This window comes from Mytilus edulis, chromosome 11 (genome assembly GCF_963676685.1).
Source record: "Mytilus edulis chromosome 11, xbMytEdul2.2, whole genome shotgun sequence".
Classification (NCBI taxonomy): Eukaryota; Metazoa; Mollusca; class Bivalvia; order Mytilida; family Mytilidae; genus Mytilus; species Mytilus edulis.
This window is the reverse complement of record NC_092354.1, coordinates 62,591,084-62,663,172: the sequence shown is the minus strand read 5'-3', so window position 1 is coordinate 62,663,172 and position 72,089 is coordinate 62,591,084. Positions and strand designations below refer to the sequence as shown.

Sequence of the window (72,089 nt, the reverse complement as noted above, 5' to 3'; positions counted from 1 at the left end):
GAATTTTAATGGAGATTAAGACAAAACTAATATATACGTCAAGCAAAACGCTATGGTAAATATATAAAATGGTAATTTTGGAACCCTTGATAAGTCAAGATTTATTTTCAACTTGAATCGATGGTATAGGAGAAAGCAAAGATTGCTAACAGTTAACCTGCTGACTTGCTATTGCAGTGTGACTTCTAACTTGTACAAACCGGACGGTTGTGAAATCAGAAAAAATAACGCATTTTCAGTTTTGGTTTTCGCATGAATTATCAATCAATACTCGTGGTTCAATGATTATTTAAGGTAAGATGATCGCAATAAGCTTTTTTTCTAATAAAAAATGTTTCCATAAGTGAATAATAAACTGAGCAAAATCACCCAAAAGTTTGTTTGTACGTACATTTGTAAGTACTGATACACCATAAGCTTCACTTACACAATACATGGTTTTGTCTTTGTTTCCTCGTTATGTATGAGGGTGGATAGACCTTTATCGGGACTCCATCATCGGTTGTTTTTAAGGTCCGGATTTGTATTGTATGTAATATGCAGTTACCATGTTTAATATTTCAACAACACTACTATTCATTATTTAAACAATTAGTTCAGATTTGAACACCGCTTTCTCCACTAAAGATTTATCAACAGCGTCATTCTATGTGACAAAACTAAAGTATATTTATTTCTTATCCGAATAATTTCAGAGAGTTTGAAAAAAGTATTTAAAACAACATTTGTCTTCTATAAGTCTCCATGAAATTTCTCGTGCTAGTTTGATTGACAACATAAGTGAATACTCATTTTCAGAAATTTAAAATATTTGCGGACAATCTGTTTTAAGTTATAACGAACATTAACTTTTTATCAACAAGAAATAAGAAACTGTACATAATCACTGGCAATGATACAATTTAGATACAATCCCGGTCACCCTTGGCAATTATCTGTTAAGCATCAAATCACTGATTTGCTTGTCTTTATCGATCTGTTTAAATCCTGATGACAGTTAACCTAATATACCAAAGAAAATATCATAAAACTACAAAGACATTTTAAGTTAATGAAATATATACATATAACATATGTTCACATTTTTTCCCCTTTTCGTGTTTCCGTTAGGGTTATTGCGTCTTCCCTGTTAATAAAATTCCCTTTCCGCGATTTTGATATCTATAACATTAACGGGAAGCCTAATATAAAAATTTAAGATAAAAGAGATGATTTTTCATTTTCTATCGTTAATTATTTATTTTTAGATGGTAACGTTCCCTTGTCACCATCTTAAGGCGTTTATATATTTCCACTTGTACGATTCGCTCGTGTATATAACAGCGTATTAGATTTTAACGAGAGAAATTTATGTATTACTGAAAATCATTACACCAGGGTTTTCGATATCATAAACTAGTCAAAACAATAACTTAATTGTATCATCAATATAAGGAAATCATTCGTAAATATAACTCCACATGCAGACATCTTATACGTTCAGGTATTTCACATGCAATATGTTATGGTAATATTCGGTATAAATCACAAAGATATAAACATTCACATCAAAAGCTAACAAAACCTTTAAACAGACTTATTGAGAATGGATATAGTTACGATACTGTTGTCAGGTAATAAAAAAAAAGATTGCATATTTTGGCTTTAATATATATATATTGATTCACTTATAGGGTCTTTGCATCGGAATTAAAAACATTTTTTTTTAAACCAGTTGTTGGCATGACACGGGTTATGTTCTTCTCATATTCGTCATGATGGTATAATACTAAACCCCTAACTGGAGGGACCGTGCCTGATATTCATATGATGAAGACATAATCTTTCAATCAGTTTAATTGAGGTCTTGAGCTGGCATGGAAGTAACTGCTAGTAGTATGTTGTTAATTATGTATTATTGACATTTTGTTTATTTTCTTTTGTTTCATATTCTGACATCGGACTCGGACTTCTCTTAAACTGTGTTTTACTGTGCGTATTGTTGTACGTTTTTTTCTACATTGGCTACAGGTATAGGGAAGGGTTGAGATCACAAAAAAACATGTTTAATCCTAACGCAATTTTTCGTCTGTTCCAAGTCAGGAGCCTCTGGTCTTTCGTGTCTTTGTTAGTCTTTTATGATTTATAATTTGAGTTTCTTGTGTATAATTCGGAGTTTAGTATGACGTCCATTATCACTGAACTAGTATACATATATGTTTAGGGGCCGTTGCATTTAAGACTCATTGATGGCCTCCGGATGTTGTCTGCTCTATGGTCGGGCAGTTGTCTCTTTGCCACATTCCCAATTGCCATTCTCTATTCTATCATTCATCGCCTAGTGTGATCACACAGGGTAAAACACATTAAAACCCTTGTAAAACAATATGAAACATTATTTGATAATGCATTCGCTATAATAAACTCGCTAATAAATTGATTGTGTAACTGCGCATCTGGTGCCGAAATCATACGGTTAATGTTAATACTACCACTATGTCGATACCTATGCTGGTTGACTGATAGTATCACCATCCCAGTAGGCTGTATTGATGATCTGGCATAACAATACTGTGTTTGTATAAATAATTTTTGTAATCATTTGATATTTAGGAATGTATCTCTCCCTCATGTTGAGCTCTGATTCCTTGCCCGGGTTTGGCTATACTTGTTTGTCTTGTTTGATCTATAGCTGATCATCCTTTTAATAAGCTTTGGATTTTCAAATATTTTGTCCTCAAGCATCACTGAATAGGCCATGAATGTCGAAATTCGCATCTGGTGCTGAACAATTATTACCGTTTATGTTAAAACAATAATCGAGCGTTTTATACACTGCGCAAAGATAATAAAAGATATCTTTATTACTAATACTAGTACTTCTACAGCAAAGAATTTTTTTTCAAAATACTAGTCGTCGAGTCTAGCGTACTGATAGCTTTTTTTAAATTCTATACGCCGTATTTGCATTTTTTTTTTATCCAATACCCGTTTTTTCGTACAAATGAATGTCTACTTTAGCATGTCAGGTTGTGCCTTTATGTCTATATAAATGTACTATAAAAGTACTGAAATAAATATTTTTCATTGAAAAAACAACTCAAAAAAACAAACGGGAAAAACCTTAATATCTTTAAAAATTTTGAAGATTTTGAAAATAGAGTGCCATAGTTTATCATAACAATAATTTGTATACGACAACACACATTTTGCGTTCTTATATTGGTATCACGTCGTCGTCGTAAGCGTCATGCTGAGACACTTAGTTTCCGGACAATAACTTAAGTTTAAGGGAATGGGACTCTATGAATTTTAAACAAAAACGTTTGAAACCACAAAAGGAAGGTTGGGATTGATGTTGGGGGTTATGGTTCTAACAGTTTAGGAACAAGGGGCGCAATAGAGGCCAAATACAATACTTTTCTAGTACTTTGTATAAATTGCTTATTTCTTGTCCATTCTGAATTGGATTTTATTCTTGAATTCTTGGGGTTCTTAAATATACCGTGTATTAAGTTTTTGGAATTCGGTTGCAGTTTTTAAATTGGTCCCCATGACGTTCAAAGAGTCCAAAATTAAACTTTGTTTGATTTCATCAAAAATTGAATTACTGAGGTTCTTTGATATGCGGAATCTAACCGTGTATTTAGATTTTTAATGTTGGGTCCCGTTTTCAAATTGGTCTACATTAACATGATTAAGGTCAAAAGGGTCAAAAATATAACTTAGTTTGATTTTGACAAAAAATGAATTCTTGGGGTTCTTTGATATGCTGAATCTATACTTAGATTTTTAATTATGCGCCCAGTTTTGATGTTGGTCCAAATTGGGGTCCAAAATTTAATTTTGTTTGATTTCAACAAAAACTGAATGTTTGTGGTTCTTTGATATGCTAAATATAACCATGTATTTAATTTTTTGATTGTTGGGCCGTGTTATCAAATTTCTCCACATTGAGGTCATAAGTTGTTTGCTTTTATCCAATATTAAATTCTTGGGATTTTTTGATATGTTGAATCAATCAATGGCCCTGTATTTAGAGTTTGGATATTGGACCATGATAGGTAAATTTAATTTTGTTTTAGTTCATTAGACCACATTTATTATTTTTCCGAAACTTATACCAATTTTATTTCACAGTTAAATATGTTATGAAAATTTGATAATATGTTTTTTTCTGTTTTTTTTTACAGAGGAGTTTCATTTTGCTACTGGTGAGTCTGATTGTTTAAACGGCCCGTATGCATTAAATCCCTCAAATTAAGAAATCCATTCGAAGTAGTTATTTATCGTTTTACATTTAGAGATATCCGTCCGTTCGGAACAAATCTTAATTAAGTAGCTTTATGCACACGGGCCCAGATTCATATTTTGCCATTCCATATTGTACATGAAACTGTCAAGTGGTAAATTTGTGTAAATGTCAACAAAATCATGAAACTTATTGTAAACATATGATGTCCTTATATTATGCATAATCATCAAACAAAACACTATGGTATAAATAAACGGTAACTCTTTTAACCCTTGATTAATCAAGATTTGTTTATTTTAAAAATGTTTACAGAGGTGAAGGTTAAATGCACCTATTCACAATTTTAAAGATTGGTTCGAAGTTTAAAATATATATCGTGGAACAGTATCTTGATCGAAGTTGTTTTAATGAAATATCAAACAATCAAAAGGCAAATTGAAGAATGTTTTAGACATTTCTAACCTGCAAGACTCTAATATGTTGGTATGTGAACATTCAGGATTAATGCTGCACAGTATGTCTATTTTTTTGACGCAAGTTTAAACAATCCTACTTGGTAATATGTGTCTCTTTTATGTTATGCAATGTTTATGGTTTCTTACATTTTGTACCAATTTTATTTCACAGTTAAAGGGGCACTAGCTATTAAATTCATGTTCACCGATTTTTATCAAAGTTCATATTATATTTATAACGATGTATAAGATTTATCCAAACTATTAAAAGTCTGAAATAAAGAATAAACAGGGCACGGACATGAAAATACGTAGCTTCGTTTCGTGTGTATTTTAGTATAGACGCCATCTAATTAACTATAGAGGTGACCTCTAAAGTCATCAGATGACCATAAAAGCGATGTAAACATACATCATGTACATATAGATTTAAATAGAATAAGCAAACTCGTGCTGTTGGATTTTTCTAGGTCTATTCAATTTCATTTTATAGATGAAAAATAATGTTTTTACCTGTATAAGAACATTTATTTAGATCGAATCAGTCAATCCAATTATTTACTTTTGTTTCACTTTCAATGGTGACATTCTTTTCCTTTAAAACATTTACACATACAATTCACGTGTTATCCATCTGAAGCTAAGGGGTTAAATTGAAGTTCACATGAAGTTCACAAATCATAATCAATGCTTTTTAGCTTATTTTGACAAGATAAATAAATACTGGCTGTTTAAAGCGAATTATTATTTCATTATTTGCATTTCATTAATGATTGAGCAAAACAAATCATATCTTTGATTTTTTATATATCTCGTAGCTAGTGCCCCTATAAGATATGTTATGAAAATATGATGATATGTTTTTTGTTGTTTTTTGTTGTTGTTCAGAGCAGGTTCCTTTTGATACTGGCCATAGTGAGTGTGATTATTAACAGATTTATATCTTGCTCTTCAATAAATTACTTGAAACTGTCAAATGGTACATTAGATGATTAGTGTAAATGTCAACAAAATCTTGCAATTTAGTTTAAACATATCCCGCCTTTAGAGATGAACTTTAATGGAGATTAATACAAAACTAATAAATACGTCTAACAAAACGCTATGGTAAATATAAAGGGTAATTTTGGAACCATTGATAAGTCAAGATTTATTTTCAACTTAAATTGATGGTAGTGGATAAAGCAAAGAACGCTAATAGTTAACCTGCTGACTTGCTATTGCAGTTTGACTTCTACCTTGTACAAACAGGACGGTTGTGAAATCAGAAAAACAACGCAATTGCAGTTTTGTGGTTTTCGCATACATTATAATTAAATACTCGTGTTTCAATGATTGTTAAAGGTAAGATGATCGCAATAAGCTTTTTTTTTCTAAAAAAAAAATGGTTCCATAAGTAAATGATAAGCTGAGCTTAAGATCGGGATTTGTATTGTATGTTATATGCCCTTACCATGTTTGATATTTAAACAATAGTAAGAGTTTTCCACCACTATTCATTATTTAAACAAAAAGTTAAGATTTGAACACTGCTTTCTCCAATAAAAATTTATCAACAGCGTCATTCTAGATGACAAAACTAAAGTATGTTTATTTCTTATCCGAATAATTTCAGAGAGTTTGAAAAAAGTATTTAAACAAATATTTGCCATCTATAAGTCTCCATGACATTTCCCGTGCTAGTTTGGTTGACAACATAGTAAGTGAGTACTCATTTTCAGAAATTTAAAACATTTGTGGACAATCTGTTCTAAGTTACTAGAATCATGAACAGTTTTCGACGAGAAATCAGAAATTGTGCATTATCACTGGCAATGATATACTTTAGACACAATCCCGTCTACCCTTGGCCACTATCGGTTATGCATTAGGTCACTGATTTGCTTGTCTTTATCGAGCTGTTTAAATCCTGATGACAGTTAACCTAATATACCAAAGAAAATATCATAAAACTACAAAGACATTTTAAGTAAATGAAATATATACATATAACATATGTTCACACTTTCTTTCCTTTTCGTGTTTCCGTAAGGTTAATTTTGTCTTCCCTGTTATTCTAATTCCCTTTCCGCGATTTTGATATCTAAATCATTAACGGGAAACTTAATATAAAAATGTATGATAAAAGAGATGATCTTTATATTAAGTATCGTTAATAATCCATTTTTAGATTGTAAAATTCCCTTGTCACCATCTTAAGGCGTTTAAATATTTCCACTTGTACGATTCGCTCGTGTATATAACAGCGTATTAGATTTTAACGAGAGAAATTTATGTTTTACTGAAAGATCATTACACCAGGGTTTTCGGTATCATAAACTAGTCAAAACAATTACTAAATTGTATCATCAATAAAAGGAAATCATTCGTAAATGAAACTCCACATGCAAATATCTTATACGTTCAGGTATTTCACATCCAATATTTTATGGTAATATTCGGTACAAATCACAAAAATATCAACATTAACCTCAAAAGATAACAAAACTTTTAAACAGACTTATTAAGAAGGGATATAGTTACGATACTGTCAGGTCATAAAAAAGATTGCATATTTTTGCTTTAATATTGATTTACTTATAGGGTCTTTGCATCGGAGTTAAAAACATTTATTTTAAAACCAGTTGTTGGCATGACACTGGTTATGTTTTTCTCATATTCGTCATGATGGTATGATACTCAACCCCTAACAGGAGGGATTGTGCCTGATATTCATATGATGAGGACATAATATTTCCATCAGTTTAAAATTATGTCTTGAGCTGGCATGTCAGTAACTTGTTAATTATGTATTATTGTCATTTTGTTTATTTTCTTTTGTTTCATATGATGCCATCAGACTCGGACTTCTCTTAAACTGAGTTTTACCGTATGTATTGTTGTGCGTTTTTTTCTACATTGGCTAGAGCTAATGGGGAGGTTTGAGATCTCAAAAACATATTTAATCCTGACGCAATTTTGCGTCAGTTCCAAGTCTGGTCTTTGTTAGTCTTGTATGTTTGTTAATTTTAGTTTCTTGTGTATAATTCGGAGTTAATTATGACGTCCATTATCACTGAACTAGTATACATATTTGTTAAGGGGCCAGCTGAAGGACGACTCCGGGAGTTTCCCGTTAAATTGGTGGCCTGCGGCTGTTGTCTGCTCTATTTTCGGGTAGTTTTCTCTTTGCCACATTCCTCATTTCCGTTCTCTATTCTATCATTCATCACCTAGAGTGATCACACAGGGTAATACACATCAAAACCCTTGTAAAACAATATGAAGCATATTTAATGATTCATTCGCTATAATAAACACGCTAACAAATTGATTGTCTAACTGCGCATCTGGTGCCGAAAATAATAACGTTGATGTTGATACTACCACTGTGTCGATACCTATGCTGGTTGACTGATAGTATCACCACCCCAATAGCCAGTATTTATGATCTGGCATAACAGTACTGTGTTTGTATTAATTATTGTGCTGTTATACAATTTTTAAAATCATTTGATATTATGGAATGTATCTCTCCCTCATGTTGAGCTCTGATTATTTTTTGCTATACTTGTTTGTCCTGTTTGATCTATAGCTCATTATCCTTTTAATAAGCTTCGGATTTTCAAATATTTTGGCCTCAAGCATCACTGAAAAGGCCATGAATGTCGAAATTAGCATCTGCTGCTAAACAATTATTTCCGTTTATGTTAAAACAACAATCGAGCGTTTTATACATTGCGCAAAGATAATAAAACATATCTTTATTACTAATGCTAGTACTTCTACAGCACTGGAAGCTTTTTCAAAATACTAGTCGTTGAGTCTAGCGTACTGATATATTTTAAAAATTTTATACGCCGTATTTGCATTTTATCTATCCAATACCTACTTTTGTCGTACAAATGAAATTGTTTAAATTAGTAGTCCGCCTAAGAATCATGCAGATACCAAATATTTTCGAAACGTGAATTTTGTTAATCACTACTTTCAACTGACATAATTAAAAAGATGTATAATAGTGGGAGATATTATGGACATACTTGTGCAAATCGTGATACAAGCATGATACGGTTACCTATAGTTGTTCATGTCTGTGTCATTTTGGTCTTTTGACGGCAGTTGTCTCATTTTCATGCCACATCTTCCTTTTATATTTGTTAAGTTTTAATGCTTAGTTTTGTTAGAAAGACAGGTTGGTTATCTTATAATTATCTGACAGTAGCCAATACAAAAACCCGTACCTGCAAAAACAGAACGGTAGCATTTATAGTTGTCAACACAGCTGGATTTTTTGTCTTCGCATTTCATTAGTTCCTGACAGGAGGTTGCAACGGAAGCCGAAGAAGTTCTTTTTGGTTTCCAACTGTCATCGTTCCTTTTCTTTCATCCTACTCCAGTGTTCATGACTAGGTACATGTACCTGTCGAATACATAAATCAGACTGAGCCCAAACTTGTCCTCCTTGATATGCTTCTCTTTGAATGTGTTCCGAGAAAAAACTCTTGTAGGCAGAACTGCATCACAATGCCGCTGCTTCCTGGGTAACAATTTACATCGCCCCTCGTTAACAGCAAATGTTGATGTTGTTGTGTAATACATTATGCAAACAAATGCTTATATGATGTCCATGTATGTGTCTTTATACTTCAGCGAAGACAAAAAACGGCCCTTACATCTTGAAATACTTCCCATGTGATCCAAACTGACCTATTCCCTTTCCCACGAAAATCCGGCAAAGAATCACATCCACTGAATGCCTGAATGAAAGGAAGAGTAGCTACACGAGGACCAAACGCATTTGATATATCACGAACAGGAAGCATTCAAAAGTCTTTTTTCCTGCCAAAACCTATCCACAGTTTGTTCCACAATATTTTAGGAGTGCTGCAATTCTTAATACTATAACATCTGTGTCAGTGCTACCTAAAATTACCGTTTTACAACAATTTTCATAATCATGCCGAACATGGACAAACATTCGTATATCTGCTTCTCCATTATTACAAGGGGGTAGCTGGAAAGTATCCTTATTAGTCTCTTAAAAAGCAATTCTGTCGGCAAGAAACTTGAAAAATTTCGTTTCGTTGTCATCTATAAAGGCAATAGTAGTATACCGCTGTTCAAACTCATAAATCTATGGACAAAAAACAAAATCAGGGTAACAAACTAAAACTGAGGGAAACGCATAAATATAAGAGGAGAACAACGACACAACACTACAATGTAACTAACACACACAGAAACGGACCAAGCATCAGACACAATCCCACGAGAATAACAAATATAACATCAAAACCAAATACATGAATTTGGGATAGACAAGTACCGTGACACGTCTTATCGCAATGTCAATTTACACAGAGAAAACTACTCTAGTCCCCTGGTGTTCTACCAGCACCAACACCTTTCCGTCTAGCACAAGAACCTTACTTTAGTCTTGTCACATCTAGCCTTAAAATTGTTCATTTCGTAAACATCAAATACAATGTCTACTTTTGAATGCTTATCGATGCAAGATTTTATGTAAGTCAGTATCACATCATTTGCATAATTATCAAATATTGTTGCCCAACAAGGTGGCCTGGAATAAATCACTGCTGCCCCAACCAACGATAAATGCGTCAGAATTTGGATAAACAAATTGCAAAATGTTTCAAGTATACCTATTTGCATCGATTTTAAACCACTGTTTTAAGTGACATCCTGAGACAAAAACGGAGGACCAGTTTGTTTTTTTATGGATAAAGAAATATTCCAAGTCAATGTGTCTACTGTGACAAGAAATAAAAGTCTAGAAAAGATATCGCAATCACTTAAGGTTCTCTAGCTTTGTTTTGGACAAAGACTATCAGTTTTATTTTACGGACATAATAGGAAGTTGTTCTTTTTATTCTGGTTATAAGAAACAGGTTCTCCTTCGTTTTGCATTTGCTTCAAACGATCTTCGTATTGTTTGCCTTTGATATTTTTAAACAAATTCTTTTGTGTTTTTGTAGAGTGTAGATCTTTCAAATTCGACTGATAGTCTACTGACTTATGGTCCAGCTACCATCCATATGTCTAAAAAGGATCTTCAGTTAAACCTATGACAACAATATCGCCCGTCACAATTGCATTATTCTGTTGTTTTGCCTGATCAGTTGTGCTATAAGAAAAATATTTGCTAGTCTTACGTACAGTGAAATTATCATTTTCAAAATCAATTGCCACCTGTGGTGATGTTAGAGAAGGGAAGCCATATCTCGGAGTAGATCGAGAATAATTTACACGATCAAGACCTAGATAAATACGGTATCATGCTTTATATGGACTGTTCATACAAAATCTGACTCATGAAATGAGCATACTACCAAATTTACAAGAAGTTCGTATTTATAATTGAACGCCAGGAATTAAACTGTAGTCAAGACGACTATATTTCCTTACGCTAGTCAAATCATTGAACGTCACAGAGTCATGACATGATTATAGTTTCTGTGTTTAGATTTCTTAAGCCGATATATACAATTCAAGCAAAACATATACAGTTATCTGATGCGCGTGTCTAGTCCTAGGTACATTTGAACATACATACAAAGAATCTGCCGTTCTAGGTGTTGCAATATTGGTTTTAGTGAGGACACATGTCCATCCACTATCACGTTATATATCAATCAGAATTATATAACAAGTCATGTCAATGTGCAATCCACCTCACATGACGATAAACTTATCTTCTCCGTACAAATAAGCCATTCCCACTAAATAGCCATAACCAAAAGTGGCTGATCTGCCGTTACTATTGATGTTTCTCCCGTATTAACCACATTTTTCGCCTTATCAATCGAATACCTGATCATTGTAACTGAATGGGCTTGTTTTTAAACAGTGGCATCATAGATGTATAAAATTATAATCCTGGTACTTTTGATAACTATTTACACTCACTTGATTGAACAGCTCTACAAGAGCCTCGATTTTGAGAGTAATGAGATGAACTACGATTTATACCAGTGTGACCTGGTAGTGCATACAAATCGCTCTTTATGTCTATAAATAGTTTGCGCATGCGTAAAATTCTTAAATCATGTGAATCATAACCTTGAAAAATGTTATCAAGCTAAATCATAATATCATTGAAAATCCCAAAGCACTAAATTTATAGTAAATAGTTCAAATGTCTTTTAATGAATTTTGTTACATTTTCATGCATGCGCAAACCCTGGATATGTCAAATATTCATTTCTAGTTAATTCTTCAAATGTAAGGAATGTAGCTACCAAACTTGATAGCTGTTTTTCACTTAAAGAAGGTAAAAGAAAGGTTTTCCAGAAAAAATCAGTATTTTCAAACTGTAAAAAAAGGCCGTGGCCATCTTGAAAAAGTGATTTTTTTTAATGGCCAGCAGTTGTTTCTTAAAAAGTATATAATAATGATGCTTTGTGGTAATTTTCATGCTTGCATCATCATTTGCACAATCCCTCGATTTTACCTGCTAATATCTCCCACTATAATTTGACTACTTTAGCATGTCAGATTGATCCTTACAGGCTTTATGCCTTTAAAAATGTATTATAAAAGTACTGAAATAAATATTTTTCATTGAAAATATACTTGTAAAAACAAAAATGAAACCCTAATATCTTTAAAAATTTAGAAAATTTAGTGTCATATTTTATTGTAACAATAATTTTTGTACGACAGCAAACACATTTTACGTTCGTATATTGGTATCACGTCGTCGTCGTTAGCGTCTTGCTTAGACACTTAGATTCCGGACAATAACTATAGTTTAAGGGAATGGATGTCTATGAATTTTAAACAAAAAAGTTTGAAACCACAAAAGGAAGGTTGGGATTGATGTTGGGGGTTATGGTTCCAACAGATTAGGAACAAGGGAACCAAAAGGGGTCAAAATATGTTTTCTAGTTTGCAGACAATATCTTGTTTGTGAGTGTATTTATTTTCTGAAATTGTACCACAAGGTTCCATTCCAAACATGGAAGGTTGGGATTGATTTTGGGGGTATGGCCCAAAATGTTCCGGAATTAGGGGTCAAAAAGAGGCAAAAAACAATACTTTTCTAATACTTTGTATAAATTGCTTATTTCTTGACCAATATAAAAGGGGTTTTATTCTTGAATTCTAGGGGTTCTTAAATATACCGTGTGTTAAGTTTGTGGAATTCGGTAGCAGTTTTTAAATTGGTCCACATGACATCCGAATGGTCCAAAATAAAACTTTGTTTGATTTCATCAATAATTGAATTACTGAGGTTCTTTCATATGCAGAATCTAATCGTGTATTTAGATTTTTAATTTTGGGTCCCGTTTTCAAATTGGTCTACATTAAGTTCCAAAGGGTAAAAAATATAACTCAGTTTGATTTAAAAAAAAATGAATTCTTGGGGTGCTTTGATATGCTGAATCTATATATACTTACATTATCTTAACAGTTTTCAAGTTGATCCAAATTGGGGTCCAAAATTTAACTTTGTTTGATTTCAACAAAAACTGAATGTTTGGGGTTCTTTGATATGCTAAATCTAACCATGTATTTAATTTTTTGATTTTTGGGCCCTGTTATCAAATTTGTCCACATTGAGGTCCAAAGGGACCAAAATTAAAATCTGTTTGATTTCGTCCAATATTGAAATCTTTTTGATATGTTGAATCAATCCATGGCCATGTATTTAAAATTTGCATATTGGACCATGATAGGTAAATTCAATTTTGTTTTAGTTCATGAGGCCACATTCATTCTGTGTCAGAAACCTATGCTGTGTAAACTATTTAATCACAATCCAAATTCAGAGCTGTATCAAGCTTGAATTTTGTGTCCATACTTGCCGCAACAGTTCAGGGTTCGACTTCTGCTGTCGTATAAAGCTACGCAATATGGAGCATCTACTTTAATTTATTTTTGTTTTATAAGTTCACATCATGAACATTACAAAAAGCTTAGCATTGCTTTTCAATAAATGTAAGAGTAGTCTCCCATTAACCACAATGCAAAAGATTTCAATAATGTTCAATTATATCTTTTTCCTCAACAAAGTGATGAATATTATCACTGCGCCCTTCACATACAATCTTGACTGCCAGAGGAATATCCAAGCTCTTTTAATTAAAGTTGGATTTAATACATGTGTAAAACGAGATGCAGACATCACATAAGAGGAGGAATTTATTTTAAAATGTTTTGGTTTTATCACTGTTGAGAGTGACTTCAGTGTTTGTCCATATCATAGACATTTTCTTAGAATAAACTCGCGACAAAAGGTCTCATGCCAATATCCAATCTTTACGACATTTGTAACCTACAAGATTCTTATATTTTGGAATGTTAACATTCAGTATTAATGTTGAACAGTATGTTTATTATTTTGACGCAAGTTTAAATATTCATACTTGGTAATGTGTGTCTTTCATATGTTATGCAATGTCAATGGTTTACTTACATTTTGTACCAATTTTATTTCACAGTTAAATATGTTATTAAAATATGTTGATATGTTTGGGTTTTTTTCAGGGCTGTTTCCGTTTCCTGGTGGTGAGTTTGATTGTTAACACGGCCCGTATACATAAAACCCCTTAAGTTAAGAAATCCATTCGTAGTACATATTATTTATCGTTTAGAAAAATCTGTCCGTTCGGAACAAATCTTAATTTAGGTAGCTTTATGCATACAGGACCAGAATTATATTTTGCCAATCCATTAATTGCATGAAACTGTCAGGTGGTAAATTTGTGTAAATGTCAACAATATCATGCAATTTAGTTTTAACATATGACGCCCTTATATTATGCATATTCATCAAACAAAACGCTATGGTAAATATAAAAGGTAGCTCATTTAACCTTTGATTAATCAAGATTTATTTACTTTTAAAAATGTTTTCAGAGGGGAAGGTTAAATGCACTTATTCACATATTTTAAAGATTTGTTCGAAGTTTAAAATATATATCGTGGAACAGTATCTTGATCGTAGTTGTTTTAATGAAAGATCAAACAACCACAAGGCAAATTGAAGAATATGTCAATGCTCTTCAACATCGTACTATATTTGGCCTTTTAAACATTTTGTGATTCGAGCATCACTGATGAGTCTTTAGTTGACGAAACGCGCGTCTGGCGTAAATTCTAAATTTTAATCCTGGTATCTATGATGAGTTTATTTGTATAGACATTTCTAACCTGCAAGACTCTAATATGTTGGTATGTGAACATTCAGGATTAATTTTGCACAGTATGTTTATTTTTTTGACGCAAGTTTAAACAACCCTACTTGGTAATGTGTGTCTGTTTTATGTTATGCAATGTGTATGGCTTACTTACATTTTGTACCAATTTTTATTTCACAGTTAAAGGGGCACTAGCTGTTAAATTCACATTTACAGATTTTAATCAAATTCACATATTTCATAATGGCGGTAGACACTCATAAAGCTCAAATCAAACGACACTTATCTATTCACTTCGGTATTAGTTTCACCAAGGGTATTACACATACTGATGTATTAAATGAACTAAAAACTCTGGTAGACCAAAACGAAATACAAACCATACAAATTACGGCGAAAGAATGTATAGTTACAGTACACGACCAGAACACAAAACATACAGTACTCACTCGAGGGATAAACTTGAAAAACCGTTACATCAGAATGGTAGACGTAGAACAGCAAGTTACTAATGTGACTATAAAAGATGCCCCGTGTGAAATGAGTGACGTAACAATATGTGGCCATCTTTCAAAATTTGATGATGTTGTGCAGGGGTCCCTCCGCAGAGGTCTAATTAAAGATACAAATATCGAGACCGGCACACGCTATGTGCAATTAACAAACTGTATCCAAATTATTCCAATCGCACCCAAATTCGGGAGATTTAGTGTCAGGATGTTCGCAGACAATAACATGATAGAGTGTCCGTACTGTACGAGAACATATCATCCTTCTGATCGATGTACAAATAAACCCTCCCGTCAAAATCAAGCGGCACGCAAATGCTATAGATGTAATAGTACCACACACACAATAAAAGATTGTCCCCACTCCGAAAAACTATGTTATCGGTGCGGGAAAGATGGTCATATACAAAGGGATTGTCAGACTGATGACTAAGAAATGTATGGCGACTATGTACATGACATTCAGGAATGCAGAGACGCCAATAAAAACGACTCTTTTACCGAGGATAACAACTCAGAAGAATTAATTGTTGAATCAAACAAAACAACTGAAACTGTGTTTGAACAAAAAAACGCTACCCTCCCAACCTCTCAAACAGTAATATTTGGTGCATCAAATTGCAGTCGCATTAGAATTGAGGACCCAAGTATTAATAATATAGCGGTATCAGGCACCACCCTTGATCAAATTGATAAACTTGTTTGTCAATCTGACAATATAGTAAATTCTGACTATGTTACTTATGTGATTTTATCATTAGGGACAAATGACATCAGTAAGCACAGAAGTTACACCGAGCAAATAACAGCAAACCTTACGACATGCATAGATACACTAAAAACCAAATACCCAAATGCACGCATTGGTATCTGTAGCATTCTACCCAGAAGAGGTACGGGCAGCTCTACACAAGCATTAAATACAGCAGCGAGGTCTGTCAAAAGCTTTACACAAAAACTCTGTGTAAAAAGTCAAATGCTAAAATATATTGATCTATGGGACGAATTTGCTCCAAACAAAACACCGTTCCGTGCACTGTTTGACTTGAATGACCCAAGTGGGGTACATATCAGCAAATCCGGTATAGAATTGATGGAAAATATTTTTGAGGACTTTATAAATTCAGAGTGTGAAGGTGAATATGAAACCCCGAGTAAAAAACGTAATCGAAATTCAAGTTCCACTCCAGGCTCAAGCGAGAAGCAAGTTACCAAGATGCCCAAATCATATTAGCTAACTATTCACAATATATATAGTACATGATTTTTTTCATTGTAGCCAAAATCTAAATTGCTATAATGCATCTGTTTATTTCAAGTTTGTCAACAATCTTCAAATCAATGCTATTTTTAAACAGTTTGTAAAATTCCTATGTTTATCTTTATTTACATGGACACACGTGGGTTATGTCATGAACTACGACCCTTAAATGTAAAATTGATTAATATTTCAATGAATTGTTGTAACTTGTGTATGTACACTAACGTTAACTACACGATGAAACTGCGAATGTGTTGTCAAAAACATGAAAAAGTAAAGTATACAATATGTTTATTTTCCGTTTTGATCCAAGAAAAAAAAAAATTCCATGATTATTTTTAGTAACCCATGTGGGTTTCGGCCTAGTTCACAAGTTGGAAAAATGAATAATAAAGTGGTTTACTTAATTATAGTTGAAAATAACGGTTACGGGTGTATGCTCTCCCCAGTCAACTGTGACGGTGTCATGTGTAAGAAAAGAATATTACGATTGTAAATTTGTTGAGACTTTCTATTCATATATTTGTGTATAAATATTTTTTTTATATATATATATTATATAGCACGTAGAATGAATGAACAAAAGAAAGCATTATTTCACTATATAACTTTGTATTATGTCGATATCTATTGTTAGTTTAAATGTCAATGGTATGGTGGACAATAAAAAACGAAATGCCGTTTTTTATTGGTGAATAAAAAACGAAATGCCGTTTTTTATTGGTGTAAAAAGAAAAACATTGATGTAATATGCTTATAAGAAACACATAGCTCTAGCGATGTCGAAACGAAATGGGAAAATAAACGGAAGGGGGAGAGTTTTTGGAATCATGGATCAAGTAATTCAAAAGGGGTAGCTATTCTTTTTTCTGAAAAATTTAAATTTGAAATTACTGAAACCGGACGGGATAGTATTGGTATAACAATATCTGTGCATGTTAAAACCCCAGGTAATAACGGGATTTTTATTTACAATATTTATGCTCCTAATCTGGCGGGTGACAGACTCGGATTTCTCTTTAACTGAATTTTAATGTGCGTATTGTTATGCGTTTACTTTACTACATTGGTTAGAGGTATAGGGGGAGGGTTGAGATCTCACAAACATGTTTAACCCCGCCGCATTTTTGCGCCTGTCCCAAGTCAGGAGCCTCTGGCCTTTGTTAGTCTTGTATTATTTTAATTTTAGTTTCTTGTGTACAATTTGGAAATTAGTATGGCGTTCATTATCACTGGACTAGTATATATTTGTTTAGGGGCCAGCTGAAGGACGCCTCCGGGTGTGGGAATTTCTCGCTACATTGAAGACCTGTTGGTGACCCTCTGCTGTTGTTTTTTATTTGGTCGGGTTGTTGTCTCTTTGACACATTCCCCATTTCCATTCTCAATTTTATACTTATTGATAACTATAATAGAAATATCGTTCTTGGAGATCTTAATTGTGCTCTTATTAAAAATTTAGATCGAAAACCAGTGCCTTTACGAGACGACATAGGATCACATGAATTAAAAACTTTTGTTGAACATAATGAGTTAATAGACGTGTGGAGAAAGCGATATCCTAAAGAAAAGCAATATACTTTTTGCCGGGGTAACTCAAGGTCACGAATTGATTATATATTTATCAGTAGTGAGCTTCAATATAAATCACAACAGGTAAAACTTGTTTATTTTCCGTTCAGTGACCATGACGGTGTGTTCATGAAATTAAAAACAAATGAACCAGAACGCGGTCCCAGAACGTGGAAAATGAACTCATCAGTTATTTAATCGGATCTATTTAGAAATACTTTCGAAAGCTTTTGGGGGAACTGGAAATTAAAAAAAAATCATTTCGAAAATAATCTAGAATGGTGGGAGGGAACTAAGATAAAGATACAAAGTATAACTATAGAAGTTGCAAAGCAACTAAACATAACAGAAAAACAAATAAGGGAGTGCGAAAAAAGGTTAGATAATATTACAGGAACCCATCCTATCAATAATGAAAACGAATTTAATAATTTGAAAGTAAAAATTAAAGATTATTATACTTCTTTAAACTCGAAAAAAAAGAGGGGTGCTGAAAAATTATGGACTAGAATAAAAAGTTCAAACGGAAGGTATAAGGATGATATAGAATCTATTTTAGAAGAACAAGTGTCTTTTTACAAACAATTATTTACATCCGAGGGTTGGGATAGGGATGCTGCAGAAAGTCTATTACAAAATATAGATCATAAACTAAGTGAGGAAAATAAAAAAATGTGTGAAATGGAAATATATTTAGATGAAATAAGTAAGGCCGTTAAATTTTTGAAACTTGATAAATCTCCTGGGGAAGATGGAATTGTGAATGAATTTTACAAAACGTATTGGTATTTGATAAGTGACGATTTTGGGGCTTTTATTAAGTAAATTTTTGACAACAATTTGCTCTGTGAATCTCAATACAGAGGTATGATAACGCTTATGTTTAAGTCTGGGGAGAGAGAAGACATAAAAAATTGGCGTCCTATAACGCTTTTGGACACGGACTATAAAATTATTTCCAAAGTACTCGCGGAAAAGTTAAAAAATGTATTACCGCAAATATTTGATTTCGATAAAAAAGGGTTTGTCAAAGGGCGCAACATTTTTCAAGGCAATAGATTATTAAAAGATGTTATAGATTTTTGTGAATTAGAAGATGAGGAGGGTGCGATATTATTTTTAGATCAACAAAAAGTATTTGATAGGGCGGAATGGGAATGGATCGAGTTTTGCTTATGAAAATTTGGGTTTGGGGAAGAATTCAGGAGTTGGGTAAAAATGCTTTTCATTAACGCTAAGACGTGCATTCATACGAATGGGTTATCTTCTAGATTTGTAGGCATAACCCGTTCAATTCGTCAAGGATGCCCAATAGCCCGATGTTATATATCCTGAAAACAGAACCACTTGCAGCATCAATTAGAAACAATCCTAAAATAAAAGGAATAAAACTTCCTACTAGAACTGGGGACTTTATTGAAACAAAGCTTAATATGTTTTCTGACGATACTCAACTCTTTAATAAAAGCGAGGAGTCTATTGAAGAAACATTTAAAACTTTAAAACTGTACGAAAATGCTTCGAGGGCTAAAATGTTGAGCATGTATTTAGGCAAGTGGCGAAATAAAAAACCAAAATTTCAAAAAATTATATGGTGTAAGCGTCCTGTAAAAGCATTAGGGGTACTACATGGATACGGGGTGGACTTAGATCAAATTTGGTTAGAAAAAATAAATAAAATAAAAAGCTGTATGGAAGTTTGGAAATCAAGAGATCTCACATTTACGGGAAAAGTTTTAATTATTAAATCATTTGTACTGTCCGTCATTGGACACAAAATTGAAATAAGAGGTATCCCGGATATATACGAAAAACAAATAAATAATATTATATGGTCCTTTATTTGGGATAGGAAATCAAACCAAATGAAAAAAGAACAGTGTGCTGTTTACCGAAAGAAAAAGGGGGGATAGAAATGATAAACTTAAGGGACTTTATTAAATCAAAACAAGTGAAAAGTATGTACAGTATTGTCAACTCAAAAACACAAAAATGGAATGCAATAGGAAAATACTGGTTAACGTCACTAGACGAAAAATTTGATACAGACTTTTTTATATGTTCTTGTTCGGACACTACATGTTTTAGGCAAAAACAAATGTCCAAATATTATAAAGAACTTTTAATGTCCTGGACTGACTTACAGAAAATCCAAAAATCGGTCACGAAAGAGGACCATTCTGATGGACCTATAAAAATAATAAATTCTTGTCAATTTATAATATAATTTATACTGAAGAAAAGTTACAAAAAATGAATCGCTCAAACGGAAGTGTGACTTTTGCAATGAAAAAGAATCAATATTTCATCTTTTTATTTATTGTAAACTGGTGGAAGACGTTTGGCGGGAAATTTTTGAGAAAATAAGGGAATTTTGTTCAAAATTAAATATCCAAAAATTACAAAAATCGGAAACAAGTATAATTTTTGGGGTCATTAATGCAGATGCATCTTATACCCAAATTTTAGAAACGGTGCTTTTAATCACGAAATGGGTTATCTGGAAAACTAGAAATATCGCAAAATAGCAAAAGAAAGGGATAAGTAAATCGGTGATTTTAAATATGATAAAACATGAAATACAATTTTTGCTCAAATATCTTAAACCGAATACGAAAATCGAAGCCTTTCTACTATGTGTGACATTTTTTGTATATAAATATATATTTTGCGTGGTCAGGTCAGTGCAATGACCTCTTTGATACTGATTGAATACTAATATGTACACTGCTTTCAACTCCCTACATGTAATTTCTGTTGTGTATGTATTCAGGTATATCAACTTATTGTAACAAGACACCATATCTTTGAAATTAATCCTTATTGGGAATCAAAATCATTAATCCCTTTTTTTTATGAACGAACTACACATCCCTTTAACAAATCGCACGTGGTAAATGATCACTCGACCAGAAATTTAATGTAATTGAAATTAACATAACAAAAGACCTAATGTACGATAAAATTAAAACTGCTTAATAAATACAGGTAGCCTTTGTGAGAAATAAATAAAGATAAAAAAGATGCTTTATTCAAATAATTATATATGGCGAGAGGTATAGATATATAGATCGATAATGATTGCAGGTACATGTACATTTGTACAAGGATAGATAATATTTATGAAGGTTGATGTTAATAATTTATAGTGAGAGTTTTTTTCTCATTTGCTTTTTCACCAACAAATGAGACTGTAAAAATGTGGGCCCCTTTAGTTGCTTCCCTGGTTAACTGAGGGTTGATGTAACAGGTGATTGTTAATAAAATATGTTTTATATTAAAAAGAAAATTTAAATTTTTTTTCACATATTTGATTCATAACAATGTAAAAGATTTTTCCAAACTATTGAAAGTCTGAAATAAACAATAAACAGGGCACAGGCATGCAAATACGTAGCTCCGTTTCGTGTATATTTTAGTATAGACGCCATCTAATTAACTATAGAGTTGAGCTCTTAAGTCATCCGATAACCATATAAGCGATGTAAAAATACATACAGTTTTAAAAAAGTTTAAGCAAACTCGTGCTGTTGGATTTTTCTAGGTCTATTTAATTTCATTTTAAAGGTGGAAAAATAATGTTTATCATAGTTTTTATCTGTATAAGAAAATTTTTGTAGATCAAATCAGTCATTCCAATGATTTACCTTAAATTGTGTTTCACTTTCAATGTTGACATTCTTTTCCTTTAAATAACTTTACACATACAATTCACGTGTTGTCTATTTCAAGCTCAGGGGTTCAATTGAAGTTCACATGGATACGGGTTGAATAAGGTCGAATTAGTCACTTGCAAGTGAATAATCCATAATCAATGTTTTTTGCTTATTTTGACAAGATTTATAAATACTGGCGAATTATTATTTCATTATTTGACTTTCATTAATGATTGACCACAACAAATAATATATCAGATTTTTTATATAGCTCGTAGCTGGTGCCCCTTTAAGATATGTTATGAAAATATGATGAGTTTCGTGTGTATTTTAGTATAGACGCCATCTAATTAACTATAGAGTTGAGCTCTTAAGTCATCCGATAACCATATAAGCGATGTAAAAATACATACAGTTTTAAAAAAGTTTAAGCAAACTCGTGCTGTTGGATTTTTCTAGGTCTATTTAATTTCATTTTAAAGGTGGAAAAATAATGTTTATCATCGTTTTTATCTGTATAAGAAAATTTTTGTAGATCAAATCAGTCATTCCAATGATTTACCTTAAATTGTGTTTCACTTTCAATGTTGACATTCTTTTCCTTTAAATAACTTTACACATACAATTCACGTGTTGTCTATTTCAAGCTCAGGGGTTCAATTGAAGTTCACATGGATACGGGTTGAATAAGGTCGAATTAGTCACTTGCAAGTGAATAATCCATAATCAATGTTTTTTTGCTTATTTTAACAAGATTTATAAATACTGGCGAATTATTATTTCATTATTTGACTTTCATTAATGATTGACCACAACAAATAATATATCAGATTTTTTATATAGCTCGTAGCTGGTGCCCCTTTAAGATATGTTATGAAAATATGATGATATGGTGTTTATACCCCCGCTTTGAAAAAGGTGGGTTTACTGTTTTACCTCGGTCTTTCAATCCATCCATCCATCCGTCAGTCCGTCCGTCCCATGAATATTTTCGTCGCATTTTCCTCAGGAACTACAATACAAGGATTTCTGAAATTTGGTTTCAGGGTTTATATAAGTCAGCTATACTGTGTGATGCATTTTCAGATTCATCACTCGACAACTTCCTGTTTACCGAACACTTGCATATTTTTACACAATGTGACATGATAGCTAAGTTGAAAATTTTCGTCACATTTTTCTCAGAAACTACAATACAAGGATTTCTGAAATTTGGTTTCAGGATTAATATAAGTCAGCTATACCGGGTGGTACGTTTTCAGATTCATCACTCGACAACTTCCTGTTTACCGAACACTTGCATATTTTTACACAATGTGACATGATAGCTAAGTTGAACATTTTCGTCACATTTTTCTCAGAAACTACAATACAAGGATTTCTGAAATTTGGTTTCAGGATTAATATAAGTCAGCTATACCGGGTGGTACGTTTTCAGATTCATCACTCGACAACTTCCTGTTTACCGAACACTTGCATATTTTTACACAATGTGACATGATAGCTAATTTGAAAATTTTCGTCACATTTTTCTCAGAAACTACAATACAAGGATTTCTGAAATTTGGTTTCAGGATTAATATAAGTCAGCTATACCGGGTGGTACGTTTTCAGATTCATCACTCGACAACTTCCTGTTTACCGAACACTTGCATATTTTTACACAATGTGACATGATAGCTAAGTTGAACATTTTCGTCACATTTTTCTCAGAAACTACAATACAAGGATTTCTGAAATTTGGTTTCAGGATTAATATAAGTCAGCTATACCGGGTGGTACGTTTTCAGATTCATCACTCGACAACTTCCTGTTTACCGAACACTTGCATATTTTTACACAATGTGACATGATAGCTAATTTGAAAATTTTCGTCACATTTTTCTCAGAAACTACAATACAAGGATTTCTGAAATTTGGTTTCAGGATTAATATAAGTCAGCTATACCGGGTGGTACGTTTTCAGATTCATCACTCGACAACTTCCTGTTTACCGAACACTTGCATATTTTTACACTATTAATATTATCAACTTGCGGCGGGGGTATCATCAGTGAGCAGTAGCTCGTAGTTTCACTTGTTTTTTTTTTTCAGAGCAGGTTCCTTTTGCTACTGGCCCTGGTAAGTGTGATTATTAACAGATTTATATCTTGCACTTCCATATATTACTTAAAACTGTCAAATGGTACATTAGTGTAAATGTCAACAAAATCATGCAATTTAGTTTAAAAATATCCCGCCTTTAGATAAGAATTTTAATGGAGATTAAGACAAAACTAATATATACTTCAAGCAAAACGTTATGGTAAATATATAAAATGGTAATTTTGATAAGACAAGATGTATTTTCAACTTGAATCGATGGTAGTGGAGAAAGCAAAGAACGCTAACAGTTAACCTGCTGACTTGCTATTGCAGTTTGACTTCTAACTTGTACAAACCGGACAGTTGTGAAATCATAGAAATAACGCATTTTCAGTTTTGTTTTTGCATAAATTATAAATAAATACTCGTGGTTCAATGATTGTTTAAGGTAAGATGATCGCAATAAGCTTTTTTTTCTAATAAAAAAAGTTTTAATCAGTGAATAATAAACTGAGCAAAATCACCCACATGTACGTACATTTGTAGGTACTGATACACCATAAACTTCACTTACACAATACATGGTTTTGTCTTTGTTTTCTCGTTATGTATGAGGGTGGATGGACCTTTATCGGGACTCCAGCATCGGGTGTTTTTAAGGTCGGGATTTGTATTGTATGTACTATACCGTTACTATGTTTTATATTTCAACAGTATCAAGAGTTTTCCCCTACTATTCATTATTTAAATAATTAGTTCAGATTTGAACACCGCTTTTTCCACTAGAGATTTATCAACAGAGTCATTATAGGTGACAAAACTAAAGTGTTTAACCGAATGATTTCAGAGCGTCTGGATACAAACTAGGAATTAGTTAAAAACATTTTGCACGTTGCATACTTGAAATCTGGGACACAAGTATTTCTGTTGGAAGCGAACTGCTTAAGCGAACATTAAACATGATTAATTTTTTACCTGGAAAAGTCTATACGTTTTACTTTATTGTGATGTACAAAAACGACCTTCGATAATTACTTGAATATGTTGTATAATAATATTGTATCATCGAGATTGATTTGAGTAAAAAAACAAACTTATTTGTCCGGCATAAATTTTATATATTCCCGACAGTTTAGCGTCTGAGTGTACTATTTTTTGGACAATTAATCTAGATATGTGGTTAGATGCTCATTTGCACATTTATACATCAACGATTAAACGAAAAGAATGTGGACACCTACAAATTACAAAAAAATCAAATATTAGCATATATTGTCAACAGTATCTTGATTAAAGTCTCATTAAAAGTCGAGGAACGACTTATCAAATTGAAGAAGGCATATGCTACCTGCTAGATATTAATATTATTATATGTGTATAATCAGGATTGAATCTACAAAATAGTTTTCCATTTTGAATTAAGTTGTAATACTATACCAAAAATTGTGTTATATAACATTATGCAATAGCATGTGTAAACATACCTAAATCATTAAACATTTCGGTAGTGTAATCAAAGGTATAATGTTTTGTTTTCTTTTTCAGGGGAACAATATTTAGTGCCGAGAAGTGAGTTTGACTGTCAACAGATTTATATCTTACACTTTTTATTTTTAAGATAATGGTTTGAAAAAATATCTTTTAACCTTTATAAGATATCTTAATAAGAATATACCATATCTTATAATGTAAATAATATAGTTATTTGGTACATGCAACAATTTTTTGGCCCGAAGTAAGGAGTTTTTTGGTGTAATAAAAGTGCAAAATGCTCATAAAAATAATCTCTATATTGAGTCGACTTGAATCCCCATTTGCAAGAACTGTTCCAATCAAATTAGTTATGATTACGCTCTAAAATCTTACTTAATTTAGCAGTTGATAAATGGGATATGATTTATTTCATGACTTTTCTTTTAAATAAGAGCACTTCTGCAAGAATTAACGCATATGGTCTATTATTTGAACATATAGTCAAATACCTAGAACAGAATTAAAGTTTCGTCTTTGTTTCTCCATCTTGCATTGCATGCAATATGCCTTTCAATGTTTGATATTTCAACGATATCAAGAGTTTTCCAATACTATTCATTATTTAAACAATTAGTTCAGATTTGAACACCGCTTTCTCCACTAAAGATTTATCAACAGCGTCATTCTAGGTGACAAAACTAAAGTATTTAACCGAATGATTTCAGAGAGTCTGGATACAAAATAGGAATTAGTTAAAAACATTTTGAACGTTGCATACTTGAAATCTGGGACACAAGTATTTCTGTTGGAAGCGAACTGCTAAAGTGAACATTAAACATGATTAATTATTTACCTGGAAAAGTCTATACGTTTTACTTTATTGTGATGTACAAAAACGACCTTCGATAATTACTTGAATATGTTGTATAATAATATTGTATCATCGAAATTGATTTGAGTAAAAAAACAAACTTATTTGTCCGGCATAAATTTTATATATTCCCGACAGTTTAGCGTCTGAGTGTCCTATTTGTTGGACAAGTAATCTAGATATGTGGTTATATGCTCATTTGCACATTTATACATCAACGATTAAAGGAAAAGAATGTGGACACCTACAAATTACAAAAAAAATCAAATATTAGCATATATTGTCAACAGTATCTTGATTAAAGTCTCATTAAAAGTCGAGGAACGACTTATCAAACTGAAGAAGGCATATGCTACCTGCTAGATATTAATATTATTATATGTGTATAATCAGGATTGATTCTACAAAATAGTTTACCATTTTGAATTAAGTTGTAATAACTATACCACAAATTGTTTTATATAACATTATGCAAGAGAATGTGTAAACATACCTAAATCATTAAACATTTAAGTAGTGTAATCAAAGGTATAATGTGTTGTTTTTTTTTTCTTCAGGAGGACCGTTTACAGTGTCGACAAGTGAGTTTGACTGTCAACAGATTTTTATCTTTTTATTTTTAAGATAATGGTTTGGAAAAATATCTTTTAACCTTTATAAGATATCTTAATAAGTATATACTATATCTTATAATGTAAATAATATAGTTATTTGGTACATGCAACAATTTTTCGGCCCGAAGTAAGGAGTTTTTTGGTGTAATAAAAGTGAAAAATGCTTATAAAAATAATCTATATTGAGTCGACTTGAATCCTCAAATGCATGAACTTTTCCAATCAAATTGGTTATGATTACCATGATTACGCTCTAAAATCTTACTTAATTCAGCAGTTGATAAATGGGATATGATTTATTTCATGACGGTTTTTTTTAAATAAGAGCACTTCTGCAAGAGTTGCAGCATATGGTCTATTATTTGAACATATAGTCAAATATCTAGAACAGAATTAAAGTTTCGTCTTTGTTTCTCCATCTTGCATTGCATGTAATATGCCTTTCCATGTTTGATATTTCAACAATATCAAGAGTTTTCCAATACTATTCATTATTTAAACAATTAGTTCAGAACACCGCTTTTTCCACTAAAGATTTACCAACAGCGTCATTCTAGGTGACAAAACTAAAGTATTTAACCGAATGATTTCGGAGAGTCTGGATACAAAAAAAGGAATTAGTTAAAAACATTTTGAACGTTGCATCATACCTGTCAACCTGTGACGATGAAAATGCAGGTCATGACCTGCATTGAAGAATCAAATCTCAGGTTATAACGCGTACGAACTTTTTCGAGCTGAATTTCAGTATTTATGGTACATTTTCTTATAATGTATATCAAAGATACCAAAACATCAATGCATGTTCACTTGGTTAAGTCATTTTAAATCTTATTTATTATTATTTCATTACACTTTTAAAGATTTTTATAAACTTGTGTATCACAGTCTTATGTCCTTTACTTTTTGTCATCATCTAAAATCTATTTTTCAAGTGTAATTTTCAAATGAGACTACTAGCCTTTAATCATAGCATTCAGAGGTATTACATGTATGAACATTCATCTCTCAATTGATAAGGAAATTAGAGTATGATAAAATATAGTAATACAGTTAAAGAAAGTATAAATGTAAAAAATAATTTTCAACTTTTTTTTAAAAATTGTATAAACTTTAAGGTATAAAAATAATGAAAAGTTATTTTTCAATATGTATTTGAATTTTATATTATTATGATTTAATCTTTTTCACCCATAAAACGTAAATATAAGGAATAATTTTGAATGGTGACAATTAAGGGGAAGTAACTCTTAGTTGAAATATCTTTGTAAAACAACATGGCAATTTATTTACGACCTAAAGCTAAGGTAATTGGTGTTAATTAACAGTGTGTTTGACACCAAAGCTGTCAAGTGAAGCCATGCACTTAATGGGTCACTTAATTTGACAGTTTACATAGCTAGATGAACTGCCTGTTCATGGAAGAATTACGAATTTGCCGGTATTTCAAAGGAATATTACTTATGAAAATCAATCTCAAGGCTAAGAAATACGGGTGAAATCGGGTCATTTTCGGAATCCCCGGGTTATTTCAATGACCCGGCGGGTGATCCGGGTGATCCCTCAGAATTGTGAAAATCTCGGGTCACACCCGCAGAATCCGGGTCAGTTGACAGGTATGTTGCATACTTGAAATCTGGGACACAAGTATTTCTGTTGGAAGCGAACTGCTAAAGCGAACATTAAACATGATGAATTATTTACCTGGAAAAGTCTATACGTTTTACTTTATTGTGATGTACAAAGACGACCTTCGATAATTACTTGAATATGTTGTATAGTAATATTGTATCATCGAAATTGATTTGAGTAAAAAAACAAACTTATTTGTCCGGCATAAATTGTATATATTCCCGACAGTTTAGCGTCTGAGTGTACTATTTGTTGGACAATTAATCTAGATATGTGGTTAGATGCTTAATTGCACATTTATACATCAACGATTAAAGGAAAAGAATGTGGACACCTACAAATTACAAAAAAATCAAATATTAGCATATATTGTCAACAGTATCTTGATTAAAGTCTCATTAAAAGTCGAGGAACGACTTATCAAATTGAAGAAGGCATATGCTACCTGCTAGATATTAATATTATTATATGTGTATAATCAGGATTGATTCTACAAAATAGTTTTCCATTTTCACTAATTCTCACATAAGCGTGATATTTCAAGGATTAAGGTCGAACTTTTTTTTTTGGTTAGATTTACTTTGGCTTGTGTTCCAATAGTAACATACATATCTATAGAACGTTTTCCCAAATTTTCTGCAGCATCACATAAAAATTAATATTTTTTTCCATTCCAACAGGAAGGTGGGTAAGAAGGGCTTTGTAATTTACGAGTCGATGACCGCCTGTGAAGTTAACAATTGAAAATGAATCAAAACACATTGTGTGACAAATACATCCAATTTAATGAATAGAACAACTCCTTTGTTACATATAAAACTCAAACAATGAACAAAATTCTGAATGAAATAATTTTAACAGATTGAAATAGATGGCAGACAAATTTGCCGAACTAAAGTTTTGCAGAAGATTTCTTTCAAATTAAGTCTCGATTTATTAAAGCTTTACCTAAGAAATACAACAGCTTTTTAGACATCTACTGAGGGTCATAATGTGATAATTTTATTGTTGAAATCCAATCTGATTGTACTGAACTGTTTGCTACCCTTATAAAATAATGTCTCGTAAATTACATATATTTGGCTTGTAGATTACAATTATTAAATTAACCAAGCAGAGGTCTTACTATACATTTACGATAGTCAAATGCACTAATTTAATGTACTTGTTAAATTGTATTGTTAAAAAAACATCGCTATTGATATTTTTGTCAGATTTTCCACAATGGCTCGTAAATTACATTTTTTATCATAGTCAAATATTTCACTATTTATGTCCAGACAAAGACGTCATAGCAAAAGTCGTGATTTTTTTGTATACAAAAGGCTTCATGAGTGTAAATATTCTCTGAAACGTCTCTCGGATTCAGCAACATCTTCAATTTGAAAGACAAAAACTCTCCTAGATCTCCCTGTCGGAGTAGGGTCATTAACTCTGCAAAGTATCTTTGTGAAATCTATCCAAACAGTATCCTCTGTGCTAGGCCATCTATAATGTCCTTCCAGTTTTCCTCGACCCATGAAAGATATGTTCATTTCTTTTTCAGGTGCATCTATTTCCACCACTTTACCCATGTAAACAATGTTATCATATATCGCGGCTACATATGACCCTATCTTAATTTGATCATCTAAAGATATTTCTATTTCTGTTGGTACTTCATTGTTTTGTATTTCAACTTCATCAATCTCCGTTTGATGGACATCTGGTGTCAACTGATCACGATTTTTGAGAACAGACTGAACAGTCCAATTACAGTTGGTTGTTTCCTTAAATCCATCATCTCCAAAACATTCCTGACATACGCATGTTGTCTCCTTCGTGAGGATCCGTCCATCAGCAATAGCAGCAACAGCATGAAGTTTCATTGTACCTTTCACTGGTTTGATTTCTTTTAGTCTATTCTCAATCTCTGTTCTACTGTTTTCAAATTCCTCTGTAGATATGTATCTATAACTTATTTGACTGGCTGATTCACTTAATGCCCATGCCATAAAATCGTGTCCATCTTGAATGGTAGCTTTCCCTTGTTTGACGGCATTATCAGCGTTCCGCTTTGTTGTGCCACCTATGCCGTCACATGGTCCTTTTCCGTGACCGCATTCAAAATAATGCCATGATGCCTTGATACTGAATTTGGTTTCGAAGGAACTTATCAGGTCAAAAATTGATTTATTCCTGTATTGCGAGGTAGGTGAATCTGTCCAAAAATGTATGTTGGTAAGCTCAGGGTTTTCGTCCTTCAGGTGATTGATAAGATCTTTAATTATTGCATACACCATGCTGGCATTATGTTGAAGAATACTGGAAACATAAACCGTACTGAAATGGACTATGGAACCATCGGTTGAACGAATATATGTAATAGTTGGATGTAAAGTTACCATCGAAGCATTCCAGTATGCTGACTGTATTTCTTCTAAGGTCTGACAAGAATACTTTTCTGCAAAGACCATTTGGACAAGTGCGTGGTTGTTTGGAAGTTGTTTTTTCATGTCTCTTACTGCAGTATACTGCGCTTTGACCCTATCAACATGGCACGTGAAGCATTCAAATTGCTTCACCATTTCAACTTTGAAGTCGTCTTTTCCTAATTCTATATCTACTATTTTCATCCTCTCCTTACCATCAATAATTTTTACCTTTTTCCACTGCTTGTAATTGACTTTTTCTAGTGTTATCTTTTCTAAATCTTCTTGTATGCCATTATCTCTATGCATAGTTACGTATTGGTCTGGACTAGTACAGGTTGTGACACCCATTTGCTTCATACATCGAAGTTTTAATGCAAAGTCTTGATGCTTTTGGCAAAGACATGTATTTCTAGATGCATAGTTAACAAGACAAATATACTTTGGTCTATAACGTGCCAAAGTTGCCAGTAAAATTCGGTAGGTATGTTCAGCACAAAACTTAATTAGAATATTATGTAAATAATCATTTAGTATACGTTTTTGCTTCTTGACTTTCCCATACTTAACAGCATCAGCCTTGCCTGGCATGCATCTTGAATTATCATCCCTACAAAGAAATTGTTCTACATCACTGGCAATTTTTTGTCTCAGAAACATATTCCTGGGTTGTCTTTCATGGTTCAGCTTCTTTGAACGTTGTGCCTGTGTTCTCCATGTGATGTTCGTTCTTTTCTTCAGTTCAGTAAGCATCTTGTATTTTTTCATGAATTTTCCTGAGACAACGATTCCAACCAGCTTTCTCTTTGTAGGATTTTCTTCTGATGTTTCTCTTATTTCCTTTGATACACATTCTGCATATAAAAGTTTTTTTCTTATATTTTCTGTATTCCTTGTGCCTGGTGTCAGACCGGCTCTTTGGATAAGTGCATCAGTTTTGCTTCGAGGTGTGTTCTTTTTTTCACTGTTCCTTTTCTTCTCTCGTTCCAATCTTTTTCTCAAAGTATTCTGACTTTTCTTAAGGTTTTTATTATGTGTCTTTAAGTTACGAATCTCATTGGTTGCTCGTTTTAATGCATGCGAAGCTCTTTTCTTTCCTCCTTTACTTTTTGCAGATATTAATGGCATTTTTACAATCAATGGCTGGTTTGTGGATGTTGACGAAACGCCGTTTTCATCTGCAATTAAAACAACCGGATTGGGTTCATCTAGATCGGCTTCATTTAAAAGTGCAACATTATTGGTTTTATTGAGCAATGTTATTTGTCGTTTTCTGTACGCTGAAACGTTATCCCTAATCCGTTCACGTCTTGCTTTCTTCTCTTTACTGTTAAGTTGACTTGTTGGTTTATAATATTCTCTGGTTCGATTACTTTCTTGTATCAACCACTTCTCTCCTAGAGATGCTTTTTTCCTTTCTCTATATTCTTTCATCCTTTGTGACTTAGACTTCGCCATTTTGACCTGAAAAATAATATTTGTTTTTATCAAAACAAATGTATTTTTAAATTTGAACTGATGTTAAAATAATATTTGTTTTTTTCAAAACAAATGTATTTTTAAATTTTAACTGATGTTTGGGATGAAATAACAAAAAATCATTCACAGATGAGAATTGTGCACATCAAATTACAATGTAATTTACGAGACTACAAACAGGAACAATTGTCATTGTATTTTGTCATTAGTAATCACAAACAAACTTATCTTAGTCTTAAATTTTTGAATAATAGCATATAACAATCAGATATTCTATGGAATAACAGGCTAAAAGATAATAGATGACGATTTAAAAGTAGAATCGGTACAGCTTGTAAAAAATAAATTTAATATTCTCTATATGTATTATTCTTAACCTTTTAATAGTGTTTTGATAATTTTGTTATGTTTCCGATTAATATAAGAAGATAATTGTTTATACATGTTCTATACTAATCTTCATTCGTAGTCATATAACCTGTCAAACCTCATTTTTTTACTTCTGAAGTTGTTGTAATTTACGGGACAAAACACTGAAATTTACGGGACATTAATTGTGTCATTTCTGCACTCGTGATCGCAAATTTTTCACGCATGATCATCAATTATTGACATTGCAAAGCCAAAACAAACAATTGATTTTGAAAAGATGTAATTAAAAAACTTGTTACTTGTACTAGAATATGAATAGTAAAAATATTTTGACTTACCTGATTGTAAACAATTTGGATGCGTTATTTTTTTGTCATCAATTTAAACCATGCCGCCAATGGAACTTCGGAATGATAGAAGTGGTCGAAAGAAAAGATATTTACATGCGTTACACTCCCTTTTCATCGATGCACCCCTTTTCTGTGATCACATGACTCGTAGATTACGACTCGTAGATTACATTGCGGCTTTCAATTGACATTTTTAAGGGTTGCTTTAGTTTCGGGACATGATTCTGATATTTTTCTTTCGTTGTTAGAGTTAATAATTAAAGATTCATACGGTAACTTGTTGTATAGATGATGAATTTGTCTAGGACGATGTCCCGTATGATTACAATCTTAACTTAACATAGGCAAAACTTTTGAATGCCTTGTTTCTAGTTTTATTTTCACTTTGAAATATGGGATAAAATTAATTATTCTCTATGATATAAATATACAAGGATAAAATGAACACGAAAATGTTAGTGATTGTCTGTTATATTATGTGCAAGCATAGCAATAAGCCTATGGACTCGTAAATTACATTGAAGGATACGACAATTTTTTGGAGATCAGGATTTTGAAACTGGACAAGTCAGCTCGGAAAGAAATGTTTGACCGAAAACTATATGTTTTAGTGATAATAAATTACTAGTAGCTATTTGGTATAAACAAATAATTAATTGACATTTGTAAGTACAATTATATATAATTTAAATTATGACATAGACATTTTTGCATCGGTCCTACATTCCATGCACTTGGAATGAAATTTCTGGATAATTTAATCCTTTGCTGTTAGTTTTTTTCTTTTCTCTTGGTTATGATGGCATGATAAAACACCCTAAAGCTTGTAGAAACAAAACAAATGGCAAATTTTAGACACTTCAAACCCAATGACGAGGAATTTCACGGTTATATGAGAATTAGTGTTTTGAATTAAGTTGTAATAACCATACCACAAATTGTTTTATATAACATTATGCATTAACATGTGTAAACATACCTAATTCATTAAACATTTTTAAGTAGTGTAATCAAAGGTATAATGTTTTGTTTTCTTTTTTTCATGAGGACCGTATAACTGGCCGACAAGTGAGTTTGACTGTCAACAGATTTATATCTTGCACTTTTTATTTTTAAGATAATGGTTTGAAAAAATATCTTTTAACCTTTATAAGATTTCTTAATAAGTATATACCATATCTTATAATGTAAACAATATAGTTAATTGGTACATGCAACTGGTAACATTCTCAAATTATGTCTCTATGAGATGGAAAACAGAGAGCACCACTGGGAACCTGTATGTAAACAAAATTAATTTTCTATGCATATTCAAGAGGCGTGGTTGGAGAAACAGCTGTATTTACACAGTGCAACCTATGTAAGATTCTGATTATATGATAGGAGTATCATCAAGATGTTTTTTGCACAGTATGTTGATAATTTTAAAGCATATTTTAATAATCATACATAGAAATATGTCATGCAATTTGATTTGTGTACATGCCTTCATCATGCCACATTTAAATCATGTAATAACAAGTAAAATGTTTTCTATTTTTGGTTTTCTTTTCAGGTCCAATTCCGCATTGGCATGGTGAGTTCGATTGTAAACATATTTTTATCTTGCACTTATTGAATAAAAAGGGGCCACATGCCATTCTTTATTGTTTAGTAATAAATTCCATTGCTCATTAACAGAACAAAATGGACCAGAAAACTGGTCGTTAACGAACTTTTATACATGTTAATGACCGGTGGGGCGTGGTTTCTCTTTTAATGACTGTTGGGGCGTGATTTCTCTGTAAATGACTAGTGGGGCATGGTTTCTCTGTCAATGACCGTAGGGCCTTGTTTTTATGTTTAGAGAGATGACCCTTTAATACTCTTTTCTATAGAAATCGAACACTAACTCGAGTTTGCTTTGAACCTTTGAGGTTATGAAAATATGTAAAAAAAAACATGGTTCCTCAATGAAATACACATAATAGTTATTGAAGAACTGGTCATTATCGTGATAAATGGACTGCCCGTAATGACCAGTTTTTCAATAACTCTTATGTAAATAAAATATCTTATAAAGTACATAAGATATCTTATAAAAAATGTATATATATTATGATATCTCATTATTTCATGTATTACTACAATACACCGGCAGAATTTAAAAAAATAAACTAGTGCGTATTATTAGTATTCGTGTTATCATCTGATAAGGAAATGCTAATTATAAGTTTTCTCTGAATTCACCATCTTTTTGTTCGAACCCGTCCTGCTTTTCTCAATTGTTTTTATATTTTGTATTGACTTGTTTATATTTTGAAGATATGCATATTGTGAATGTATGCTTGTATGTTTTATTGCATTCTCTCTATTGTTTTGAGGAGGTCACTTTTTTGGTAGTAAGCCCAGTCACGTCTGGGCTAGGAAACTGGGTAAGTTTGCTGTTAATGTCTTGACGATAGCGAATGAATTATAAGAAATGTCATTCCAGTCTTATAATATGTGTACATGCATCGGTCCATGACACTATTTCGAAGCTGGCACCTGAGTTCTTATAGCATTTCTATACAAAAGTTACATGAAACATGCAAAAGTGATTTTTAACTTGTATTGTCTACCTTTCGATTGTAGATACCAAAAGTGATCTTCTACAACTTTTATCTGAAGAATTAGTACCATCGTTTGATAGCCGAATTTTGGTAGTAGGAGCTTATGAAGCTGGAAAAACAACCCTGGTGGCAAATTTAATCGGTAAAGCCATTCCCAGAGAGAGACAGAGTACTGATGGAATAGATGTGTACTTCGCAAAATTGTTATTTGATCTGAAGACGCAAAAACTATTGCAAAACACGAAGGGTAATAATTAAGTACTGCATTGTTCTAAAATAGAAAAAAATATCGATATGACTTTTTCAAATGTAAAATTACATCTAAATGTATCTTAGGGCCAATACTATGGCATTCGATGTCCTTTCAGATTGTCATATAATACATTTGATATTTTACAGGTATAACCCGGATTTCATCTTTATACTAATTAACTCATTGCTTTTAGGTGTAACACCACTAATTCAGGCCCGGCCAGAAAGCACATACCAGAAAGTAGTACATATTTAACACAAAATAGTTCCTACGCATGAGTGTAACTTTCAAAATATGTAGAATATTTAGGTATTTTTGGTATCAAATGAAAGCTGAAGGACTGGTGATCATTGTAGAACACTTTTGGACTTTTAATTTTGAATAGTAAAAAAACTGCACCAAATTTTAAAAAGAGGGTACATTTTGTCTGTTTGTCAGATCTGAAGTACCTGTTTTGGTACATCTGAAGTTCCGGGAACCAGTTCTTTCTTATATGCAATGTAAGGTATGTTGATTTTTTCAGTACAAGACACCATAAAGTGTTGCTTTGAAATGCAATGATTGCCACTTTATTTGAACTTAAAATAAAAGAGGTGTGCCTGCTTGAAACGGAGGAATTTAACATAGAAAGCAATGGGACCATGAATTAGTGGTGTACTTCCTATTACAGAGAATCACCAGAAATCCAATTTTTAGAAGTTGTACCTATTCCAATGAAAATAAGTCAAATAGGATGTTAGTAATCATGTCTAATCATCTTTTTTGGGTCAACCGTCCTGCTTATGGGAAATTTAAGCTCTTAAATTGGCATACTCAAATATGTTAGCCTTTTATGGTCATACAACATGCATGCAGTTAAGACTTGACTCCAAGTTCTCATTTTTGCATTTTTTCTGATTCAAATCAATAAAACATGTATTTTATGACTTGTTTATGGAACAAAATAGCTCTTGGTCAAAATAATCTCATGATTTTTCAAGTTTTTTTGTTTTTCTTATGGTAGCCTTTTACAATCTAGGCAAATGGTATATACTCATATAAGAATTCTTAAATCTCACTGTACATGTAATTTTGGACCAGTTTAGCAAGTTATCTAGCTGAGGGATATATAAATTGCTCTTATTAATCTATGTTTTACCACAGAATTATATTTCATGCAAAAAAAAAGCCTTTTTTCAATTTCAAGAAAAAAGGGGGGATAATTTCTCATTTATGTCTTAAGTTTGGACTAATGTATTGTTATTTAATGAAGAACCTCTGATAAAAATATGACTATTAGTAAGCACATAGCTTTCCTAATAGAAATTAATAAATAAAACAATGATATTGAGAATAAAAAAAATATATTGGCCAATGGTAATATACATATGCAGTTTTCTTTGAATAACCCATATGTTACTACCAGTCCAATTTGAGCTTTAAATTAATAAAATAGTATTTGGACTAAGGCTTTATATGTTTTTTATTGCTTGAAATAGATCATAGAATGAAATAAAGTAATGCTCAAGTCAATATAGCAAGTTTGGTTCTGTTATAGGTGTAACACCACTAATTCAGGCCCGGCCAGAAAGCACATACCAGAAAGTAGTACATATTTAACACAAAATAGTTCCTACGCATGAGTGTAACTTTCAAAATATGTAGAATATTTAGGTATTTTTGGTATCAAATGAAAGCTGAAGGACTGGTGATCATTGTAGAACACTTTTGGACTTTTAATTTTGAATAGTAAAAAAACTGCACCAAATTTTAAAAAGAGGGTACATTTTGTCTGTTTGTCAGATCTGAAGTACCTGTTTTGGTACATCTGAAGTTCCGGGAACCAGTTCTTTCTTATATGCAATGTAAGGTATGTTGATTTTTTCAGTACAAGACACCATAAAGTGTTGCTTTGAAATGCAATGATTGCCACTTTATTTGAACTTAAAATAAAAGAGGTGTGCCTGCTTGAAACGGAGGAATTTAACATAGAAAGCAATGGGACCATGAATTAGTGGTGTACTTCCTTTATAATCAATATAAATATAAAGAATTATTGTTTCAATAAGCAAAGAGGTACAAACTGGGAAATACAATATGGTGTTTAAAAAAGTAATAATTAAACATTTGAGCTTAACGATTAAAAGAAAAATCCAGATGCTGTATGTTATACAGCAAATATGACAGCAGTGTGTCTCACCGTGAAGTGGACAGAGCTTACAATAAAAAATTCTATAACAAACTGCAAAAGTGAAACATGCAAACATGTTTGGGATTTTTTTTAATTTTCTCTTACATTCCGGAATTATCTTACTTTTGAATGGGTGTTTTTTTTTCAAGGAATCATGAAACTGAATTCTAATTCGATTTGATTTGAATTTTCCTTAGATGCCCATAGTTTTCCTGAGGCAATTTACCAAAAGGTTTCATCATATTTTAAATCAAGAAAAGACGAAGGAACTATATCAGAATCAGATGTTTTCTCGGAAGAAACTCAATCAGATATTTTAGACGAAGATGTTTTACAAAAACTTACTGAAAGTATGGCTACATTTAGCGATTCCAACGACCTGCGACATCGTGAAGTTATCCCCATTCCTGTTTTAGATTTTGCTGGACAAATAGTTTACCATGTCACCCATCAGACCTTTATCACCTCACATGGAATTTATCTCATCACATTTGATGGCAGTAGAAATCTTGATGATCCTATGAATGAAGGAGGTGGAGAGAGGAAGATAACAATACTCGGTAGGACTTGTAAATGAACATCAGTATGAAGAATTTACACGTATATACTAGTGTTATTATGATACATATACACGTATATATATATACAACTCGTCTAAACATCAACTCAACAATGATAGATCTGTAAATTCTAACATTGTTGGGTTGATGCTTGGACGAGTTGTATATACATTATGTACACAACCAGGTATCACCATCACTGCTGGTGATCCGATGGATAAATCTGTTGTAGAATTGTCACTGGCTCAGACGTATATATATATATTTACTATAGATAATTGAGCTGATCTGTAACAATAACATCTCCATGCCTAATATATCATGTACTGTAGTACGACGCTAGATTATAACTGACGAGGAAAGGTAACACACGGCCACCGAAAGCTTTATTATAGTAAAGCCCAGGTGGCCGTGTGGTCTAGGGGGACGGCTACAGTGCGGCCGATTTGATGTCACGATATCTCAGTAGCAAGGGTTCGAATCCCGGCGAGGGAAGAACAAACAATTTGCGAAAGCAAGTTTACAGATCTAACATTGCTGGATTGATGTTTAGACGAGTTGTATATACATAATGTACACAGCCATGTATCACCACCATTGCTGGTGATCCGATGGATACATCTGTTGTAGACTTGTCACTGACTCAGACATACTTATAAATATAATTATTTTCTGTGACTGTATCTTGCATTAATTTGTAGGATCCTTTACTATAGATAATTGAGCAGATCTGTAACAATAACATCTCCATGCCTTATGTATCATGTACTGTAGTACGATGCTCGATTAAGATTGACGCGGAAAGGTAACACACGGCCACCGAAAGCTTTATTACTGTGAGGCCCAGGTGGTCGTGTAGTCTAGCGGTACGGCTACAGCGCAGGCGATTTGGTGTCACGATATCGCAGTAGCATGGGCTCGAATCCCGGCGAGGGAAGTGCAAACAATTTGCGAAAGCAAATTTACAGATCTAACATTGTTGGATTGATGTTTAGACGAGTTGTATATATACAACTCGTCTGATACATATACACGTATAAATAAGTATTATAATTGTACACGTATATATAAGATGATACATGTACACGTATATATTAGTATGATGCATGTACACGAAGAAGAAGGACACTAGGTTAATTGCCTATTTATGTGTAAAAAATGTAATACAATAACAAATTGTCGCCGAATGGTCCAAGTACATGTAAACATTATTTTTGTTAGTGTGAACCCTGCATGTTGAACTCCAAAGTTATTTGAATAAGATTATACAGGTTTTTGTCGGCTGTTTCTCTCCTGGAACTCTTACTTTCCCTACCAATAAAAACTGATGGCCATGAAAAGCGATAACCAACAAACATCAATGATTTAATCAAAGCATTAAATAAGTACTAACATAAAATACTCCCTTATTTTGTATGTCAACGATGTACATGATTGCAACCATATCAATTTTGGCTGTAAATCGTATTACTAGTTACTGTGTTATTTTGTGAAATATACAAAAGACCTCGAAATACTAAATGTGAAGCACGGAAAACTAACGGGCTGATTCAAAATTGAAATCTACAGTAACGATTGTGTGAAGAAATTATACATTAATGAAATTAAGAATTGAAAAAAAAAGTATATGTACAACATTTACATCGTATGTGTTCTGTCAGTATTTTCATGTTTATCGCAGTGTGCATATAATCATGAACGTCTTTCTTTCGTTAATTTACATTTTGTCTGAATATATCATTATTATAGTATTAATGTATGGACTTTTTCATATTGACCCTGTAACATGCCCGAGGTATTAATAATGGCTAAGGATGGCTGTAATGGCCCTGAGGCCACGCCGAGGGCCATTACAACTGTCCGTGGCCATTATTAATATCAAGGGCATGTTACAGGGCCAATATGAAAAAGTCCATTTTTGATACTTTTATTAACCAACTAACATGACTAGGTAACTTAATTCAAGAACAGTCTTCGAGTCTCGGATCCAAAATTATACAGCTAACCACAAATTTACAACAGGACCAATACAGAAAAAGCCAGTTTTATAACATTTTTATTAAATGGTTTTAATTCTTCGATTTAACAAAGAGTAAGAATCTTACCGTGAAGATATAGGAATTTCATAGCTGAACTTGTCTTTTCGCATTCACTATGGAATTTTGGTCAACATTGTGACTGTCAGATGTAATTTCTGATTTCTCATCCAAGTACTTAATTTTATGCTATTAAAATTCATTTCATCTAGCAAATATAAAGTAACTGGGAAGAATAAATCAGACAGTTTAACTATTCTTAATCTTTGTCTTGAGTAGTCTACATTCTCAGGATTGTACAACGGAAATGAAACAGTGATAATAATCGAAAGTCGTACTTGAAAAAGGCTGTGAAATATTTCCGTTTCAAGTCGTTACAAAACACTGAACATCATTTAAACTTGTTTTTATGAAATTAAGTTTTAAAACAAATTTTAAAAAATGTCACACTTATTTAAAGAAATAAACGACATTTTGATTTAGTCGATGTCCCTTTTCATCTGTTTATAATGTATGACTGTGATTTCGTAATGCACGGGTGTGATTTTGTAATGCATGACTGAGATTTCGTAATGACTGACTGTAGCAATTTCTCCGTTCATAATGACCAGTTGTCGAAATTTTCCTTTTATAAAGCATGGACATTTCTATACGTATTGTAGTAAGTTGGTTAATAAATTTGGTTATTACATGAGTTTTTAACATATTTAGGTGTCTGTTATTGATATTTTGTAATTGGTTTTGTAGACAATGTCCGACAATGGGTTTCATCTATTCTGATGTACAGTCATCCTGATTGTAAAGACTATCCAAAAGTGATGTTTGTAGCAACACACAAAGATCTGGTCTGTCAGGTAAAACAACGTTAAAAGGCTATTGTTGATATATAATAAGAGATAAAATTTGTAGCATAACAAAATACAATTTGAACCCCCTCCTTACTGGAGTATCCTTTAGTATTTAAGAATGATATTGTGTTCTGCATTTAGTAAAAATGTACCCTAAAGACTTGCCTGGAGGTTTGAACGGATTTACAACATCATTGTAGAATTAAGGCTCTGTGCATGCAAAATACCATTCAGCATAAGTCGTCAAGATAAAACTGAGTTTTGTCGGTACTACCTGACTATTAAAAGTAAAATAACAAAATATCCAAATCAGAAGAAAATTTAAAATCGAAAGTCCCTCCTAAAATGGCAAAAATAAGAGCTCAAACACATCAAACGCATGGAAAATTACAAAAATAAGTAAGCAATGAACGTGGTTGTTAAATTTGGTATATGGGTTTTTGTGCTTCTTTGTTAAATATTTGTTTGTTTTCGTTTCGATTAAGATTGTGACACGGTGATGACTGTTGTGCCCCTATTTTTGACAGTTTTGCCTATTTTGTCTGTTTTGTTACTTTTTTCACGTATCGTTGTCAGTTTGAAAGAATTTGATGCAACTGTCAGTTTAGTGCCATAAAATCAGGTTCAATCCATCATTTTCTACATAAAAAAATGCCTGTTCCAAGTCAAAGGTATGACAGTTGTTGTCCATTCGTTTGATGTGTTTTGTCTTTTGATTTTTCTATTTCATTAGGGACTTTCCGTTTTGAATTTTCCTTGGAGTACAGTATTTTGGGGATTTTACTTTATACTGTCATATTCCTGACTTAGTACAAGCATATTCTTATTTAGAAAGTGGGGGATTAAACCTGGTTTTATAGCTAGCTACACCTCTCATTTGTATGACAATCGCAAAAAAATCAATTTAATATATTAACAACAATGTGTGAACAAAACAAACAGACATAATGAATTAATAGGGGAAAATGGCAAACATAGGGGTACAGTTTATTATTCCTTGTATATGCTTAAGATACGTCTCCTTTTTGTTTTCTTATCGATTACTTTTTTAGCTGACCTGGCCCGAAGGACCAAGTGAGCTTTTCCCATAACTTGGCGTCCGTCGTCCGTCGTCCGTCGTCCGTCGTTGTTAACTTTTACAAATATCTTCTCCTCTGAAACAACTGGGCCAAATTACACCAAACTTAGCCACAATCATCATTGGGGTATCTAGTTTAAAAAAATGTGTGGCGTGACCCGGCCAACTAACCAAGATGGCCGCCATTGCTAATAATAGAACATTGGGGTAAAATGCAGTTTTTGGCTTATAACTCAAAAAACAAAGCATTTAGAGCAAATCTGAATGGCGTTAAATTGTTCATCAGGTCAAGATATATCTGCCCTAAAATTTTCAGATGAATCAGACAACCCGTTGTTGGGTTGCTGCCCTTGAATTGGTAATTTTAAGGACATTTTGCTGTTTTTGGTTATTATCTTAGTTTAGTTTAAACAATATTTTATTCAAATAAATTGAATTGGATTGGGCAACAGGCATAGCCTATGTAAGCCCTCTCCACAAAACAAGGTACAATATATTACATTCAAACAAAGCAACACATACACAAACATAAAGACAAAACAGAATTAATTTTTCAAAAATACCTCCTAGCTGACTGGAATGATATTTCAAATAGTTAACTCAGATCAAAAGTATGTTATTATCTTGAATATTATTATAGATAGAGATAAAGTGTAAACTGCAATAATGTTCACCAAAGTAAAATTTACAAATAAGTAAGCACGATCGAAATGGTCAGTGGACCCCTTTAGGAGTTATTGCCCTTTATAGTCAATTTTTAACCAATTTTCGTAAATTTTAGTAATCTTTTACAAAAATCTTTTCCTCTGAAACAACTGGGCAAAATAATCCAAACTTGGCCACAATCATCTTTGGGTATCTAATTTAAAAATGTGTCTGGTGTCCCGGCCATCCAACCAAAATGGCTGCCACGGCTAAAAATAGAACATAGGGGATAAAATGCAGTTTTGGCTTATAACTCAAAAACCGAAGCATTTAGAGAAAATCTGACAGGGTAAAATTGTTAATCAGGTCAAGATCTATCTGCTCTGATATTTTCACATGGATCGGACAACCCGTTGTTAGGTTACTGCCCTGAATTGGTAATTTTAAGAAAATTTTGCCGTTTTTTGTTATTATCTTGAATATTATTATAGATAGAGATAAACCGTAAACAGCAATAACGTTCAGCAAAATAAGATCTATAAATAAGTTTACATGACCAAAATAGTCAATTGACCCCTTAAGGAGTAATTACCCTTTATAGTTAATTTTTAACATTTTTCATAAACTTTTGTAAATTTTTAGAAAATATTTTCCACTGTAATTACTGGGCCAAGTTCATCATAGATAGAGATAATTGTAGCAACAAGAATGTTCAGTAAAGTAAGATCTACAAACACATCACCATCGCCAAAACACTATTAATGATTTATCTGTGTCCATTGTTTAATATGCAGATAGACCAAGGTGACGACACAGGCTCTTGAGAGCCTCTAGTTCATTATTTTATTGTTTGGTTAAAAAGCTGATTATGGGCACAAAAAGAGCAGCATCCACCCAATCATTCGTCATTTAAATACTCAAATGATTATGCATTACTATGGAGCATTCAAATATTATTTTATTATATAGCAAGAAAGTAAATAATGTTTGTAGAAAATTAAAGATAAAGATAAGATAAATAATAGTTTATTAAAGTATCACATATTGATCTACATTAAAATACATAAAAACGTTAACATCATAAAAAAAAGGATCAATACCCAGCCTATAAAGACTTACGAGACACAGCGTGGACAAAATTTTAAAATATTTCAATATTTTTTTTTTCAATAAGTATATAATTAAGTATATGCATACTTGACGTCTGTAGTTATTTTATCTCATGTATTTAGACAATATACGTATAGTGTCTTGAAATATAAAATTTATTTGTATGAGACTTAGAAACGGGGGAAATGCGAGGTTGTACCGAGCAATTTCCCGTTTCGTGCCGAATACAAATAAATTTCATATTTCAAGACACTATACGTATATTGTCTTTATACTAAAAACGATAAAACTATATACATATTTTTTTGCATTTCAGAATGACATACCAACAAGGCGATCACAAATGTTGAATCGTTTATCCTCCTGCTTCACAGATGAGAAAACTAAGAGCCATCTTATGTTGGACAAACTTGTCTTTGTTAATGCCATGAATAATAACGACCCTGAGATGGAGGAATTAAAGAATAGTCTATCAAAGACAATAATCGAAAATCCTCAGTGGGAACAAAAAGTACCAAAACAGTTTCTAATTCTTGAGATGATGTTGGCAATGTTAGTAGAGGATGGGGAATATATCATCAGTCATGAAGATGTTGAGAAAATAAATGCACAAATGGGTGTGAAACCGTTGTCTGAAGCAGAGTTGGAGTTATTTTTACGCGTTCAGAATATTTGCGGGAAAATGACATACATTGAGTATCCAAACCTCCGTAACTTTATAGTTATTAACCCAACTTGCTTAATTGATGTTCTGAAGTCCATTGTAACATCAATGCCAGACGCATCCAGCCTATATCAAGGACGTATTACCAAGGCAGATTTGAAAAAGATTTGGAGTTCAAAACAATTTGTCCCTTTTCTGCAGCATGAAGAATATTTCCTACAGCTTTTGGTCCACTATGACATTCTATCAGAAATTAAACGTTACGACAAGGGAAGTGGGAGAACAATATCTGATGAATGTTATCTTGTACCTTGTATGATAACGAATCGGAATGAGACAACCTTTGTGGAACGACATCTTAAAACAAGCAAATGTGTCGGCTTTGTATTTGAATTCAAGGCTTTGGATGTTCCAGACGCAATACCAAGCAGACTCATAGCAAGCGTAATTAGTATCTGGAATATCAGACGTTATGAGAATGTAGAGTTGCTTTTTCCTGGCTGTGTCGCTGTTGCACTGGATAGAAAACACGATTTAGTGATAAAGACTGAACGCAACACAGTAGCAGTATACATAGTTCACAAGGAAAGAAAAGAGTTGATAATTAAAGATCTTGCGTCAAGTGTACGACAATGTTTAGAGCAGAATCTATCCAGAATCTCAGAAGTATATTCTTTCTCCTTCACAAAAGAAATCATTTCAAAGAAATATGTTCCATTTGATTTCAAGTTGAAACATGGATGTCTTTCACAAGATTGTGTATTGGATGCAAGAGAAATAGACGGAACTAAGACCGAATGGATATGTGACAACCATGGGTATACAACACCAAAGTCTGAACTTTATATTTGGTACACTGACAGGGTAAGTTATTCAAAGTTAAACTGCACATATTCTAAATCAAGTTTTCCATAATTTATAAAAAGCACAAGGTATTCATAATATGTTTTGGTCATTGTTCCATGTATTATCGAAAACAAAATACTAATATCGTATTCGTCTGTCCATTATACATGCATACTTGTTATTCTTTAAAACAATCATGAAACAATTCCTAACCGGAAATAAAACGGACGATTCGAATATAAGACAAACATTTACAGTTACATAGTCAAATGTAAAAAGACGAAATTACAAACAACGGTCTATTTTACAGAATTGTTTTTTTTTTAAAACTACAAAACCCACCAAATATTGCTGATGAACAAAACTCGCCTTCACAGAAAACATTTATTGTCAATGTCAAACGTGGATATTCATATTATAACCATATTTTATTAATTTGAGTTTCATTGATAAAGCTCACGTCGGAGTAACCTTAAGTGTACGATTATGTTTGTCGTTACTGTGGTCCGTTTTTGATTAAAATGCTTTCCATTGCCATCTCCGAAGCTTGTTTTTATGCCCCACCTACGATAGTAGAGGGGCATTATGTTTTCTGGTCTGTGCGTTTGTTCGTCCGTCCGTCCGTCCGTTCGTTTGTCCGTCTGTCCCGCTTCAGGTTAAAGTTTTTGGTCAAGGTAGTTTTTGATGAAGTTGAAGTCCAATCGACTTCAAACTTAGTATACATGTTCCCTATGATATGATCTTTTAAATTTTTATGCCAAATTAGAGGGTTTACCTCAATTTCACGGTCCACTGAACATAGAAAATGATAGTGCGAGTGGGGCATTCGTGTACTGGGGACACATTCTTGTTTTTATGCCCCACCTACGATAGTAGAGGGGCATTATGTTTTCTGGTCTGTGCCTCCGTTCGTTCGTCCGTTCGTTCGTTCGTCCATTCGTTCGTTCGTCCGACTTCAGGTTACAGTTTTTGGTCAAAGTAGTTTTTGATGAAGTTGAAGTCCAATCCACTTGACACTTAGTACACATGTTCCCCATGATATGATCTTTCTAATTTTAATGCCAAATTATAGTTTTGACCCCAATTTCATGGTCAACTGAACATAGAAAATGAAAGTGCGAAGTTCAGGTTAAAGTTTTTGGTAAAGGTAGTTTTTGATGAAGTTAGAGTCACAACTACTTGAAACTTAGTACACCTGTTCCCTATGATATGATCTTTCTAATTTTTATTCCAAATTAAAGTTTTGACCCCATAATCACGGTCCACTGAACATAGAAAATTATAGTGCGAGTGGGGCATCCGTGTACTATGGACACATTCTTGTTCTTTCATATTCTAACACTCTGCTTGTTGGGTCTGTATGTATCAGCTGAAAGCAGTTAAGTGATAATGCTATTTTGTATAAACAGATATTCCGTGCGTCAGTGAGGTTTCATTTTCAGATTAGATTTTGATTCAACTTATAACATATCAATAAAAAGTGATATATTATTTGCATTTTTTTAATTGACAATTTTTTTTTCAGACTGTCTTACAGTGCACCGATTCTTGTCAAGGTACAGCCATTTTTTATCCAGCCTTTTCCAATAAGAAATGTGAAGTTTTGCCAGCCTTTTTGCATCTGTTGCCTATGGTTGTAAACATCAAGATACTTTGTCTCTAAAACCATAGAATATTGTTTAACAAAACTTTGGATTGCTCATAGCTACAGAAAGAACACCAATGAAAAGTCTAAGATATAGTTTTATATTGAAATTCATAATTGATAAAATACAATAAAAAAGTGCGTTCATACAAAATTTACCAACGTGTAATACATATTTAATCGGATGAATGACTGAATCTGAATTTGTTCAACTCAAACAGATTTGATTTATTGATTAAGATAAAATTTCCGGTAATGTGACATTTCGTTCCGATACATAGAGAAACATTTTTTTCTGAATCTTAAAATATTTATGAAAATGTATGTCAATTTTTTCTTTAATGAATCCGATTGAAATCGGCGTTGAAATTGATTTAGTCATTCCTTCGATTAATTGCTGATAAAAACTGTTGTATGTGTGTGCAAGTTTTCCTTTAAAAAAACATATACAAATCACATTTAAATTGTCAGTAAGTACACCAATATTGTAGCAGGAACATACTTATCATTGTACCATATATGTAATATTTTATCAGGTATACTGGACGCAGTTCTTTCGATGTTACTCAACGATGCACAGCTTCTACGGATTTGCAACAGTCTAACGAAGGAAGAAGTTCGTAGCTTGGCAGTCAATCTTGGAATCTCTAATCCTGAATTTGATGCCATTGATACCGATTCTACGTCCATGTTGAAGTTTTACAGTCTTCGTATTTGCAGGGAGAAGAACAAATCATGTAAAGATTTTGTCAAAGCAATGGAGGCTGCTGAAATCAATGGACACACAATGTGTCAGGTACTTATGTTGTATGTCGATCAAGTTGTTATAATTTCTGATTAATCTGATAATGACGTTTCTTTTTAAATGAAGTTTGAATTGGGTGTGCTTAATTTTGACAATGTGCCAATAGACCAGTTTCACATAAGCTACTAATCAACGCTGATCTCGAAATCTTCTGCGCGTTTGAGTTTAAATCTCGCGATAATTAACGATATCATACGTGACAGGGGCTACTGATATTAAGCAACACAATAAAAAATCAACCGCTTATAATTACTGCGTTATGTACATTGCTGTATGTCAGTTTGATTTTTCGTGAAAAGAGAAAAATATTTTGATAAAGAGAAAACAGCCTAAACATCAGAAATTCATTTAATTTCAGTTCTGTTCCAGTTTTTCTTAAATATTTTTTACATCTTCTTCACATGCATGTAAAGGGTTTTTACGGTCTACATATAGGTTTAGTATCATAGACTCGAACTTTTAATTTTCTTTTAAAAAAATACAGGTTACTGTTATGGTGACTTTTGCATGAAATTTTATGGGTACAAGGACATGATACCGGCACTACTAAATAATCGAAATTTCCAATAATGGTAGTACAATGTAGGGGAGTATATAATATATAATGTTCAACGAAAATTGATAGAATTTTTCCTTACATACTCTTGTCAAAGATGTAGTACATAATTATTGTGATATGCTAACAATATGAAAAACACAATGATAGGTCACCGAGTGTTTTCAAGCTATACGCTGTGAAAATATGAAGCATTTTGTATGGATTAAACAGAGGCATTTTTAAGGTAAAAGTATCATTATATGAATATTTGAAGGTAAAACAAATGATAGAATTCCAAAGTAAAATGTGAGAAAATAGCTCTTATAAAATGCGTTTAGAAAACAACAGAAAAAATGGAGTCACCATGCGTTTTATCCTGTTTAGCGTACATGGCATATAACATTAATAGAACACTTTCCTATTGATTGTAATAGACACGTTGTAGACAGGGCCCTGGTACCGTGTTGAAGACCGTACATTGACCTATAGTTGTTAAACTTTTGATACATTGTGACATGGACTGATCGACAGTTGAATCATTGGCACTCATACCACATCTGCTTATTTGTATGTACATTTGTTTCAAATATTTCTGTGTCAATGATGTTTTAGACGGCCATGATATAAATGAAGTGAGATATAAGGCAGTTTTAAAATACGTATCAGAAATACAGGTTCATCTTCAATTTTCAAAGATCGGACTATAATACAATGCATTCAATATCATTTTAATTTCTAAGCTATGTTCATGATCGATTTCGTCTAAGCAGAGGTTCAGTGCCAGGCAGCGGGGCGAGTAATTTTCTACATATTGTCAACTTTATCATTTTTCGTGCCATTAAAAGTAATTGAATATCCTGTATTTACAACAAGCGATGTATGCCTTAAATTAAGATCAAATGCTGAATGACCCCCTCCTAAATTATTAAAATATTCCCAGTGGCATTAACCACACTGGCCATGATATCTCAGTGTTAATAAGGTACCAGGGTTAACATTTTAAACATCTGTACTAGGGGATGACCATTTGATTTTCAGGAGGGGGGGTAGAAAAATAATATTCTTAGACTAATTTCCTAATAAATAATTATGACCTAGGCAGGATGGAAAAGAATGATCTGCAACACAAACTACAGGAAATAATTGTGTACAAAAGTTAAATGAATTATCAAACGGTCGCCCTTTTTCAGTAACTGTTTATACAGAAAAGGGTACGTTTTATCAATTTTCACCTGGTGAGATTATACAAGGTGAAACGAGGATTCCACATGGCCAAGGTGTTAATTGCCTTCTTAATTTATGACCTTATACTATGTATATGAAGTGAGCCCCGCTTATTTATCTAATTTATTCTTCCCGTTAGGTGAAAGATCTCAGCGTGAATTCATGACATTTAAAGGTACAATTAATATAAAGCCAGGCGGCATATCAGATCGTATATAATACTGCAATCAACAACACAGCAGTAGTCCGTTTTAAAATCTTTTATTGTGTCAATTGTTAATAATTAAAGTTGTCTGGTCAATATAAATTTTATATTTTGATTCAAATGATGCTCATGTTGTTAGAAATGACCCAAATGTAAACGCAAACACTCAATCAGATGCTTGTTTTTCCAAGTCTTAATGGTCACTGCTTACAACCGTTAGCCCCCAGTTGATAAACTCTCGAGAATTATCGCGTGATTTCATAGTTTTGCTAATTAGATTAGACATGCGCAGTTAAATGTGAAACTGGTGTATTACAACGCTGGTTTTATCACTTTCTATTGGTTTTGTTATTTAAGGCCTTATCAATGTCATGCTTTGAAACCGTAATATTCAAAGCATAAACAACTCCTGCTGCACTGCCATTTTTTTATCCAACAACATTGTTGAATAATTTATTTCCATAGATGCAAATTTTCGTTTTTTAGACAAAAAGGTGTTTCGTGGATTTAAAAAAAAGTGAACATTAAGCCCATAGAGCTTTAAATAACGTTGTTCATCTGTTCCCACGACATCAACGTAAACTGGTGGTCATCGAATAATAATGAATCAAAAGTACATATTCATAAATACGAAATTTGGAAAAATGCCGATGTATCATATTCTGAATCACATAATTGTATTTCACAAAATGAAAATAAAACATCGATCTGTTATGTCTTATTAAGCAATCAATTAAAAAAAATCGACTTGGAACAGGCACAATGAGGTGGGGTGAAACATGTTTATGAGTGCTCAACCCTCCCCTAACTTTGGACACTGGTATGATAGCACAACATAAAATAAACTATAAAAATCGGTTGAAAAGAGATGAACGCGTCAGATCAAAAACACGAAAAAAACATCAAACAATGACACAGACGGGACTTCAAAAGATATTTATAAATCTTTCCTCAGCATTTTGTTTTATACTTTGCCAAAATGCACATTTCATTTTGTTTTTCAAAAATATGATAAAAAGTATGGTTCATCGTGCTATTTTTCGAGTTACAAGTCATGGAAAATTGCCCAAATTTGTAGAGATTGTTTATGGAAAACACATTTGTGTGCATAAATCTATGAGATAGTATTTTGAAATAAAATATGGAAAGATAGGTTTTATAATATGCTTTAAGAAAACTAGAGTAATGAGAAAATACTGACAGGAAAAATGAACAGCATACCAATGTCCATGCGACCGTTTATTAAGGATGACATCGTTAGACCTTTTACAGTTATTACTCCTGATATGCTGTTTTTACTGGTTTTTGTGGTTATGGCTGTGATCTTAACAACTATAGACTATAACAGCTAACGCCTACCCAAGTCAGAAACCTCTAATATATGTTTGTTTTTAAGTTTGATGCTTGTGTATGTTTGGTAGTGGAGTGTAGTGTGTTTTCCATTTCGCTGAACTGTTTTTGTTATTTTGGGCCAGCTGAATTCCGCCGATGGGTTTAGGAATTTTTCGCTACGATCAAGACCCATTGGTGGCCTTGAATTGTTTTCTGCTCCTTGGTCTTTGATGTCTCTTTGACATGTTCTCCGTTCCCATTCTCTATTCTATAGGAATAAGGCAGACTGACATCAGTTTACTAGTGAGCGAAACACATGGAGTGTATGCTTTTTGTTAGTGGTGTTTTTTTTTTAAACTTACATATTTCAAAATAGGATATGATTGTAAACTGTGATGTTTGATTTGATCGCATTTCCCTTTTTACTAATTTGAGCACTATTGTCAAGTTGCATGTTTAACATGCTATTAAATATGTTTAATTACATGTACATGTCAAATGTTTGTTTTGTTGTAGATTCTACGACAAGCAGAAGTGCTGACTGGTATGATATACACATTTTCAAAATAACCATTAAATGCATGGAGAATTTATCTTAGTGCACATATAATATTTCTCAGATGTCTTCATAATTAACCTTTTTAAAGTGTCTACCTATTCAAGCAGATGCATTTTAAGTTTCTCAAAATTGAACTTAGGCATTTTATATTTTGTTTTATTAAATTAACAGTAACATTTTTATTGCACCAGCTGTGCATTTCGACAGTTCTTATTTTAGTAAGATGGAGGTTTATATAATTGAAATAAAAACCTATCGCAGACGTTGATGACCTCATACACTAAAACAATGACTAAAACGTTAAGCATAACCGGGACAAATATACAGACATATGCATGAGGGATATGTTATTTATTTGAAGTGATTAATACAATTTTTTTTGTAATAGCAAATTGAATTTTATCATAAAGTCTAACAACTGGTATTTATACGTCACTTCAAATCGTCCTTTAATGTTAAATATGTTTCAGCTCAAAATTTCATTTATAGGTTGATCATTCTAAATTGAAAAGGCTTGATACATCTAAATGTTATTGGCATGATACGTTTTAGTCCATTTAAACCTCAACACACTGAAAAACAATACATACATGTATTATAAAATAATTATTGATATAAATAGAAAACATCCTGCTACATGTTTGAAGTCTGGAGAGATGTATATAACTCATATAACAACTTTATTTGTGTGTGAATTTAGATATCTCCAGTCAGGCAATATTCCAGGGCTTACAGCTACTACTCTGACTTTCTTAAACGTCATCGATGGCTGAGTAAAATCAATAATGAGCCTAGGTTTTGATAAGAACATATCGCCCCTTTTCTTAAAAATGTCATCAGAAAAAATCTAAGACTTAATAATAAGATAATAAGGGTCTACTGTACAAAACATACATAATGGTCTTGCGTTTTCATGTCTTAACGGATGCTGATCAATATCTAAATACATTCTTGTAGAATTACCAGACAAGATTCTAAATATGCCACCAAGTGATGAGATGTTAGATAAGTTATGTCTCCGCATTGGTAAAGAATGGATGGTTTTAGGATTAGAACTTGATCTTGAAATAGAACGTCTGGAACAGATAGAATATGAAACCGTTAAAGTACTTCGTGAAGTCAGTAGGCAGATGTTGTATTGCTGGAGAAACAGAGATGACAACGCAACCATCAGAGAACTACTCCATGCTTTAGCAAGATCCGGACGAAATCCACATCTGATTACAGAAATTCTAGAAAATTGTGACAGTTACCCGAACATAATCCCTGTTGATTAACATTTCTAGAATCAAGTGTGTGACTTGTGTGAATCGTCTGCCTTGGTCAGATGATAAATTTGTGTTTCATTTCGATTTGACTTATGTTATCGATGAATATCTTATCCTGATGATAGTTTGCTAGAATTGTTATGTTTGTATATGTAATATTCAGTATATTCAAATATTATTGGCTGTGGTTAATGGCATTATTTGTTGGTGATCCATTTGTATCATTTGAAAGATGCTAATACCATGTAAACGACGAAACAATGTTGGTATACATAGGGGGTCTCTTTATCATAATCATTAATTACTAGCTCATTATACGGAAGATAGAAACAAGTTTAAGATAATTTAATTAACAATTGAAAACGTAAAGTTATCTGCTAATACAAATAGCTATATATAGACTGGATGAAAGTTTTTGTAATGGTTTCGTAAATATGATACGTATAAATGACTAACAAATACAATCGCAAAGCTTCTGTATGTAATTACTAGTACCAGAAAATCTGTCTGTTACGATAACGTAAAACAATTTGTTTATGATCTGAAAGATTTTTAAAAATTGTTTTGATTATTCAATTTAAAAATTGGTCCATTCCGAATGATTAAAAATATATTAACATATTATATAGTTGTGTACATTTGTTCTAGAAAGTTTTCAGTACAAGTTTAGAAATTGGCACTTCTCAGCTGAATGGTTTGTCTCGATAGAACAAAGTGCTTGTATGCACATTTAAATTAATAACACATACATAAACCATGTTATTTGTCCGAAGATTGCTATTAATGTCATTATAAATTAACTACTGTAACAGAAATGTGTTTATCATGTTCATCTGAGATTTGTGTTTCATTCTTTTCACAGTATTTTTTTGTTTAAATGCAGAGTGGTTTTGTGATTAAAATATCTTAATAAAATGCACATTAAACTGAAACTTTTTTTTTATAATGAGTTTTTATTTATCAGTTAGAATTTCATATATAAAGTGTGCTCTTTTGAGGAGTCTTATCCTTTATCTGTTAGTTGCGCCTTTTCAGTCAATATTCAGTGTCGCAATAAGAAGATAACGGTCTTGTATTTTAAGCTCCATCAAATCATCAATGACTGCCGTCATAGCTTTTAATGCAGCTTTTTTATTACTATTTCAATGAATCCAACAGAATACAACGCATCGCATACATTCAAAAATGCCATTCGTTATCTGCGCTTGTGCGTACGTTTTTAAAGTATCAATTGTGAATTGATGCCATGGAAATTGGTGACGTTATCCATACAAAACTAAATGTTACAAACGATGTTACATGAGCATTGATATTTAGACGTTTCATCTGAATAGTAACCAGAACGGTACTGCCTTTGCATAAGATATAAGGAAATGAAAAACGTTTAATAAGCATACAGTTTTTAATGTTTGACTTGTCTTGACGGAGTAAAAAGTGATACATAGTTATGCTGTTTCCGGCGTCCGCTTCGATGGCAGCTTCAACAATGTATTAGTTTGTGATTAGGTCTTATTTAATGTGAACCACTAGTGGTATGTCAATGACATTTAAAATTGAGAATTGAATCATTATGCATTTGTATGAGTATTGACATATGATTTCCATTGAAAGTATTTGGCACTGCCCCTCACTCATTTTATATCCAAAGATTATGTTGTCCACCATACCCTTAGTCATGAATTACAGACTCTGATACTTGTTTCAGTTTACATGTATTAGTCAGTTATGTTTAAACAACTATTATTAATGCAATGATATTTGGCATTCAAATGTATCGGGATGTGTATATAGATCTCATTTCCATCGCGATTATATAGCACCATCACCTCATCATGTTTTATTGACTTTGAAACTTGAATATGATAGTATACAAGTTAATGTGTCTTTATGTTTTTTTAAACGGTAACGAATTACGAAGTCAATGATATTGTGTACATGTATGCAGTTGTATTTGTTTTGGCACATCTCCATGATTTTTCGGCCCTTTACCTTGACCATGGTTCATTGACTTTGAAATTATGCATTAATAACCTATAGATGTCAGAAGTATAGCTATTTTAATTTCAGTACTTCCATTACCGAAATAACAAAAAAGATACATATCTCTGTTATATAACAGTTTTGTAGGACTACATGCATGTGACATATAAAAATCAGGAGATGCGATATGATTAACACGGAGACCACTATCCATAGTCTAGAAAACAAGGATGTAGACAGGTTCAGATCACGGTATGGCTTATATTTAGAAAAAAAGAATACTATAGTTAATATAATATAAAAAAGAAGATGTGGTATGATTGCCAGGAAACCAAATAACACAAAAAATAACAGCTATAGGTCACCGTACGGCGTTCGGCAATGAGCAAAGTCCATACCACATAGACACGTCACGGGACGTTTGCGCTTTTTCATAGGACATTTTCGCTTTTTAAAAAAGGACATTTGCGCTTTTGCAATATTTGTTTTTTATGACTACTTGTCCTCTTTTATCCGGACTTGGGACTGGTCATATTTTCCTTTATGGTTATAAGCATCAAAATCACTTCAGAGCAAATTTCATAGCACATTCATGACATAGCACTTTGACATAATTATATATATTTAAAGATTATATAGAGCTAAAAGTAAATATTTTAAAGACATTAAATCACGTATAGTCATCACAGGTCAGTTTTCGCTTGATATCTGATGTGAACATATTTAGCCCTTGTTATCTGTTCTGACTGGTATTGCGCCAAATGTCCGGTCAATTTATTACAGGTGAATCAAAATTAAAAGCGCACATGTCCATAGTATTGGAAGCGCAAATGTCCTATCGTTTTACAGGTAAAAAAGCGTAAACGTCCTGTGCCCCATAGTCAGTTATTAAGGTAGATACATGGTATACCGCCATCTTGGATTGTACAATCACAGTACAAAATCGGTATAGTTTTTTGCCCAAGTCTGCAAGTTTTGAGACAGATTTGTTATTTAATGATTAGACTGATTATTTATATAAGGAAAACTTGATGATTTATTGTATTATTAAAATTATTTACACAAATATCATTTTGTTTTGTTTTAAAAATCATTTTTTCAAACGAACCATTTAAGGGGAGATAACTCTTTTAGTAAAAAAGTTATACTGGACTAATAGGGATTTTTTTTATTTTTACTTGCAGCAAGAAAACAAGTTCGGTGACCTCCGTTTTTCTTTTTATTTTCTTAAAACATGTAATAAAACCTATCTTCTCACAATTTATTTCAAAATTCTATCCCATAGATTTTATTTATGCACACAAATATGTTTTTTCATGAACAATCTAACCAAATTTAGGCAACTTTCAACGACTCATAGCTTGAAAAATAGCACGGTGACCCATACTTTTATTATATATTTGAAAAAAGTATAGTAACAATGAGCAAAACCAATATCGCATAGTCAGCTATAAAAGGCTAAGTTCATTTTAAGGACGCCATCATGACGTACTAAAATGGAATATCTGTTTCAGAGATGACGACGGATATGTTCAAATTGAATTAACTGCAATCCCTTCTTCTTTTCATAGTACGTGACCTACTGAATAACAGTGTACTTAAATGTGCAATACGTTTCGCGACACACGAGGAACAGGATCTGGGTTCCTTTCAGGAGCACATGGTATCACTCCGTGTTTTGGTTTTTGGCGGGGTTAGTGTTGCTCTATCGATATTTTTTGATGTTGTGTTTTGTGTACATTTTTTTGTCTATTGGTTTTTTAACTATTTTTCTAATAATCGATATGAGAGGAAACAAGGTACTTGTAGACAAATAAACTCACGATTTTTTTGCCAGTTTTTGAATGTCCAAGATACCTGTTCTCGTCTTCTTAATATTGGGATGTTAACATACAAACAAGTCAGGTACGCAACCACGTATGTTGTTTTGATTGGTGTGCTCCAATTAAGTACCCCCGTCGACTGTTTTTGTTTTCAAATATTTTGTGGATTTTCTAATGCTTTGATAGCAAAAGAAAAACGAAAAAATAGGGTAATCAAGCTTGTTTTTATCGCCTGAGTGATTTGCACAATTTCTTGTATGCCCGTTGAGTGGGCTATGAACAGCGTATATGAAAGAAAGTATTACTGACTGATTAAGGTAGCACAATACAAAGATTTTATAACTCCAACTACCAAGTTTTAAAATGCTGTAACTTTCTTAATAATGCTTGAAAGTTTTTAAAAGTGGTAGTTTTGGATAGCTAACAGATTACTCTTTCAAATAAATGCAATGTTAGTATTATGCAACAATTATGTAACCAATTATAATGTTAACTGTGTCTAAAATATTTTCTACCAAATTTCCACTTTTAAATGAAATTAGCATCTGCATAGGTATCCCTAGAGGGTTGATTGTATTATGTGTTGTTCCTATGGCCATTATCTACAAAAGGGTGTCTCAAATTTCAGATAGAATGTATAGAACAAACTTTACACCTAATTAAACATTATCTTCTTTTATGTGGTTAGGATGTTTACACTAATTAGAGATTTATGAGAGAATGGAATACAATAGAGACAATCTGAGACACCCTTTTGAAGCCCATGATGTGTTGATTAAGATTTCGTTAAAATTTTCTGTATAGTTAAAGAGATGATAGAGCTAAATTCATTCAAGTGAACTTACCCAGATTTTGCCACTAATTACATAATAATTGATTACCAGTGGCGGATCCAGAAAAAAATTTGGGGGTGGTCCCAAATGAATATTGAATGGTATGAAAAAGGTTAAAAAATACCTTCGACATTATGGAAGATCATGAATTTGGACAACACCATGCAATGCACATATTCCTAGGTAAAGGAATTTAAAGACATGTAAAACTGATTTTTATTTAAGACTCTATACAATATCTTGCAATCTAAAATAGCACAACATACAACTGTCATCTGAATTAGGCAAGCTGTAAAAAAAGTTTAGCTAAAATGTTCCGAATCGGTAAAAATAGTTCTACGTAAAATTGTTCAAAATTTACTAATTAAACAAAGAGTCGTTTATCAGGTCATTCAACATCATGCATCACGGGTGTTTCCTTGCAAAGTTATCTATAATTTGTTTTATGTTAAGTTCCAAACTGTAGTGCACATGCATCAACGCAAGTCCGTTTAACGCGATTGCCCCATAGTTGTTCTCAGGTAGGTTTTTAAAAGTGATAACTCACTCTTGGATCGCTTACATTCGCAACTCGTCACCCCATGGTAGCTATGATTTTTAAGATAACAGAAATATTTGGAAAGTCAACTTCTTCATATTGAAACCCCTAAGGTGACTGGGGTATAAAAATATGGTCACTTGGTCTTCTCCTGACCGGCAGTAAAACGCTTGCCGAAGTGGGGCGTCCGTTTGGCTGTGCGGAATGTATCAAGTTCGCAGTCACGTCCAGTCAGAAGGGGGACGTTAAATCCGATGCCTCGTGTAAAGAGAGTGCCACGCTCTTTGCACGTTAAGAACCCTTGCAACAACTCTTTGAGGGGTCCGTAGGTGGCCTGTTGCAAGGCAAAATTTCTGTCCCTATCCAATATACCCTCATTTTCCAGTGGCAGTCCAAATTCCCCCGACCATCATCCCAGATGGCCTCTATCGTATCCACCTACCTATTGTATTTTTTTGTGAACTTGTTCTCGTCCTGAATATGCATGCAATATTTGCCACTGGACGTTAAGCAACCAACAATCAACTAATCTTCATATTGACGAGCTGTTTTGACAATTTAATTACATGTATACAGGTGAAACGCATTGATCCGTATTCTATCATTGTGACACCTCCAGGTATCCAGGTAATTCATAACCAATTAGTGCGATGAAAGGATTAATCTTGAGTGTTAATTTATTAATTAGCTAGTTATTGAAAAAATAGACACTTTAGAAAAAAATAAGGTTCATTGGAAGTAAAAAAATCTTTGTATTGTGCTACCTTAAGACAACAATCAGTCAATAATTTGTATGTTTTAAATTCATAAATTTTTTTCAACAGTAATTTATTGTTAATGATACTTATGAGTTTAGCCGGAAAACTTCAGAGTGTCCCATCCATTCATGAAGTTTGTTTTTTTTACCATTATCATTACTATTACCAAACAGATCAACAATGGTCAGAAATTCGATAGAAAGATTCTTTCAAAACGATTATATTAATCAAGGATGTATTTCAAACATTTTGAGCGCCCCCTCTTTTCCCCCACACGGAAAAGGACTCACATTTTGTTATCACTTTACCGGGATGAACGTGTGTGAAACAAATATCCACCAAAGTTCAAATAAAATGTTAAAGAACTTATTCAGGCAACTTAAGGTTTATGTACCCTTCTGTAGCCATTTTTGTACGAACTTTTCAAACTTCAATTGTATCAAAACTACAGATATTATGAAGAATAGAGATAGGCCATTTTGTACATATTCCAAGGGGAAACTTGATGCAAAGCATTGTTTTTTACTGTTCCATTGCATTTAATAGAAAAAGAGGACTTTGTGGCAAATAAATCAAGATTTTTATAGAAAATCCACAGCCTTTATCCTTGTACTCTCATATTTGGCAATTTGATGACTGATAGATATAGGATTATTGCATGCAGTGCTAGCATTGATTTCCTTAAAACAAGTTTATAAATGTAGTTATTGGTTAAGACAAGTATAAATATGGCCAAAATCAAGTACACCTTTTAGGGTGCGCTCGACTTTAGTGACTCAGCACGAGGTGTTTTAGAATTTACAGGTTACTTAGAACTTTTGGTAAAAAATAAACACTAGCACATCATAGAAAATCAAGTGAGTAATTTATGTTTCAAATTTTATAACAAAAATCTCTGTATTAAAGGCTGTGGATTTTCTATAAAAATCTTGATTTATTTGCCACAAAGTCCTCTTTTTCTATCAAATGCAATGAAACAGTAAAAAATAATGCTTTGCATCAAGTTTCCCCTTGGAACATGTACTAAATGGCCTATCTCTATTATTTATTATATCTTTAGTTTTGATACAATTGAGGTTTGAAAAATTCGTACAAAAATGGCTACAGAAGGGTATATAAACCTTAACGACCTTCAACTGGAAAAAAAACACATATAAAAGGTCCCGATATAAAAGGTCCAGACATGAATAATATGAAACGACGATCGACCTAATTTACACAATTAACGAAAAACAAATACGACATTCAAGGACCAACGCCAACCACTTAAACATAAGCTCCTAAAATGAGATAGGCACATTCGTTTTTATTCTATTCGTATATTTCATTTTTTGTAAGTAATGTAAGACTTTGATACTTTTTTTTGTTTTAAGCAGCAATACATAGTATAAAGATCCCTCTTCTATTTGTCTATACAGAAAACAAATGCCAACAATAACAACTTTTTAGCTGAAGATTTGGTATATATATATTTTTTTTATCTATTACGTTTTTGTTTTGCAAGGGAAGTAACTCCTTAATGCCAACAATAACAACTTGAAAGCCTTAATCATGTTTTAGGAATTTATTTCAATTTTTCATTATGAATTTCTTCGTCTATTGATACCGTTCAGATTTTTCCTCAACACGGAGTTTGTTGTTTTTACTGAGGGTCGTGCCATCATTTTTGTTTTGAAAGGGAAGTAACTCCTTACTAACCCCGTACGGTAACTAGCCCTATATTTTTTTTTTGACACCCTATATCAAATATACATAGTCACCACGTGTAGTCCTTTAACCAATCATACCCTTATAAATATATAGGAGGTAAGATAACTAATGATATATGTATATCAAACAGTGATGATGTATGACAACTAATCAAAATACGTAAATTTAAACAATAGGTAGTCATATGAGCAATAAGCGAAACCCATACCATGTAGTTAGCTATAAAAAGTTTCAATATGACAAAATAGTCACATTTAAAAACGCTAAAATCAACGGCATAATTTGTGAAAAAAAAACTTACCGGCGGAGAGTTGTCTAATTAGCAATCATATCACATCTATCTATTTTTAAAACAGACAGCAACTAACCACATAGAATGACAAAATCCTGAATTAAGACAAGCCCCTCAAATAATCTCATCATAGGTTCGATGATTTAAATGTAATACAACAGACTCACGTTTGGACTCACAAAAAGATTCATAAGCAACACTCGAATAAAAAAACATAAAAAGGCCAAATAAAGAAGTTGAAGAGCTACTGAGAATTGCCGATAAGTTCTGGTGGGCCGGGTTTTGTCAAATACAGCTAAGGTAATATAACCTAACCCACACACAACCTTAATTATGATTGAGTAGCACAACATATGAACAAACTTTACAAATTATTTTAAAATGGTTTGACTCATCAGATCGGCACGTAGCTCAAAAACACTAACAAAAAAGAACCAATTCAAGAGTACTCGCAGTTAGTGAAAGATAGTGCAAAACCAATAACATTTATATAATTCTCCTTTTCCTCGCAGACTAAATTAGATTCTTAGACATCTCATTAACGAAGCTACTCTAAGAATGTTTGCCGGACAGTTGTCATATTTAGAAGCATTGTTTCCACGTGTGAGGTAATGAGTTTTACATTTTTTTTTCTTTGTATCTAGGTTATTACTGGCAATGATGAAGAAGAAATATGTGGAGTGGTATAATTTATTTGAAGATGAATATTTATCTTTATGGGGCATTAGCTGTCAAATTCGGGATCAAGAATTTGACTTTAATTCTCAAATTTGATTAGATCCAATTTACAAAAAAAAACCGTTCATTGACGTTTACATTTTTGATTGTTTAATAACGGAACACGCTTGTAACATGCGTAGCCGAGAGTCAGCTAAAGGACAAGTTAGGGCAATATTTGTAAAAACGGTTTCAACTTAAATTGCATTATTAATATGCATGTAAATAATTCATTGGCGATGTTTTCGATTTGATTTGAACATAAATGATGGCTAATGACAAACTTTTGTATCCTTATTCAATTTGTATAAATATTTGATACAGAAACAATTTTATTTCATTTTGTTTTTGTCTAAATGACAGCGTATGCCCCTTCATCTTATGTATTAGTTTCGACTGCATCTCCTATTGGAATTTCTACCAATTTTCCACGAACATCTTGATCGGCGGCGGTTACAGCGACGGCGTCTACATCCTTGACATATACCATAACTCTGGAGACAGGATATGTCGTTCTTTGTTGGATTCGTTCTACAACCGGAAGCAGTGTCATCTTCGAAAGGGCTTAATACCTGCAAGACAAGATAAAACAATATTATATTTATTATTTTTGTAACAGAATGACTCGTGTTGTGTTTATATTCTTACATTTGTACAAAATAAATAGATAAAATGTGACCATTAATGCATACGTGTTTGAAAAGAAACAGTGTATCAACCAGTAATGCATAGCTACAATGTACATGTATGTAAGTATAGTTGGTTATTTATCAATTATTATTTAGCCAAGGCTTTGTCAGTATGTTTTCGATTTATGAGTTTGAATGTCCCTCTGGTATCTTTCGCCTCTCTTTTATCATCGTAAACAGTTTTTTTTTTTCATCTTTTCAAACAAACTCATTTTAGAGCGTTGATTTAGAATACTTTGAGTTGTAATCTAACAAAATAACTATTAATATAAAAAGGTATATGATATTCCATTTACACATTTCAGAATTCTTTCGCTGAACCGTTACGATATCTTCTTTTCAATTCCTATTTTATATTACTGTTGATTAAAATTAGTATTAACACACGCACAAACACGTTAAGCTTCTTTTTAAACAAAAAGATTGCAAATCAGCATTCTTATGCAACAACATTTGTAACGTTCATTTTGGTTGGATAACGTCACTTTCTTACATGGCATCAATTGACAATTGATGCTATGGGACGTACGCGCAAGCGCAGACGGCATATGACAGATTTTAAATACATGTTTTAACGTTGTTTTCTTTCAGTTTCATTAGAATGGAGATAACAATATTGTAGTTTAAGCTCCGACGGCATCAATTTGGGATTTGATGGTTGCAAATAACCGTTTACTGTCTCCGCTAACGCGTCGCCAGTAAACTTAATTTGCGACCATCAAATTCCCAATTGATGCCGTCGGAGCTTAAAATACAATACAGTTATCTCCTAAATGTCACATGACTCTATAGAGACTTATTGATTAGTGATTGCTTTATGCCGCATCACCACAAAAGGCTTTATCGCGACGACACTTTCTATAGAATGGTACTACAGGTTCTAATCAATATCAAATATGATAAAAAAAAAAAAAGGGAAATAACAAAAATATCAATAGGGAAAGTCTCTAAGCAAGGGGCAAACTCAAAAGCTCAAACACATCAAACGAGTGAAAAAATAACTGGTATATATTCCAAACTTGTTACTAGCACTTTAATTTCAAATGAAGAAGACATGTTTGTCAAATAATTTTCTACTTACTTTGCAGTTACTCGAGCAAGTCCTTCTGTAATCTCTGTACAGTTCCCTCCACTGTAAATTAGTTATCGCACTACATTTCATATGGAAGGCGCAGTTTAAACTTATATACAAAGGGAAATAGTTAGAATGTCATGGTCGACTTCCTACTTACTATTTCACTGATATCATAAGAAGACTTCCTGAAAGAGATATCATTTAAAAAATCACATGATAGTAAATACATTGAATGCAGTATTTTGTCCTCTAGACAACTTCCACAGATTTTTGTACTTACTAAGTACATGAAGTATGTTTGAACAGTATTATGTGTAGAATTACACTACTAACAGCAATGACGATATATGGATGTTTCACGTCCGGCTATCCTGTCTGGATACTGCAGACTGGAAAAAACAATTTTACAGACCGGTGTCTGTCTGTCGTTTAGCCTTTATTTTACTCCGACTGCGTTGGTGTTGCTGGTACGAAGTATCAGGTCGTTCTACTAGCATGGCTGTTTGTATTGCCCCTTTCTATTTCGTGTTGATGACGGGCGATGTGTGTGGTTGTGTGCGCAGTAGGTCTGGTTCATTGATGTCAAACCCTACATCGAAGTCGATCCTACTGCCATTGCCTCTGTCAATTGTGGAGGTGCAAAATACCATGCTAACAGCAAACATGATTAACAGATCATATCTACAAAAAAATCTTAGATTTCTTATATGAGCTGTTGCCTTTGTATGATATTTTTTATATAATTTTCGCGCTTGTAACATTTTCCTTGATGGTAATAAAAAGAATGGAGAAACTGTAAATGGCAATTCTAATGCAACAACGTTTGTAACGTTCATTTTGATTGGATAACGTCACTTTCTTACATGGCATCAATTGATAATTGATGCTATGGGACGTACGCGCAAGCGCAGACGACATATGACAGATTTTAAATACATGTTTTAACGTTGTTTTCTGTTAGTTTCATTAGAATGGAGATAACAATATTGTATTTTAAGCTCCGACGGCATCAATTTGGGATTTGATGGTCGCAAATACCCGTTTACTGTCTCCGCTAACGCGTCGCCAGTAAACTTAATTTGCGACCATCAAATCCCCAATTGATGCCGTCGGAGCTTAAAATACAATACAGTTATCTCCTAACTTATGACCAGAAAAAAAGGTCCGAATCCTTGAATACTAGTAACACTCGTTAATCGCCAACATAGTATGATATAAAGTTGTCTGACTGTCTGCTCGTCTGTTCAAGTTTTGATAAAACCATACACGAAAGATCTTACTTTCTATGTTGGAATTGTTGGTCATGTTATTCCATACTTAAATCTTATTATATTACACACATTGTCCAACTACTACGCATTTACTTTACGCTGTTTGATTAATTGTTCCACAGTAATGAAAATTATGTCCTTATGTATACTTAGACCATATACTTGTGTCAGTTTAATTGTCAGAACATTACACAGTTGTTGAATGTTGTGTTCAACACAGCGAGAAAATTCCGCAATCACAATCAAGCTTCAGCTGGCCTCTTTAGAAACATATGAATAAAAAAAAAACATACAAGAGAAACAAAAGCCAGAGGCACAAAGGACTTCTGGCAGTAACTGTTACTGATTAGACAGTTCCAAATCTCAGTTATACTGATTGAAAGGCTATTTCTACGTCATATGAAAATCAAACATATTAATCCCTCGCGTTCCCGGTTTAGTATCATGCCACCATAAAATGTACGAGAAGATTGAACATAACCCGTTCATTCCTACAACTGGTTTTAAGATAAAACTATTTATTTCCGGTCCAAATACCTTATATGTAAATAAATATTAATTGTGTGTTGTTGAATAAATCACATATGTCCGTTACCAAGAACGACATGTACATCGTTGTGGCCTTTGAACGTCATTATGACCTTACACATATCCTATGGAAACGTTGCAATATCATTTGATGAAATGGACAAGCCATTCAAATTAATAGGTTTTTAGTATGACTCTTTGTATACTGTGATACAAGATACATCTATTCATGTAAGGAACTATAGATAACAGGCGATAACCATACAAGAAGTATTATACATATTATTTTATTAAGGTCTGAGACAGGGTATATACATTTTACGTTGACATTTCCGGCTTATATCCCCGGATACTAACTGGAAGAATGGATAACCCTCTTACTGCGGCAAGGACATATGTGTCCTCCCCTGGCTTACTGCGGGAAGGACAGATTACTTTTTTCCTATCGTAATATTTCTGAAAAACCACCTTTCCTTCAATTATTGAATACATTTTATCAGTTGGAAAGCAGGTCATGGTTTGACCCCAAGTTTATCAGCAACAATAGAGTAACGTGACCGTGAAAATTCAGTAAAACTACGGATGAGACAAACCTCATTGTAACTCACTAAATACTATTGCCGTAATAAAAACTTATTGTTCCAAATAATCTTGAATATTCATAGTTTCAACTCGTCAAAACTTACACATCAAATCAAAGTCCTTCATTCTTTATTTTATCTTCAAACTTGAAGTTTGTTTGAAAATTGTCAAGTCTCCTGATCGAAAAATCTAAATATCTTCAAGGAAACTAAAAATGATGGGCTGAATTTAAATTTAATAAAGCATCTCATTAAGACAAACACTCGATAAGAATATCTATCCAATTGAAGTTTGGATACGCAAACGTCAAAGTATGTTTGACACGAAGCGGTGGTTTTCTGCCGATTTGTGATCATTTGTGCAAGAAGTTACCTCCCCTTCACAAGGCAATGAATAAAATGGAGTTTACTTTGCCAAAAATACTTGGGAAAATAAATGAAATTCGATTTACAACATTGTTATTATAACATTAAGAAGAAGAACTTTCCTGCTTTTCAGAGAAGAATTTAATGTAGAAATTAAAAGACAAAATATGAGTAAAAATTAAGAAATTTAAACATATATTCATAATTTTTTAAAGCCTTTTTTGCTTTAAATAAGCTTTGGCTGATGAAATTTACTTTGCAATTTTTATAAAGGTTTATATAAGGGACCACTTCTTGTAGAATTTCTTTTAAACCAGTTCTAATAATGTTTAATGCAATAAACCATCTTTTATACAATTTAAATAATCTCTCTGAAAATGAAAATAATAAATAATACTGATCATTAATATTGTATATTCTAAAGTGGGACCAATAGTCAGACAATAAGTTTCTTCAAAGTTAAAAAGCATTTAACTCAATCCTTTGTTTCTTAGTTACAGTACCTAGAAAATATCCTAATATTACAGAAAAGGGATAAGTTTACCAAAGATTTTGACAGAAATGTCGATCAGAAATAATACTTTAATTGAAAGTGACATAATTTTGAATTTTAAAACCATAATTATTATAATAAAATTCAATTATTAGGAAAGCTAGCACAGCTAGTAGCACTTGCCTAATTTCTCGTGTATTTTATTTATGTTGAAAGTAAACTTTTTGAGAGAAAAATGGGGCTTTGAGCACTGCTTTACATATTTATAAACAAAGTATTGTATATTTTACCTGAATAATTGGATATTAATCTCAGAAATGAAATGAAATTGGTGGGACAAATCTTGTGCATTTTACTTTAATAATGATCAATGTTGATTAAGGCAGCACCCATTTGATTTTCGGGGGGGTGGGGATGGGAGAGGGGGTATGGTTTTTTTTTCTGGACAAAAACAATCTATTTTTTTCGCGACAAGTCGAAAACAATTTTCTTCTTTCAATTATAGCATTATATATAGTGGCAGCTGAGGGTGAAACAAACAATTTTTTTTTTCTCAGAATCAAAAACAAATTATTTTTTTCTCCAAAAACTGGAATTTTTTTTTTTTTTCCAAAACAATACCATAGAATGAATTAACTTCTTGTTTGGCTTGATAAGCTAGTTTTTGCTCTTATTACTGTAGCTTACCTAGTAAAGAGATAATAATATAAGCAAGATTTTATTTTATAAAAGATAAATATAATTAACTGACCTTCATTTCCTTTTATCATATGTTTTTTTCCTACAGAATTTTCTTTGCAAGGCATTTTCTATTGCTATTTTTTTTGTGCTTTTAATGTCAATTCATACAGTAGGCTATCAATAATTTGTCGGATCTGTCAGAATTTTCCAAGACGTTTAGTTTCAAACGCAATAAAGAAGATCTTTGTTTGTTGTTTCACTTTTCCAATGTGTAAATTTTTACTACATATGTACATGACCCTGACACATATTTTGTTATAAACGTTACATGACGTATGTTAAAAAAAAACAATGTCAGAGGTCAATTTGTGTAGGGGATCAAAAGGTGTTTTAGTTACTTTAAAATACAGGTATCGTATGGAATTGTGAAAATCCACAACTTTTAATCAAAATTTCATTCATGTCTTTCATAAAATCAGTATTTTATAGCATTTTAAAACAGATATAATTAAAAGAAGCTAAATTTTACTGTTTTGAAGTAGAAACGCAGCTAAAACTAGATACAAATTGACATGGCTGGTGGTCACTAAAATTGATGTATAAAAGTAAAAAATGATGGCTTCAAAAAAGTGTAAAAATCTGAAATAGGTTTCCCGGTTTCATATAAGATTATAACCGTTCTCTTCTGTATTTGGATACGCAAACGTCAAATTTGGAAAAATCGATTTTTTTTGGCGAACAAAAAAGATGGCTATTTTTTTTTAGAACGGACAGGATAAAGGAATAGGAATAACAAGCTATTTTTTGTAATGTATGTATGTCGTAAAGAAATTGTATTGGTCACAAAACCTACAAATTTTGAAATTTGATTATAATAAAAGCATGACAAGTTGCAAAAAAAAGTTTAAACGTCAATATTTTAGCCGATTGATTTGGCGGACTTTTTGACGCTACGGACGACTGTAGCGCCACCTAATTAATTCCCCCTGCTATTGTTGCTGATAAAGCTTGACGACAACAGACGTTTCCAAGGACTTGCTTTCCAACTGTTATATATATATTTTATTCATCATGTGGTTATTGTTTTTGTTGTTGTTTTCTTTTTACCTATGTTTTTCATAAAACGTCATCATTACGTCATATATTATTTGACTTCATTCGACGTCGTAATTGATTTGAAGGCATGATAGCGCTATCAAATTTTAGAATGAACAATTTGTATGCTTTTATTGGTATGATAAAAAGAATCATAGTATGAAACAGAAGTAAAAAAACAACCTCAACAAATGATCATTACGCAATACAAACAAAACTATTTGCTAAATGGTTTTAGTTCTTGTGCCCAACAATTAATGAATATTTAAAACAAATGTCCTTAACTCGTTTAGATTTGGAGGGACTCGTTTATTTTCTTCAAAACAAATTAATTAAACAACGATAAAGTCTACGTTGGTAAATAAGTCTACAATTAATTTACTGACCCGAATTGTAAAATTGGCATAAAATAGCATTCTGTATTTAAATGTTTTTTATGCATTATTAGCTATTATAAATTTTAGTTTATGTGCAAAAATGGATAGGTACTATAGAGTTATTGAAAACAGCGTGGATCCAGCCATATTAAAAAGGGGGTTCCCAACCCAGGACAAAAGGGGGAGTTCCAACTATATGTCCCCCATTCAAATGCATTGATCGTCCAAAAAAAGGGGCTCCAACCCCTGGAACCGCCAATTGAAAACCCGTTAGGAGCAGAAATCAACCAAATAATGAGAAAAGCCTTTACCGTAAAGTCAGCTAAACTGCCAAAGAAAGCCCCGACATGAAAAAAATGTAAAATTAACATGAAAACTAAAGGCATAATTTATAACACTGTAGTTTATGAAAAACATATGTGACAGACATGATCCAACGACAACCACTGAATTACAGACTCATGACTTGGGACGTAAACAAAAGATGTGCTATCTTTATTTTTCCGTTCATTTTTTGTTTGACGAGTGTTACCTTGTTGAAATATTTGCTGCTGAAAACTTATGTCTAACTTAATCTATTTTAATTGTGTTATAGTTTTTTGTATCCTTTCTTTCAACCTTTCAGAACAAGTGTTCTTTTTATATATATACTTTTATAACGCGTGGATTGTGATGACTCGAAGTTACACCACATTGGAACCAATAGAAGATCAGAGTTTCAAATGTTAACGGCAAATTTTGAAATTCCTTAAAATTTATTCAATGAAGTAACACCATGCGATGTTTAAATTTGAGACCAGTAAACATTTTTAAAACTCATATAATGATCTATCATGCTGATACTGAATACGGTGCTTTAAACAAAAATCTATGTTTTCCTTAGTATACTTCACGTGCTATATAAGTTGGGGGATCAAATAGAAAGATGTAATAAGATATCTTTTCTAAATATGTGTAAATATTACATTGAAGTACACATATAAATTCGGAATTGCCCTCTAATTATTTATCTTATAAATACATGTATATACATATTGATGTTTACAAATAGTATAAATATACCATTGAACAATAGTAATCAAAGAAATTAAGCAGTTATAAACGAAAATATTAGAACCGAACCCAAAAATTAAGAATCAGAAAAAAAACATGTAAAAATATAGCTAATAGCCCACACCATCTGCAGATTCCAACACCTGAATATAAAATACAGGTATGCAAAGATATTATGGTGGTAATTAGTAAGCATGCAGGTAAAAATGTGTGTTTGATTTGGATTTGTCAATCGTCAAGCATCAATGTATTATGATAATGAATAAGAAAAATGAAATATTATATGAACAGATATAAGAAGATGCGGTATGAGTGCCAAATCTCCATCTGAGTCACAATTTATAAAAATAAACCATGATAGGTCAAAGTACACGCTTCAACACGGAGCCTTGGCTGACACCGAACAGCAAGCTACAAAGGACCCAAAACAATTCAAGTGTAAAAAAAAACAAAAACAAAACGGAAAAACCAACGGTCTAATCTACATTAAAAAAAAACGAGAAACGAGAAACACTTACAACAATGTATGAACCACACCAACAAACGACAACTACTTAACATCAGTATAACTTAGAAAAGAATAACAGTAGTAAACACAAGAAGTATATCAAGTGATGACACTAGCGTCGGTGCAACCATCATCTAGACTACACAGAAAAGGGAACAAGACGATTACAGTGTATCACAGATGGGGAATACTTTTACAGTATACATAGCAAAACATTTCACAGCATTGACATACTTTTAGCATCTTTAAACATTTCTATTAAAAAAAAAAGACATAAAGTGTGCATGTGTAAACACCATTAATCTTAAATGTGTCTTTCTTCAGAAATTAAGGCTGAAAAGTAATTGCGTCATAGTTATGCAAATAGAATGGTTTGTTTTTAAGTGTGGCGATATTTATGTTGGGGCACATACATCCTTTATAACATTATATCAACTTGAGCATAGTTAACCTAATAACACAGAACTATTTAACTCAGATTGGTTTGTATAACTTGCTAATCGTTTGACTTTTAAAAAGCTTTCCTATGCTTTGTTATACACAATCACTTGCTATTGAAACGGGGTGATACACTGAAAGTATCTGTAAATTTTGCGCATTTAACACAGAATATTGTGTGCATTTCCGTTTATAATATCCCCAATATAAAAACCTTCGGGAGAATTTATTTTTAAGTTTTCAAAAATTGGTTAAAGTTAATGTTATCAAATCAGTATCATATTTAATTAATCAAAATAAAAAGGCTGATGCCAACCAAATTTGTAAATATATGAAATAAGCATTTGAATATAAAAAAGGAGATGTCAGATGTGGTACATGTATGATTGGCAATAAGACAACTATCCACCAAAGTTCAAATGAAGTGGATATAAGTACATTGTAATCACAGACAACCGTATGGTCATTAAATTAACAATGAGAAAACCACAATTTAAAGTTCAAAACGATTATTTCTCATGTTGTATATGTCATGTTTGTTGAAGTGCACTTTGAATACGCAATGTCATCTTTTTTTGAATATGTGCTTTATCCAAGGAAATATTTGATTTGATCTTATATGACCGAAAGTAAGTAAATCTGACTTTAAATTTTGTAAAGTATAGTGCTGTTTTGCAAAAATTAAAAATTCTCTTCAAAACACTGCAAAGTGCTTGACTAATTGAATAGCGCAAAACTTCCTTAGGACGTGACGTATCATCATTATAACGTTACGTCATGTCATATA

The 72,089-nt window shown here is 32.5% G+C and overlaps 1 protein-coding gene and 1 long non-coding RNA gene across 2 annotated transcripts in view; both read left to right on the top strand.

The window, feature by feature from the left end:
• Positions 1-4,194, top strand: part of LOC139495976 (uncharacterized) — a 14,632-nt gene extending 10,438 nt beyond the window's left edge. The window contains exon 3 of the long non-coding RNA XR_011657515.1: positions 4,173-4,194. This is a non-coding gene — a long non-coding RNA (uncharacterized lncRNA). The remainder of the gene's footprint in view (positions 1-4,172) is intronic.
• A 30,470-nt stretch (positions 4,195-34,664) lies between these two features.
• Positions 34,665-53,880, top strand: LOC139495975 (uncharacterized). The gene is made up of 9 exons (XM_071284402.1): positions 34,665-34,695; positions 35,733-35,957; positions 38,331-38,693; positions 41,477-41,583; positions 44,727-45,938; positions 47,446-47,476; positions 48,102-48,361; positions 52,186-52,213; positions 53,186-53,880. The coding sequence occupies exons 3-9, from the start codon at positions 38,486-38,488 to the stop codon at positions 53,503-53,505; spliced, it is 2,166 nt and encodes a 721-aa protein (XP_071140503.1). The 5' UTR covers positions 34,665-34,695; positions 35,733-35,957; positions 38,331-38,485; the 3' UTR covers positions 53,506-53,880.
• The last annotated feature ends 18,209 nt before the right edge of the window (positions 53,881-72,089 follow it).

Bases quoted from the DNA above. Each gene is read 5' to 3' on its own strand.
- LOC139495975 (XM_071284402.1), top strand. From the start codon at position 38,486: ATGGCTACATTTAGCGATTCCAACGACCTGCGACATCGTGAAGTTATC. The intron at 45,939-47,445 runs GTAAGTTATTCA...TTTTTTTTTCAG, and splicing joins ATATTTGGTACACTGACAGG to ACTGTCTTACAGTGCACCGA. The intron at 47,477-48,101 runs GTACAGCCATTT...ATATTTTATCAG, and splicing joins GTGCACCGATTCTTGTCAAG to GTATACTGGACGCAGTTCTT.